This window comes from Phacochoerus africanus, chromosome 9 (assembly GCF_016906955.1).
Source record: "Phacochoerus africanus isolate WHEZ1 chromosome 9, ROS_Pafr_v1, whole genome shotgun sequence".
NCBI classification, from domain to species: Eukaryota; Metazoa; Chordata; class Mammalia; order Artiodactyla; family Suidae; genus Phacochoerus; species Phacochoerus africanus.
Genome location: NC_062552.1, coordinates 55,211,166 through 55,281,866, shown reverse-complemented (window position 1 = coordinate 55,281,866; position 70,701 = coordinate 55,211,166). Strand labels below are relative to the sequence as shown.

The following is a 70,701-nucleotide window of genomic DNA, read 5'->3' as shown; positions in this document are numbered from 1 at the left end:
AGCTCAGGAGTTCCCATCCTGGCTCAGTGGTTAATGAGGAACCATGAGGTTGCGGGTTCGATCCCTGGTCTTTTTCTGTGGGTTAAGGATCTGGCGTTGCTGTGAGCTGTGATATAGGTCAGAGACACGGCTCGGATCCCATGTTGCTGTGGCTCTGGCGAAGGCCGGTGACTACAGCTCCCATTCGACCCCTAGCCTAAGAACCTCCATATGCCACTGGAGTGGCCCAAGAAATGGCAAAAAAAGAAAAAAAAGAAAAAGAAAATAGATGGCAGAGCTCAACTTCTAGCCTAAAAACAACAACATTTACAAGTACATGCTGAGCAATCTTGAACCAAATGGACCAGAAACCTTCAAAAAGATATCCTACTCCAGAAGACAAAGAGGAGGCCACATCAAGAGGTAGAAGGGGCGGTTATGTGATATAAGCAACCCCATACCTCCCTGTTGGGAAACCCCACAGACTGGAAAGTAACTGGTTCACAGAGACTCACCTACAGGAGTGAGAGTTCAAACTCCCACGTGTGGGGATCTGGCACTCGTAGAAGGAGACCCTGGAGCATCTGGCTTTGAAGTCCAATGGTGCTTGTGCACAGGAGCTCCATGGGACTGGGGGAAACAGAGACCCCATTCTTAAAAGGTGCACACAGACTTTCACGTGCACTGGGTCCCAGGGCAAAGCAAAGACTGCAATCTAGGTCAAACCTGACTGCAGTTCTTGGAGGACCTACTGGGAAAACATCTAGTTGTGAGGGAAGGACATTGAAAGCAAAGCTCTCAGGAATATTCAGCAGCATGTCTTGCTCTGGAGGTGGCCATTTTGGGAAAATCTGGCCCCACCCATCAGTGCTGAGAAGCCCCAGGACAAACAACAATCCAGGTGGGATCAGAGCCCAGCCTCTCAGCAAACTGGCTGCCTAAACAGGCTACCCCTCAGGCACACAGCTGCCTCTAACCCCATCCAGAGACAAAGCCCCACCCACCAGAGGGATAGGAATCAGCTCCAGCTACCAATGGGAAAGCACCAGACCCTCCCATCAGGAAGCCTACAGCAGGCCCCTGTACCAACTTCAGCCACAAGGGGGACAGAACAAGAAGGAAGAAGGGCTACCACTCTATTGTCTGCAAAAAGGTCACCACACCAAAAAACTATAAAAATAAAAAGACAGGGAACTATAACTGAGATAAGGGAGAAAGAAAAAAATAAAACAGAAAAATAGCTAAGCGATGAGGAGATTCTCAGCCTCCTGGAAAAAATGCTGATGCTGAAAATGATGCAAGACATTAGAAATAAACCAGAGGCAAAGATGGATAATTTTCAGAAAACACTGAGCAAAGAAATACAAGATATAAAGCTTAAACAAGAAGAGAGGCAAAATACAATAACTGAACTAAAAAAATTCATTAGAAGCAGCTAACAGCAGAATGCCAGAGGCAGAAAAACGAATAAGCAAGGTGGAGGACAGATTACTGGAAATCAGTGATGTGGCCAGAAGAGAGAAAGAAGGTTGAAAACAAATGAAGAGAGTCTCAGAGAACTCTGGGAGAACATTAAACGCACCAACATCTGTACTATAGAGGTGCCAGGAGGAGAAGAGAGAGAGAAGGGGACAGAAGAAAGATTCAAGGAGATAATGTCCAAAAACTTCCCTAACATGGGAAAAGAACCACTCACTCAAATCCAGGAAGCACAACAAGAACCATATGAAATAAACCCAAGGAGGAACACACCAAGACACGTATTAATCAAAGTGACCAAAATTAAAGGCAAGGAGAAAATTTTGAAAGCAGCTAGGGAAAAGAAACAAATAACATACAAGGGTACCCCAATAAGCAGATTTTTTCAGCAGAAGCTCTGCAAGCCAGAAGGGAGTGGCATGATATACTTAAGGAAAGGAAAAAAGAAGAAAGGAGAAAAACTCCAACCCAGATTAGTAAAGGTATATATACAGTAAAGACACAAAATCATCCATGCACAATTATGCCTCCAAAATCAGAAATCACGAGAAGAGGTGGGTACAAAGGCAGGACACTGGAGATGAACTTGCAATTCAGAGACCAACAACTTAAAACAATCTCATGTATATGTACATATTTATGTCAAAACTTCAGAGTAATTGCGAGCCAAAAATCAACAATAGATACACACACAAAGTAGAAAAATCAACTCAAATACAACACTAAAGATAGTCATCAAACCAGAAGATGAGAGAAGAATAAGAGAAGATGGGAAGAAAAAAGAGCAAAAAAAAAAAAAAACAAATTCAAAGCAATCAATAAATGGCAATAAGGACATACATATCAATAATTACCTTAAATGTTAATGGACTAAACGCCCCAACCAAAAGACATAGGCTGACTGAATGGATACAAAAACAAGATCCATATATATGCTGTCTTCAAGAGACCGACTTCACTCCTAGGGACACATACAAATTGAAAGTGAGAGGATAGAAGAAAATATTCCATGCGAACGGGAATCAAAAGAAAGCTGGAGTAGCAATACTCATATCAGACAAAATAGACTTTAAAATGAAGAATATTTTAAGAGGCAAGCAAGGTCACTATATAATGATCAAAGGATCAATCCAAGAAGATATATCAATTTAAAATATTTACACACCCAACATACGTTCACCACAATATAGAAGGCAAGTGCTAACAATCTTAAAAGGACAAATCAACAATAACACAACAATAGTGGGGGAATTTAACACTCCACTTACAGCAATGGACAGATCATCCAGACAGAAAATCAACAGGGAAACACAGGCCCTGAATGAAGCATTAGACCAGATGGACTTAATAGATATTTCTAGGACATTTCAGCCAAAAGCAACAGAATACACATTCTTATCAAGTGCACATGGAACATTCTCTAACATTGATCACATCCTGGGCTACAAATCAAGCCTCACTAACTTTAGGAAAATTGAAATCATATCAAGCATCTTTTCTGACCACAGCACTATACGACTGGAAATCAACAAGAAAAAAACTGCAAAAAACACAAACACGTGGAGACTAAACAACATGCTACTAAGCAACCAATGGATCACTGAAGAAATCAAAGACGAAATTTAAAAACACCTAGCAGCAAATGACAATGAAGACATGACACTCCAAAACCTATGGGATGCAGCAAAAGCTGTTCTAAGAAGGAAGTTTATAGCAATACAAGCCCACCTCAGGTAACAAGAAAAAGCTCAAATAAACAAGCTAACTTTACATCTCAAGCAGCTGGAAAAAGAAGAACAGACAAGACCTAAAGTTAGCAGAAGGAAAGAAATCATAAAGATCAGAGCAGAAATCAATGAAATAGAAACAAAGAAAACCATAGAAAAGATCAATGAAACAAAAAGCTGGTTCTTTAAAAAGATCAACAAAATTGATAAACCCTTAGCCAGACTTATCAAGAAAAGAAGAGAGAGGACTTAAAGCAATAAAATTAGAAATGAAAAAGGAGAAGTAACAATGGACATCATGGACACAAAGGATCTTCACAGACTGCTATAAACAACTCTATGCCAATAAAATGGAAAACCTCAAGAAATGGAAAATTCTTAGGGAAGTACAGTCTTCCAAGACTAAACTAAGATGAAATAGAAAAGGTGAATGGACCAATCACAAGAACTGAAATTGAAACTGTGATTAAAAAACTTCCAACAAACAAAAGTCCAGGACCAGATGGTTTCACAGGTGACTTCTATCAAAAAATTAGAGAAGAGCTAATACCTCTCCTTCTGAAACTATTCCCAAAAAATTGCAGAGGAAGGGACACTCCCAAATGCATTCTATGAGACCACCAGAACCCGATACCAAAACCAGTCAAGGATAACCCAAAAAAAAGAAAACTACAGGCCAATTTCACTTATGAATACAGAGGCAAAAATCCTCAACACAATACTAGCAAACCACATCAAACTATACATTAAAAGGATTGTACATCATGCATGATCAAGTGGGATTTATTCCCAGGATGCAAGGATTCTTCGACATCCACAAATCCATCAGTGTGATACACCACATTAACAAACTGAAGATTAAAAGCCATATGATCCTCTCAATAGACACGGAAAAAGCCTTTGACAAAATCCAACACCCATTTCTGATAAAAAAAAAAAACCTTCATAAAGTGGGCATAGAGGGAACCTACCTCAACATCATAAAGGCCATATATGACAAACCCACAGCGAACAACATTCTCAATGGTAAAAAGCTGAAAGAATTCCCACTGAGATCAGGAACAAGACGAGGATGACCACGCTCACCACCACTATTCAACATAGTTTTCAAAGTCCTAGCCACAGCCATCAGAGAAGTAAAAGAAACAAAAGGAATCCAAATTGGAAAGGAAGAAGTAATAGTATCACTATTTGCAGATGACATGATACTATACCTAGAGAATCCTAAAGATGCTACCAGAAAACTGTTAGAGCTCATGCATGAATGTGGCAAAGTCGCTGGATACAAAATTAATACACAGAAATCAATGGCATTGCTATATACTAACAATGAAAGAGCAGAAAGAGAAATTAGGGAAGCAATCCGAGGTTTACCATCACATCCAAAAGAATAAAATACGTAGGAGTAAACCTACCTAAAGAGGCAAAAGACCTGTACTCTGAAAACTAGAAGACACTGATAAAAGAAATCAAAGATGACACAAACAGATGGAAAGACATACCATGCTCTTGGATTGGAAGAATCAATATTATCAAAATGACCATACTACCCAAGGCAATCTACAGATTCAGTGCAGTCCTTTCTATCAAAGTACCAAGGACATTTTTCATGGAACTCAAACAAAATATTTTCAAGTTTGTTTGGAAGCACAAAAGACCCAGAATAGCCAAAGCCATCCTGAAAAAGAACCATGGAGCTGGTGTCAGACTATACTACAAAGCAACAATCATCAAAACCGTACGGTACTGGCACAAAAGCAGAAATAGAGATCAGTGGAACAGGATAGAAAGTCCAGAATTCAACCCACACACCTACAGCCAACTCATCTATGACAAAGGAGCCAAGGATATACAATGGAGAAAGGACAGCTTGTTCAATAAGTGGTGCTGAGAAAACTGGACAGCCACATGGAAAAGAATGAAATTAGAACACTCCCTAACACCATACACAAAAACAAACTCCAAATGCATTAAAGACCTAGATATAAGACCAGACACTATAAAACTCTTAGAGGAAAACATAGGCCAAATACTCTCTGACATAAACGACAGCAACATCTTCTCAGATCCACCTCTTAGAGTATTGACAATAAAAACAAAAATAAACAAATGGGACCTAATCAAACTTCAAAGTTTCTGCACAGCAAAGGAAACCCTAAACAAAACAAAAAAGACAACCCACAGAATGGGAGAGACTTGTTGCAAGTGAATCGACTGACAAGGCATTAATCTCCAAGATTTATAAACACCTTCTGTAGCTCCATACCAAAAAAAAACAAACAACCCCATCCAAAAATGGGCAGAAGATCTAAACAGACAGTTCTCCAAAGAAGACATACACATGGCCAAGAAACACATGAAAAGATGTTCAACATCACTCATTATTAGAGAAATTCAACTCCAAACCTCTATGAGGTACTACCTTCCACCAGCCAGAATGGCCATCATCAAAAGTCTACAAACAGTAAGTGCTGGAGAGGATGAGGAGAAAAAGGAAGGCTAGTACACTGTTGGTGGGATTGTCAATTGGTGAAACTACTGTGGAAAGCAGTATAGAGATGCCTCAGAAAACTAAAAATAGAACTACCATTTCATCCAGCAATCCCACTCCTGGGCATCTCTACAGAGAAAACCACAGCTTGCAAAGACATATGTACTCCGATGTTCACTGATGCACTCTTTTCAATAGCCAAGACATGGAGACAACCTAAATGTCCATTGACAGAGGAGTGGATCAAGAAGAGGTGGTACACATACACAATGGACTATTACTCAGCCATTAAAAGGAACAAAATACCGGCATCTTTAGCAACATGGATGGACCTAGAAACTATCATGCTAAGTGAAGTCAGCCATACAATGAGACACCAACATCACATGCTTTCACTGACATGTGGAATCTGAAAAAAGGATACAATGAACTTCTTTGCAGAACAGATGCTGACTCACAGACTTTGAAAAACTTATGGAATCCAAAGGAGACAGTTCAGGGGGTGGGGGGATGCTCTGGGGTTGTGAGATGGAAATCCTATAAAATTGGATTGTGATGATCATTGTACAACTATAAATGTAATGAATTCACTGAGCAATAAAAAATTAAAAAATAATAATAAAGTGTCAGCTCTATGAGGGCAGAAACTCTCAGTTCTGTTTTCTGCTCTTTGTCCAGTGCCTAGAACAGTGCCTGGCACACACTCAGCACACAACATGTACTGAGTGAGTGGAATTAAAGCCACTGGGGAGAAGAGCAGGTGCACAGAGCAGAGGTAGTCTCGGCCCAAGTCCTAAAGACCTGAAACACTCAGACAGTGGGAGAGAAGGAGGGAGAGAAAGATGGAGGAGAGGCTGAGGGACTGGAGGAACATCCCCCCAGGAGAGGTTTGCTGAATTGTGCTGAGAGATCTGGTGATAAGAACATGAATACACCTTGAGTTGCCCAGTGGGGGCCCCCTGGTGACCTGGTGAGCAGGGTTTCCTTGGAGAGGCAGGAAGAGAAGGCAGAGAGGGGCTTGGAGCAAATGAGAGGAGGGAGAATGGAGAGGGGTGTCGGTCAGGTTCAAGGTGCTTGTGGAGAAAGGGTGCAAAGCCTATAGCCTGGAGGGTGTAGGGTGGAGGGTTTGCTTTTGTTTGGTTTTCAACTGGGAGATGCTGCCTCATGCCTTGTGCTTGATAGGTGCCTGGTGCATAGCAACCCCTTGTTAAATGTCACCAGTGTGTCCCTTGGTCCTCCTGCTGTGCTGGAGGGAAGGAGAGGAGCTCTGTCAGGTGGGGGAGAACAGGGAGGGAAGGATGTTCAGGTCATGCACAGACCTCTTGTTCCCGTGTCAGGTAAGGATGGACTTATCCCTCATCTGCCCTTCCTTCCATCACTCTCCTGTCTCCTCACTCACCGGCAGAGCAGCGGGTCTGAGGCCAGTTCTGGGAGTAATGAGGTGAGCAGTGGAGCAGCCCTGCCCTCAGGGATGTCACAGGAGACAGCAGGGTTGGGGCAGGGGAACCCAGGCAGCTCTGGTGTGAGGATGAAGGAGGGAGATGGTCGGGGGCATCCGGGCAACATCCAGCTCATCCTCCTCCCTGGTCCCCAGGGCCTGGGACAGCCCTCGGCACACGGGAGATGCCAGATGCATATGGACTGAGTGCAGAACAGCTTCATCATCACACTTTGCTATTGTCTTTCAAGCACTTGCTGTGATCCAGGTCCTGGTAACATCATTTCATCACTTCAATCACCCTCTGAGGTGGCCATGCTGAAGGGGTAGTCTGGGTTCCAGCCTGGGTTGGGGACAGTGACAGGAGAGGAGTGTATGGGGTTTGCGAGGTGGAACCAGGATGGAGGGGTGCTGGGCATCCAGGGCACAGCCCAGGGCAGCTGGTCCAGGCCCCGTGTGGCTTGGCAGTGCATACTGGATGCTCTTGCAGGCCCCAGCAGAAAGAATTCTGATCTAACCTTGTGCCTGTGTGTAGGCATAGGGAAACTCCCAGGCTAGAGGTCGAATGGGAGCTGCAGCTTCCGGCCTACGCCACAACCACAGGAATGCTGGATCTCAGCCGCATCTGTGACCTACACCATATCTCACACCATATCTCATATCCTTAACCCACTGAGCGTGGCCAAAGATCGAACCTGCATCCTCATGGATACTAACTGGGCTCGTTACCACTAGGCCACACGGGGGATTTTCAAATAAATGTTTTTTTAAGTTAATGTTGTTACATGTTTCAAAATTAAAATCCTTGGAAGAGCCAGGAAACCTCCCTTCTGTCTGTGGCTCCATCCACTCTGTCCCAGCTCCCACACCCCCACCCACCCACACCAGGTAGCTGCCCCACTGGACTCAGGGGAGAACATCCTGTGCTCTTGATACAAGTCAAGTATACTCAGATGTGTTTGTTTCCCTTTTATTACATAGAAATTGATTAGCATACATCACTCTGTATCACACTGCTCTTACGTAATGTATCCCAGAGATATTTCCTTATTATCTGAGGGCATCTGCATGTCTGGCAGCTGTACGATGCTCCCTCTTGTGTGTCCACCATGATTCCTTCCCCTGAATCCTGACGATGAGCACATTGATAGCTTCCAGTCTTTCCACTCTTACCTCCAGATGAGATCTTGAGTGGGAGCTTGATTCGTGCTGCTCTGGTTAGAGAAAGTGCTGGGCGAGCCCAACACCCTACATGCAACCTCCACCACCTCAGCAGAACCCTAGTGCTCCAAAAACCACAGCTTTAAAGCCATGATTTTAGTCCTATGTGATCATTTCATAAATGGGAAACTGAGGCTCAGAACAAGGATAAGACTCATCTGTGGTCATGAACCATCTATGGCAGAACTGGAACAAGACACAAGATCTCCTGGGCTCTGCTCACAATGCTCTTCACATTGCATCTCCAGTGTGACCCGACCAGGGCTGCGGGGACACTTGACTGGAGTCAGGAGTAGATGTGACTTGGACCCAGGGATGAATCCTTGGTCTTCTTCTCTCACACTCTGGGCTCCTGTTTCCCCCTTCTCCTCTTGGGATCAGCCCCTCTGCACCCTCAGCAGAAGGGACTTTGGGGTCCATAAAGGAAACATGAGCTCCCCACACAGGACCAGAGCCCTGGGGCTGCTGATCTGGACTCTGAAGAAGTGGAAAGTCGAGGATGTGCAGGAACAAGGGAGGCTGGGAGACCTCAGACTCTGGAGACGCTGGAGGCACTTTCTGTTTTTGAGAAGAATCACTGGAGAGTTGGACCACTGGGAAGTGACTGAGGAAACATGTGTCATGAAAGAGAAATACGTCACCACCGAGCAATTGTCCTGGGGAAGGAGGGTCTGTCTAATCAGGAAGGATGAGACCCACAAACAGGCGCCCAGCAGCCAAAGGAGACAAGCAGAGAGGGTGAACGCAGGGGAGGGAGGCAGCTCCCATCTCCACGCCTGTGTCTCCAAGACCTGCCCCTTCCTTGGGCACTGGGAAGACTTGGGATTGGGAGGGGACCCGGAGTCTCTGGCACCCTCTCCCCAATCCTGATTAGGAGGAAACAGACCCCCCAGCGGTGAGTGACCCTTCAGGGTAAGGTGGCAGGTTGGCGCAGAACTGGGAGGATGGGGCTGGTGCCAGCCTGGAGGATGCTGCTGCCACCCTTGGAACAGGCAGCGTGGGCAGTAGAAATGAGGCAGAGAAAATGGGCTTTGATATAGTCCCTGATTAATGTTCATGTTTTAAGATTTGTAAAAACTAATCCAGACACACAGGCCCTGCTTATTGCAAGATTAACTACTGAAAGTACCTTTGTTTTAAGTCGAGGTGGGAACTAACCCCTGACCTATACGCTTGACTGTTGGCAAAAGAATTGTAAAGACTGGTGACTCTAAGTCTAGAGAAAAAAAGACTAAAAGGACCGTAAAACTTATGGAGCATCCCCTAAGTCTAAAGTCCCGATTGGACCAGACCCAATATAGGTAAACTGGGCAAGGCCAAGGGGAAGAAGAACTGATACCTGGGCCCCAAATTGGTACTTGTGTCTTTAAGAGATAAAAACCCCCATAGAACCATAGAGGGGGGGACTCGTTCTCCTCCTCCCAGTGTCTGTGCTGGGAGCTATTTGCTTTCCTGTAATAAAGACTTTTGCTTGCTTGCTGCCTGTGTGTTTGTCAAGTCCGTTCTTCAGCTCTGTGAACAAGAACCTGGATTCTCGTCACATATTTCAGGTAAGAGAGAGAAAGACAGCTGCCTGGGAACCAGGGCACCTGGTCTTGCCTTTACTCTGCCAGACACAGGGAGACTGGGACAAGACCTGCCACCTCCCTGGGGTCCAGCTGCACATTCGCTATGACAAGAGGGTGGGACTAGGCACAGGACATTTATACTTTCTTTTGAGCTCCAGAGTAAGCAGACTGGACCTTGCCTTTGTGGCAAATGAACCTCAACCCCCACCAAACTGGAGTTTTGGAACAGCTGCCCTCCTGAACCATGAGACTTGCTTGGACCATGAGCCTCAGGTTGAACCCACTCTGGGCAATTCTTTGGCTAATGCACAGAGGCATCGCCATCCTATTGGGAAGGAAGGTTGCATTCAGTTTGATTCAGGAAAACATATGAATGTAAAACTCTTTGCACCCACACTTCTGGGAGTCAGTGCATACCTGCTTTGTGCATGACAATATCGAGTCTAACCAAGAAAGAAATGGAACTTTTCTTTCAAGCCAACCTGTGGATTTTAAATAGGGAAACAGTCTTTCAGAAAGCTCTGAAAACTCCTCTGAAGAGCTACAGGGTATGCCAGTATGCATGGAGTTTGAGCGAAAAGAACCAAACAAACGTCTTGGTAGAAGGTTACTGCTGTTTTGGGAGAAATAAATCTCTTAGTCAATGGTTTTAGTGCTTTTCGAAGTTGGGAAGATGCATGCAACTGGGTTCAGAAAAATTTCTCCTGAAAATATCTAACTGTCTGAGGGCTGCTTCTGCCAATTTTCCCAGAGCACAAAGGTCCTCTTCCTGATCTTTGCCCTGAATCCCTTTCAGGCTGGATTATAGGTCAGTGCTGCCGTGGCTCGTGGCTGGACTTTTGTAGAACTGGGTCGTGAGCAACATTTATCACAATCCCTCCCCTTTTGGTCTTAATTTCAGCCAGCTTGAGGCATTTGGGGATCAATTTGTTCTAGGAATGCATATTCCCAGTTCAGGGAAGGATTTCATTGATAAGCCATTCAAAGCACTATTACTCACCTAGTTCTGTGAACAGCAGCCAAGTCTCTGGACCACCCGTCTCACTGGCCTGTCAGCCTCCAGGAAATGGCTTGTTGCTCCTTTCCCTATCTAGGGTCACACTCTTACTACTACAATCATCAGTTTCATAGAACTATACATCAGGTCATTCATTTCAAGTAGACTAGTCATCATTTTTTTTTTTTTGCTCTTTCTAGGGCCACACCCAAAGCATATGGAAGTTCCCAGTCTAGGTGTCTAATTGGAGCTGTAGCTGCTGGCCTACACCACACCCACAGCAACATCAAATCTGAGCCGTGTCTGCGAGCTACACCACAGCTCATGGCAATGGCAGATACTTAACCCAGAGTGAAACCTGGGATCAAACCTGCATCCTCATGGATGCTACACAGATTTGTTTCCACTGAGCCACGACAGGAACTCCCAATCATCATTTTCACTAGAACTCAACTACACAACCATTTATGCAAGAAACAGTGGTCTTATAAAATAGGCAGAATACAAAGGATAGAGCTAGTGACATTAGTAAGGGCATCAGTAAGTTCTGTTATAAGGTAAGGAGTTACATCCCAGGTGCTAGAAGAGGAAACGCTGATCTTTATAACAGAGCAGACATTTCTGCCCTTGGAGTTCTGGTTAACACACAAGGCACAATACACAAGGTACAATGCACCTTCCTTAGGAGGCAGGAGGATCAAAGAGCAAAGAAACATTTTAGGTTTAAATTTTTCTTGCCTTAAAATGTGCATTTTATTTCATTCCTTCTTAAGATGTTCCTGCCACATGAGGCCCCTGGGTGAGGAACCCCTGCTTCCTCCCAGGACAGGAGTGAGAGGCAGCTGTGAGGGGCCTTCCCCTCCCCTCCCCCACAGCTCTGCTGGCCTGGCCCCTCTGCCCTGCTGACACTGGGATGCTGGCCTCTGAGGCTTTGCACTGAGAGCAGGCAAGGAAGAAGGCTTGTGGTGCCTCGCAGCCACCAGTTCCTGTAAGGAGCTGCTTTCCACACCCTGAGCGTGCACAAACATTTACACAGAGGCCTCCAGGTGCTGGCAGGGCCCCTTTCAGACCTAGGGGGCAGGATGTTGGGCACTGGGGTGAGGCCAAACTGCCAGTGTCCCAGGGCTGGGCCAAGCCCCTAAGACTCTGCCTAAGATGGGAATTGGCAGGCAGTGGGGCAGGCTTGCAGAGATGCTGGTTTGTCTGAGAATGGAAATCTACTCAGTTTCTTCTGAACTCCAGGCAAATGTGGTCAATGAGGGAAGGTTGATTTTGTGCCTTTGTCTTTTATTTTCTGACTGAGGTTAAAAAAGGACATCATGAGTGTGGGAGAAGGGACAATTCTCTCTCTGATGGACAGCAGAGGCTGATGGGAGCCAGAAGCTCCAGGAAACCTTTTAACAATGATATGCATTTATATTATTGCATTATTTGGGAGTCCCAGACAAGCAGGAAGCAGCAGCAGAAAACAACTGGCCAACAAGAAACTCATGTGCGCAGAGCACCTTCAAGCAGTACAAGTACTTTGACTCTTCCCATCCTCCCGCTCCCCCCAAGAGATCTGAAAGATACTGTCCCTTTAAGAGTATGCTAGTTTGAGAACACAGTACTTTTGGCCCTTGTGATGAGAAAAAAGAACAGAAAAGCTACCCAGGCTGGCGCCACCTTAAGCCTGGCAGTAGCCATTTTCTCCTTGCAGAGGCAGGGCCAGCTGTCTTGCCACTGAGGCTGGTGGGTCACAGGCTTGTCCCTCACAAACACTTCACACAGTTGTCTTGAAGACAATGCACTCAGTCCTTGGCCAGTTCTGTTTTTGACTCCCCAGAGAGCAGCAGGAATGGAAGGCACCTGCTCCTTGCTACCTTGTAAATGGGCTCTAGTCAGAGCATTTTTGTTGTTGTTGTTGTTGTTGTTGCTATTTCTTGGGCCGCTCCCACGGCATATGGATGTTCCCAGGCTAGGGGTTGAATCGGAGCTGTAGCCACCGGCCTACGCCAGAGCCACAGAAACGCGGGATCCGAGCCGCGTCTGCAACCTACACCACAGCTCACGGCAACGCCGGATCGTTAACCCACTGAGCAAGGGCAGGGACCGAACCCGCAACCTCATGGTTCCTAGTCGGATTCGTTAACCACTGCGCCAGGACGGGAACTCCAGTCAGAGCATTTTGAATAAGCCTGCAACAACTCTGGAGCCAGTTTCAGGTGGGACTGGTGTGCTACCAGGTGGGCAGGGCCTCCGCCCCAGAGTTTCTGCTTTAAGCCTCTTGCTCACTGGAAATTATTGACCCCCACAGTTGTTTTTGTTAATGTTTAAAGGGGAGGTACACTGCACACCAGCCTCCACTGGGAGAAAGGGGGCTGAATTCCTAGCGACCCACCCCCACCAAACACACCCTCCCAACTAATGCACAGCAGGGGACAGGCGGCTTTGGCCATGAGGCCCCTCCCAAGGCCCAGGGTAGGAAGAGCTGCACAGGGGCCTGTGTGATGTGAGTTCAGCACCTTAGGGGATGAGGGGGGCAGAGAAGGAAGACGTCTCAGGGCCCCTATTGATCCGAAGAGGAAAGAAGTGTCAGCGCACAGGAGATTAGAAAAGAACAGACGACCAGAAAGAGCCAGAGCAGAACATGTAGAAAAGGTAAGAGCAGCAAGAGGACGAGGGAGAACAGGATGTGGGCCACCAAAGAAAAGAGGAAGGGAGACAGAGCAGAGGAGGGAAGGGGACAGAAAAGGGAGTGAGACGAGTGGGGAAGGATGGGAGAAGGGAGCGAGGGGAGCCAGGAAGTGGACCTCAGGGGGCATCAGACTCCAGAAAGATACCTCTGGTGAGAAGAGTGACTCAGGAGCCCCTGGGAGGATCTTCAGTCCCCGCAGAAACCCGACAGGACCAGAACACCAGGTCAGCCACGTAAAGGAGCAAGTTGATGGCAGTCAGGACGGTCACAGCCAGTCGCTGGTCCCAGGGGCACACGTAGTAGCTGGGGTCACCCATAGTTGAGGAGGTCACATCGCTGGACTGCTGGGGCTGGCCACCCACCTTCTCATCAAACTGGTAGAGAGGCCAGAGGACCAGTGCACTGTCGTAGAGGCGGACGGAGAGCAGGGTGAGCCCCAGCTGGAAAATGGGGAAGAGGATGGGCCGCCTGTATTCACAGTCCCCCAGGTTCAGCATGAGGACTATGGCTGCCAGGAGGAAGCAGATGGCATACACAGCCACACACCACCCCAGGGCCGGCTGCTCCTGGTATAGGGAGATGTTGCTGATGAAGGCGAAGATGACACAGGCCGTGAAGTTCTCTAGCACCTTCAGCAGGCCTGGCACAGTGAGCACATAGCAGGTGACATCATTGAGCTTGTACAAGTACCAGATCAGTCCAACTTCCATGGCATAAAATACAAGGCAGGAGAACACAGTGGCAACAATGGCCCAGTTCCAGTAAGGCCCAGAGGGCAGGAACTGGATGTAGGTGAAGGAGGCAGAGAGACAGAGGAGAGCAGCATAACAGATGTAGGTGACGGAAAATTTGCACCAGAAGAAAGGAAAAAGGTGCTGGAACAGAAAAATCTGGAGTATGAGGGTTATGAGAGTCACGGCGAAACAGAAGCTCCATATGGTCAGGAAGCAGTTACCTACCGCCCCCCATCCAGTGCCCATGTCAGCCACCAGTGGGAAGGCCAGACAAGTGGAGAACAGTCTACAACCACATACTTGGAGGGTGGCAACCAGGTGGACATGGTAGTTGTGATGTTCAGGCAGATCAAGATCACAGGTATGCCAGTGGTCTTTGCAGTGGACCTGTCAGAGAAAGATCCACTCTGGAGACGGTCTCAATCAGATGCTTGGAAGAGGCTCAGGGACCTGTGGCAGCTGAGGCTCAGGATCTGCAGGGTTTGAAGCATTGGCTCAGATGCTTGGCTAACAGCACAGTTGTTCCAGAATGACAGTCCCTCTCCCATCACCCTTGGCCTTGTCAGGGGACTTGTCTCATCTCAAACCTCAAAGCTGTGTTGGGTCTGGCCTCAAACCATGAACATTTTTTACCTCGTTGAGCTTTTTGCCATTATCTATGGAGAAACAGGGTAGGAGGGTCCTTATCTACAATCCCAGAACTTCAAGTCTCTCAAAACTGTCAATGAATTTTTTTAAATTGTTTTGTAACAAATTTTGATCTAAACAGATGTGAGAAAATTAATGGTCTTTGTTTAATTGACTTAGTGGAAATGTCCAAAAGTGCATTTGCAGAAATACCAATGTGTTTTATTGCAAGGTACTTTCAGACCCCAGTGAGGTGTTATGTCATAGAGTAGATGTACCATGACACCTGACTGAACCTAAGAATTCTCAGTTCTGGAGCATATCTGGAGGAGAGGGTTGTAGTGATAACCCCATTTATTGATGAGAAATCTAAGGTTCAGGAAATCAAGTGCCTTCCCTAAGCTACAAAGGTGAGGATTGGGCACCAAGATAACTGTGCCAAAGTTGTGGGTTTGAGCCCTGTGCTCTACAGCCTAGCATTGTAGCACGGCCCATTGGTGGGAGCCCAGGACCAAAGCTGGGGGCTCTGGGAACCTAAGACACCCCCTCAGGACCACGGCCTCCTTCACAGCAACCTGAAGGGACAGGAATCTGGCCTCTCCTCCCTGCAGCTACCATGAGAAGGAGCTTCCACCTCAGGTGACACAGCCCCACCCAGAGGAGGGCAGGTTCAGAGGTTAACAGGGAAAGGTCATGTTTATATAAAGCAAGAGGTTTGCCTGAGTTTCCCAACAGTCCCTTTTCCATTCTAATCTGTGAACATGGTGAGAAAAGAAATGTTTCCATTTCTGGCTTGCACATAATGGAACTCAAACTTTAGGCTACCAGCCTGTTTGTGACCTATCAAATGTACATTGTACACCTGCTTTAATCATTAAAGCAAAGGAGTTGTTGACCAGAAGTAAAGATTATGGACACTACATATAGAGACTAAATGCCCCTCTTCCTAGGACACCAATGCTGGTTCTCCTTCAGGGACAAGACTCTTTCAACAGGAGCCATACTGACTCACTGTGTTCGTGCTGATCTTATTTCCTGAAACCTGAAAGCGGTGGATCCCTGACTTGTTAGATGTTCTCTGTTCTGACTGTGATGAAAACCACGCTACTCTGGAGCCTTTTCCCAGCCTTAGGAGAGGCTGTCTTCTGGGCTGTTGTACTCAGTTTGGCTCAATTACAACTCTTTTCTCTTATTAGATATTGTTAGTTGATTATTTTCATCAACAATATATAGTGCCCCCATTGAAGCATATTCTAGACTTGGTCGAGACCTGCCTGACAAGCAGCCCCGCGTGTTAGACTTGGAATACAGTGAGCTGGGGTGGCAGAGAGACTGAGCAAGACGCTATCAGGTGTTCCTGGGACAGGCCTCTCCCACCACGTCCACTGCCTGCCTCTTGTTTGCAAAAAATAGTTAGTCTCCTAGCTCTCTCTCAAGTCACAAAAGCCTGGCTCAAGAATTAATTATTGATAGGAGGTGAGCATGTAGTGACAAAAATATGAGTTGGGCCAGGAGGATTGGCAACACTTTAAAGAGGAAATCTGTCATATGGCAGTCACAGAATCTTTGGTTCCTCCCTGAAGTACATAGGTAACAGTATGTGATGCATATTTCAGAGTTCTGTTACAGATACTAAAGTCCCCATGAAACAGAAGTTAACTACATGATGACCATGAGCCCATAGTCCTCAGACTGACTGGTGCCTGAAGATTAATGCTGTTAACCCCTGTTTCCCCACCCTGTGACCTCACCATCAACCAGAGAACTGTGCTCAAGCTGATCACACAAACCCTCTTTCAAATTGCCTTTAAAAAAGCTTTCCTGAAGCTCATCTAAGAGTTGGTTTTTTAGAGCATAAGCTGCCCTGGACTTCTTATCTGGTCCCTCAGATTTTTTTAAAAAATTTAATTATTCAATGAATTTTACTACATTTATATTTGTACAATGATCATCACAACCTGATTTTTTTACATTTCCATCCCCACCCCCAGCCCAACCCCATCCCCCAACCTGTCTCATTTGGAAACCATAAGTTTTTCAAAGTCTGTGAGTCAGTGTCTGTTCTGCAAAGAAGTTCATTGTGTCCCTTTTTAGATTCCACATATAAGTGATAGAATATAATATTTGTCTCTTACTGTCTGACTGACTTCACTTAGCATGATAAATTCTAGGTCCATCCATATTGCTAAAAATGCCGATATTTCATTCCTTTTAATAGCTGAGTAATATTTCATTGTGTATATGTACCGCATCTTCTTGATCCACTCCTTTGTCAATGGACATTTAGGTTGTTTCCCTGTCTCGGCTATTGCATTTGTGCTGCAGTGAACATCGGAGTACTCACATCTTTTTGAGTCATGGTTTTCTCTGTATAAGTGCACTGGAATAGGATTGCTGGATCAAATGGTAATTCTACTTTTAGTTTTCCAAGGAATCTCCATAATGTTTTCCACAGTGGTTGCACCAATTTACATTCCCACCAACAGTATACTAGAGTTCCCTTTTCTCCACTCTTTCCAGCATTTACTGTTTGTAGACTTTTTTATGATGTCCACTCTGTCCAGTGAAATATGGTACTTCATAGTGGTTTCAATTTTCATTTCTCTAATAATGAGTGATGTTGAACATCTTTTCATGCGTTTTTTGGTCATCTGTATGTCTTCTTTGGAGAATTGTCTGTTTATGTCTTCTGCCCATTTTTGGATGGGGTTGTTTGTTTTTTTGGTATTGAGCTACAGAAGGTGTTTGTAAATTTTGGAGATTAATCCCTTGTCAATAGCTTCATTTGCAAAGATTTTCTTCCATTCTGTGGGTAGCCTTTTTTTTTTCTTTTTTTGCTTAGTGTTTCCTTACCTGTGCAGAAAATTTTAAGTTTAATTAAGTCCCATTTGTTTATTTTTGTTCTTATCATCATTACTCTAGGAAGTGAATCTGAGAAGATATTGCTGCGGTTTATGTCAGAGAGTGTTTGCCTGTTTTCCTCTAAGAGTTTTATAGGGTCCAGTATTATACTTAGGGCTTTAATCCATTTTGGGTGTATTTTTGTGTATGGTGTTAAGAAGTGTTGTAATTTCATTCTTTTCCATGTGGCTGTCCAGTTTTCCCAGCACCACTTATTGAAGAAATTATCTTTTCTCCATTGTATATTCTTGGATCCTTTGTTATAGATGAGTTGGCTGTAGGTGTGTGAGTTTAATCCTAGGTTTCTATCCTGTTCCACTGATCTACATTTCTGTCTTTATGCCAGTACCATACAGTTTTGATGACTGTTGCTTTGTAGTATAGTCTGAAGCCAGGGAGCCTGATTCCTCCAGCTCCATTTTTCTTTCTCAGGATGGCTTCAGATATTCTGGGTCTTTTGTGCTTCCAAACTTGAAAATATTTTGTTTGAGTTCTGTGAAAAATGTCCTTGGTACTTTGATAGGGATTGCATTGAATCTGTAGATTACCTTGGGTAGTATGGTCATTTTGATAACATTGATTCTTCCAATCCAAGAGCATGGTATGTCTTTCCATCTGTTTGTGTCTTCTCTGATTTCTTTCATTAGCATCTTATAGTTTTCAGAGTACAGGTCTTTTGTCTCTTTAGGTAGGTTTACTCCTAGGTATTTTATTCCTTTGAGATGATGGTAAATGGAATTGTTTCCTTAATTTCTCTTTCTGCTCTTTCATTGTTATTATATAGAAATGCCATCAATTTCTGTGTATTAATTTTGTATCCTGCGACTTTGCCAAATTCATGCATGAGCTCTAACAGTTTTCTGGTAGCGTCTTTAGGATTCTCTAGGCATAGTATCATGTCATCTGCAAATAGTGACACTATTACTTCTTCCTTTCCAATTTGGATTCCTTTTATTTATTTTTCTTTTCAGATGGCTGTGGCTAGGACTTTGAAAACTATGTTGAATAGTGGTTGTGAGAGTGGTCATCCTTGTCTTGTTCCTGATCTCAGTGGGAATTCTTTCAGCTTTTCACCATTGAGAATGTTTTTCGCTGACAAATGGGTTTGTCATATATGGCCTTTATGATGTTGAGGTAGGTTCCCTCTATGCCCACTTTCTGAAGGTTTTTTTTTTTTATCAGAAATGGGTGTTGAATTTTGTCAAAGGATTTTTCTGTGTCTATTGAGAGGATCATATGGTTTTTATTCTTCAGTTTGCTAATGTGGTGTATCACACTGAGTGATTTATGGATATTGAAGAATCCTTGCATCCCTGGGATAAATCCCAGTTGATCATGTTGTACAATCCTTTTAATATATTGTTGGATGTGGTTTGCTAGTATTGTGTTGAGGATTTTTGCCTCTGTATTCATAAGTGAAATTGGCCTGTAGTTTTCTTTTTTTTTGGGTTATCCTTGACTGGTTTTTGGTATCGGGTTCTGGTGGCCTCATAGAATGCATTTGGGAGTGTCCCTTCCTCTGCAATTTTTTGAAATAGTTTCAGAAGGTGTTAGCTCTTCTCTAAGTGTTTGATAGAATTTTCCTGTGAAGCCATCTGGTCCTGGACTTTTTTTTTGGAAGTTTTTTAATCACAGTTTCAATTTCAGTTCTTGTGATGGGCCCATTCATCTTTTCTATTTCATCTTGGTTTAGTCTTGGAAGATTGTACCTTCCTAAGAATTTTTCCATTTATTCTAGGTTTTCCATTTTATTGGGGTATAGTTGCATATAGTAGTCTCTTGTGATCCTTTGTATTTCCGTGATGTTCGTTGTTACTTCTCCCTTTTCACTCCTAATTTTATTGACTTGAGTCTTTATTTTTTTCTGGATAAGTCTGTGTAAGGGTTTATCAATTTTGTTGATTTTTTTCAAAGAACCAGCTTTTCATTTCATTGATCTTTTCTATGGTTTTCTTTGTTTCTATTTCATTGATTTGTGCTGTGATCTTTATGATTTCTTTCCTTCTGATAATTTTAGGCCTTTTTAGTTGCTTTAGAGTTAAGGTTAGGTTGTTAATTTAAACTTTTTCTTTTTTCCTGAGATAGGCTTGTATTGCTGTAAAATTCCCTCTTAGAATGGCTTTTGCTGCATCCCATAGATTTTAGAGTGTTGTATCTTGGTTGTGATTTGCTTCTAGGTATTTTTCAACTTCCTCTTTGATTTCTTCAGTGATCCATTGGTAGTTTAGTAGCATGTTGTTTACTCTCCACGTGTTTGTGTTTTTTTCAGGTTTTTTTCTTGTTGTTGATTTCCAGTTGAATAGCATTGTTGTCAGAAAAGATGCTTGATATGATTTCAATTTTCTTAAAATTACCAAGGCTTGATTTGTGGCCCAGTATGTGAACAACCCTAGAGAATGTTCCATGGGCACTTGAGAAGAATGTGTATTCTGCTGCTTTTGGATGGAATGTCCTATAAATATCTATTAAGACCATCTGGTCAAATGCTTCATTCAGAGCCTGTGTTTCCTTATTGATTTTCTGTCTGGATGATCTGTCCATTGCTGTAAGTGGGGTGGTTAAAGTCCTCCACTATTATTGTGTTATTGTCAATTTCTTCTTTTAAGGTTATTAGCAGTTGCCTTATATATTGTGGTGATCCTATGTGGGGTACATATATAATTACAATTGTTATGTCTTCTTCTTGGATTGATCCTTTGATCACTATGCAGTGTCCTTCCTTGTCTCATATAATATTCTTTATTTTAAGGTCTATTTTGTCTGATATGAGTATTGCTACTCCAGCTTTCTTTTGATTCCTGTTCGCATGGAATATTTTCTTCTATCCTCTCACTTTCAAATTGTATGCGTCCCTAGAAGTGATGTGAGTCTCTTAAAGATAGCATATATATGGGTCTTGTTTTTATATCCCTTCAGCCAATCTAAGTCTTTTGGTTGGGACATGAAGTCCATTTACATTTAAGGTAATTATTGATATGTATGTCCTTATTGCCATTTTATTAACTGCTTTGAATTTGTTTTTGTTGCTCTTTTTTCTTCCCTTCTTCTCTTGTTCTCTCATCTTCTGGTTTGATGACTATCTTTAGTGTTGTATTTGAGTTGATTCTTCTTATTTGTGTGTGTATCTATTATTGATTTGTGGCTTGAAGTTACCCTGAAGTTTTGATATGAGTCTAGATTGTTTTAAGTTGTTGGTCTCTGAATTGCAAGTGCATCTCCAGTGTCCTGTATTTGTACCCTCCTCTTCTCATGGTTTCTGATTTTGGTAGCATATTTGTGTGTGGATTATTTCCTACATTTACTATGTATATGCCTTTACTGATGATCCTTGTCATTTGTGGTATTTTTGTTTCTAGCTGTGGCCTTTTCTTTCCTGCCTAGAGAAGTTCCTTTAGTATTTGTTGTAAGGATGGTTTAGTGTGGCTGAATTCTCTCAGCTTTTGCTTATCTGTGAAGGTTTTGATTTCTCCTTCAAATCTGAATAAGAGCCTTGCTGGGTAAAGTCATCTTAGTTGGAGGTTTTTTTCCTTTCATCATGTTAAGTATATCATGCTACTCCTTTCTGGTCTGAAGAATTTCTGCTGAAAAATCTGCCAATGACCTTATCAGGGTTCCCTTGCACATTTTTTTGTTTCTTTTCCCTAGCTGCTTTCAATGTTTTATCTTTGTCTTTAAATTTGGTCAGTTTGATTAATAGGTTTCTCGGGGTGTTCCTCCTTGGGTATATATTATATGGTACTCATTGTACTTCCTGGATTTGAGTGAGTGGTTCCTTTCCCACGTTAGGGAAGTTTTCAGGTATTATCTCTGAATATTTTTTCTGTCCTTTCTCTCTTCTTCTTCTGGCACCCCTGTAATATGGATATTGGTGCATTTAATGTTGTCCCAGAGTTCTCTGAGACTCTCTTTCATTCTTTTCAATATTTTTCTCTTTTCTGTTCCACATCACTGATTTCCACTAGTCCATCCTCCACCTCACTTATTCGTTCTTCTGCCTCCTATATTCTTATGTCGGTTGCTTCTAATGAATTTTTATTTCAGTTATTGTATTTTGCATCTCTGCTTGCTTAAGTTTTAAATCTTGTATTTCTTTGCTCAAAGTTTTCTGTAAATTATCAATGTTTTCCTCCAGTCTATTTCCAATGTCCTTCATCATCTTCACTATCATCAGTCTAAAGTCTCTTTCCTGGAGGCTGATAATCTCCAGATAACTTAGCTGTTTTTCTGGGGATTTTTTTTTCTCCTTTATCTGATTTATAGTTCTCTGCCCTTTCATTTTTATAGTTTTTGGTGTGGTGTCTTTTTGCAGCCAATAGAATGGTAGCCTCTCTTACTTCTGGCATCTGTACCCGTTGTGGCTGAAGTTGGTATGGGGGCTTGCTGTAGGCTTCCTGATGGGAGGGACTGTTCCCTGCCCACTAGTAGGTGGGGCTGATTACTGTCTCTCTGGTGGGTGGGGCTTTGCCTCTGGTGAGATTAGAGGCAGCTGTGTGCCTGGGGGTCTTTAGTCAGTCTGTTTACTGATGGGTGGGACTGTGGTCCCACATGGATTATTGTTTGGACTGGGGCTTCTCAGTGCTGATGGGACCAGATTTTCTCAAAATGGCCACCTCTAGAGGAACACACACCAATGAACACTCCTGAGACCTTTGCTTCCAATGTCCTTCCCCCACCACATGCAACAGTCACCCCCTGTTTTCCCAGTATACCCCCCCAGAACCACAGTCATTTCCAACCCAGATTCCAATGCAGTGTTTGCTTTGCCCTGGGACCCAGTGCACATGCAAGCCTGTGTGCTCCTTTCAAGAATAGGGTCTCCATCTCCCCCAGTCCTGTGGAGCTTCTGCACACAAGACCCACTGGCCCTCAATGCCAGATGCTCTGAGGGCTCTTTCTCCCAATGCCAGATCCCCAGGCATGCGGACCCAATTTGGGCCTCAGAACTCTCACTCCTGTAGGTGAGTCTCTGTGATACAGTTACTTTCCAGTCTATGGGCTGCACACCCAGTCTGGGGTTGCTTATACCCATCCTACTATCTCAATATGACCTCTTCTTTGTCTTTGGGGGTAGGATATATTTTTGAAAGTTTACAGTCCATTTTGTTGGAGTTGTTCAGCATTTAGTGAGGGCCTTGGAGCCATGTGACCATTGTGACCTAGAGCAGGAGATGTGCAAGCTTTTCTGTAAACTTTTAAAAATTAAGACAAAGAGTGTGTTTTTCATTTTTTGTATCTAGAATACAGAAAGAAATTCTATAACTCTGTAAAGATGAAGAACACAAGTTAAAATTGCCAATCTTCCTAAATATTTTAGTGTATCTTACTGATTTAAATGATGCAATATAAATCAACTTTAATGGAAAAATAAAAATCATATATAAAAATAAGTGATGCAATATTTTTATACTTCTTTAGATACCATAGAATTGAAATTTAAAATTTTTAGTTTCATATTTTACCCTCTGTACAAATTTAAGTCTTGCTCCAGGATTCTGGCCTATGAGAATGGTTACTGTATTCCAAAAATGAAAATTAATGCAAGAGAGAAATGATTTAGATGCACTAAATCCACCTAATCAGTCATTGTGGTACTTTGGAAAAATTTATCAGTTGTGCATAGTTGGAAAATATAGGTTGAAATAGTTTGCAAAGACAGAAATGTGAATGGTAGGTAAACACAAAAAGGTGCTCAAAAGCATTAATAGTGAGAGAAATGCAAAATATAACCTCAGTAAGATATAAGTTCACCCCTTAAACATATATAATTATTGTTTCTAAAAACAGTGAGCAAATGACAGGAAACATGAGTCAGTGCCAAGTTGTCTTAATTTTCACCTGAAGAAGCTTGAATTTTATTCTTTAAAAATGTTTTAAATTTTTCAGAAGGGTAAGTACATGATTTTTAAAATAAAGTTTCAGGAAGATTAGTCTGACATATATTCACAGAATGGCTAATTTAATAAAAATAATATAACATAAAAAAATTAAAATCATAGTACTTCCTTTGCTGGAAAAGAAATATTAAAGTCCTTAAAAATATGGAAGATATAAGATAAAAAAGCTAATCTGATTGTCCAGTTGACGTGTTTAAAAATTTGGGACCAAAATTATCTTGCCAAATAGTCAGAGGAGTCTGTTCCACAGTTTAAATATTTTTATAGGACCTTCTCATTAATAACATTTTTACTTTGTATGCAACAACAGTTGATGACAGTTAGCTCCCTTATTATCATATGGTAAAAGACAATAATTTATGAAAAGATGCTCAATATGACTAATAATCAGAGACAGGCAAATCAAAACTGCAATGAGGTACCACCCTCACAGTGGTCAGAATGGTCATCATTACAAAGTCTACAGATAACAAATGCTAAAGAGGGTGTGGAGAAAAGGGAACCCTCCTACTGTTAGAGCAGTGTATTAGCTCTAGTAACAGCCCTGTGGCTGTAGTGTACCAGCTCCAGCAGCTCTGTGGCTGCAGTGTATCATCTCTTTTACCCAGCGAGAAACGAATTGAGCACACAGAGAGTTGGAGAACTCAGGTTTATTATGCCAGCTGGCTCATAGGAAATCGCTCTCCAGAGTCTGAGCCCCGAAGAAGGGTTTCACAGGGCTTTTATGGGCTAGCTCTTCAGGTCCATGCTTGGCTGGTCAGACCAGAGTGAGGTCAGGCAAGGTAGTAGATGCAGAAACAAGTTTACAGAAGCAGATGTGTGGGGGAGGGGTGGTTGGGGCAGTTGGATGGACTTTGCTTAGGCATCATGGCTGGGGTCTCTCCTTTCTACCTTTTTATCAGGACATTTTCTCCTATACTACACTGTTGGTGGGAATATAAACTGGTGCAGCCACTATGGAAAGCAATATAGAAGTTCATCAGAGAACTAAAAATAGAATGACCATATGATCCAGAAATCCTATTCCTGGGCATTAATTTGGACAAAGCTATAATTCAAAACAACACATGTACCCCTACATTCATAGCAACATTATTTACAACAGGCAAGGCATAGAAACAATCAAAATGTCCACTGACAGATGAACAGATAAAGAAGAAGTGGCGCATATATAAAATGGAATACTACTCAGCCATAAAAAAGAATTAAATAATGCCATTTGTAAGAAATATGAATGCAATTAGAGATTATCATACTAAGTGAGGATAAGTCAGAAATAGAAAGACAAATACCATGTGATGTCACTTATATGTAGAATCAAAACTATGGCACAAATGAGCCTACTACAAAAGGGAAACAAACTCACAGACATTGAGAACATAATGGGTGCCAAGGGGAAGGGGGTGTGGATCAGGGGTGGACTGGGAATTAGGGGTGAGTAGATGCAAACTATTACATATAAAATAACAATAAGGTCCTACTGTATAGCATAGTCACTTAAATTCAATATCCTGGGATAAACCATAATGGAAAAATAATATTTAAAAAGAATGTCTGTGTGTGTGTGTGTGTGTGTGTGTGTTTATATATCTGTAAGTGTAGATATACATATATATAATGGAATCACTTTGCTGTACAGCAGAAACTAACACAACAGGGTAAATCAATTCTACTTCAATTTAAAAAAATAATTTTTCCAAAAGACAATGTTTTAATGTATTTTTATGTAATTCACATTTTTACCTGTTTACTGTTTAGTGTTGCTAACTTTGTTATTTGTCTTTAACAAGACATTCTTTTTTATTTATTTTTTATTACTCAGGTGAATTTATCACATCTGTAGTTGTATAATGATCATAACAATCTGATTTCCCAGGATTTCCATCCCACAGCCCAAGCACATCCCCCATCCCCCAAACTGTCTCCTCCGGAGAACATAAGTTTTTCAATATCTGTGAGTCAGCATCTGATCTGCAAAGAAGTTCATTGTGTCCTTTTTTCAGATTCCACATGTCAGTGAAAACATGTGATGTTGACATCTCATTGTATGGCTGACTTCACTTAGCATGATAGTTTCTAGGTCCATCCATGTTGCTAAAAATGCCGGTATTTTGTTCCTTTTAATGGCTGAGTAATAGTCCATTGTGTACCACCTCTTCTTGACCCACTCCTCTGTCAATGGACATTTAGGTTGTCTCCATGTCTTGGCTATTGAAAAGAGTGCATCAGTGAACATCAGAGTACATATGTCTTTGCAAGCTGTGGTTTTCTCTGTAGAGATGCCCAGGAGTGGGATTGCTGGATGAAATGGTAGTTCTATTTTTAGTTTTCTGAGGCATCTCTATACTGCTTTCCACAGTAGTTTCACCAATTGACAATTCCACCAACAGTGTACTAGCCTTCCTTTTTCTCCTCATCCTCTCCAGCACTTACTGTTTGTAGACTTTTGATGATGGCCATTCTGGCTGGTGGAAGGTAGTACCTCATAGAGGTTTGGAGTTGAATTTCTCTAATAATGAGTGATGTTGAACATCTTTTCAAGTGTTTCTTGGCCATGTGTATGTCTTCTTTGGAGAACTGTCTGTTTAGATCTTCTGCCCATTTTTGGATGGGGTTGTTTGTTTTTTTGGTATGGAGCTACAGAAGGTGTTTATAAATCTTGGAGATTAATCCCTTGTCAGTCGATTCACTTGCAATGATTCTCTCCCATTCTGTGGGTTGTCTTTTTTGTTTTGTTTAGGGTTTCCTTTGCCGTGCAGAAACTTTGAAGTTTGATTAGGTCCCATTTGTTTATTTTTGTTTTTATTGTCAATACGCTAAGAGGTGGATCTGAGAAGATGTTGCTGTTGTTTATGTCAGAGAGTATTTGGCCTATGTTTTCCTCTAAGAGTTTTATAGTGTCTGGTCTTATATCTAGGTCTTTAATGCATTTGGAGTTTGTTTTTGTGTATGGTGTTAGGGAGTGTTCTAATTTCATTCTTTTCCATGTGGCTGTCCAGTTTTCCCAGCACCACTTATTGAACAAGCTGTCCTTTCTCCATTGTATATCCTTGGCTGTAGGTGTGTGGGTTGAATTCTGGGCTTTCTATTCTGTTCCACTGATCTCTATTTCTGTCTTTGTGCCAGTACCGTATGGTTTTGATGATTGTTGCTTTGTAGTATAGTCTGACACCAGCTCCATGGTTCTTTTTCAGGATGGCTTTGGCTATTCTGGGTCTTTTGTGCTTCCAAACAAACTTGAAAATATTTTGTTTGAGTTCCATGAAAAATGTCCTTGGTACTTTGATAGAAAGGACTGCACTGAATCTGTAGATTGCCTTGGGTAGTATGGTCATTTTGATAATATTGATTCTTCCAATCCAAGAGCATGGTATGTCTTTCCATCTGTTTGTGTCATCTTTGATTTCTTTTATCAGTGTCTTCTAGTTTTCAGAGTACAGGTCTTTTGCCTCTTTAGGTAGGTTTACTCCTACGTATTTTATTCTTTTGGATGTGATGGTAAACCTCGGATTGCTTCCCTAATTTCTCTTTCTGCTCTTTCATTGTTAGTATATAGCAATGCCATCAATTTCTGTGTATTAATTTTGTATCCTGCGACTTTGCCAAATTCATGCATGAGCTCTAACAGTTTTCTGGTAGCGTCTTTAGGATTCTCTAGGCATAGTATCATGTCATCTGCAAATAGTGACACTATTACTTCTTCCTTTCCAATTTGGATTCCTTTTATTTATTTTTCTTTTCAGATGGCTGTGGCTAGGACTTTGAAAACTATGTTGAATAGTGGTTGTGAGAGTGGTCATCCTTGTCTTGTTCCTGATCTCAGTGGGAATTCTTTCAGCTTTTCACCATTGAGAATGTTTTTCGCTGACAAATGGGTTTGTCATATATGGCCTTTATGATGTTGAGGTAGGTTCCCTCTATGCCCACTTTCTGAAGGTTTTTTTTTTTTTATCAGAAATGGGTGTTGAATTTTGTCAAAGGATTTTTCTGCATCTATTGAGAGGATCATATAGGTTTTTTTGTCAGGTTGTTAATGTGGTGTATCACATTGATGGATTTGTGGATATTGAAGAAAACTTGCATCCCTGGGATAAATCCCATTTGATACTTTTAATGTATAGTTCGATGTGGTTTGCTAGCATTTTGTTGAGGATTTTTGCATTGATGTTCATCAGTGAAATTGGCCTGTAGTTTTCAAGTATCTTTTCCAACCACTACACTATACGACCTGAAATCAACAATAAGGAAAAAAACGCAAAAAAACACAAACACGTGGAGAGTAAACAACATGCTACTAAACTACCAATGGATCACTGAAGAAATCAAAGATGAAATTTAAAAATACCTAGCAGCCAATGACAATGAAGATACGACACTCCAAAACCTATGGGATGCAGCAAAAGCTGTTCTAAGAGGAAAGTTTATAGCAACACAAGCCCACCTCAGGTAACAAGAAAAAGCTCAAATAAAAAAGCTAACTTTATATCTAAAGCAGCTTGAGAGAGAGGAACAGACAAGACCTAAAGTTAGTAGAAGGAAAGAAATCATAAAGATCAGCGCAGAAATCAATGAAATAGAAACAAAGAAAACCATAGAAAAGATCAATGAAATGAACAGCTGGTTCTTTGAAAAAAATCAACAAAATTGATAAACCCTTACACAGACTTATCCAGAAAAAAATAAAGACAAGTCAGTAAAATTAGAAATGAAAAAGGAGAAGTAACAACGGACATCACAGAAATACAAAGGATCACAAGAGACTACTATATGCAACTATACCCCAATAAAATGGAAAACCTAGAATAAATGGAAAAATTCTTAGGAAGGTACAATCTTCCAAGACTAAACCAAGATGAAATAGAAAAGATGAATGGGCCCATCACAAGAACTGAAATTGAAACTGTGATTAAAAAACTTCCAAAAAAAAAGTCCAGGACCAGATGGCTTCACAGGAAAATTCTATCAAACACTTAGAGAAGAGCTAACACCTTCTGAAACTATTTCAAAAAATTGCAGAGGAAGGGACACTCCCAAATGCATTCTATGAGGCCACCATCACCCTGACACCAAAACCAGGCAAAGATTCCACAAAAAAAAGACATTCTTTTTTATTTTCTTTTTCTTTTTACAGCTGCACTGTTGCCTACAGAATTTCCTGGCCTAGGGGTTGAATTGGAACTGCAGCTTTGGTCTCCACCACACCACAGCAACTGGATCAGAGATCTCAGGGTCTCTGTTGGCCAAGAGAAGGAAAATGTGAGCTGGCGGCGGGGGGGAGGGTCAGGACACAGGATATGAGAAAACAAAGGATGACCATAAAAAGGCCAAAAGTCAGAGAAAATATGAGGCAGAAAAAGAAAAGAGGCAAACAGGATATGGGCAACCAAAGAGAATAGGAAGGGAGACAGAGCAGAAGAAAGGAAGAAACAGAAAAGAGAATGAGATGAGTGGGGAAGGAGGTGAGAAGGGAGAGAGGGAGCCAGGAAGAGGACGTCAGGGGATGTGGGACATGAGACTTGGTAAGAAGAGGGAAATGGGAGCCCCTGGTCTGATCCTCAATTAACTAACACAAAACAGGTCGATGGAGTACACGAGGTCAACCACGTAAATCAGCAGGTTGATGGCTGTCAGGATGGCCACAGCCAGTCGTTGGTCCCAGACACACATGAAGATCCCACTGCTGCAGGTGGCATTGCTGGACCACTGGGGCTGACCTCCAAACTCCTCGTTGAACTGACAGAGAGGCCAGAGGACCACAGCAGTGAAGTAGAGGAGGGTGGAGGGCAAGGTCTGCCACACAAAACAGGTGAAGAGTGGCCTTATGTCACATTCACACTTGTGTCCCAGGATGGCCACGGACACCAGGATGGAGCAGATGGAGTACACGGCCACACACCACCTCAAGGCAAGATGGTGCTGGTACAGGGAGGGGTTGCTGATGAAGGTGAAGATGACACAAGCCACAAAATTCTCCAGCCTTTTGAGCAGGCCTGGAAAGGAGCAGGAGGCGGCCTCAGTGTGGACACAGGTCCAGACCACTTCTATGGCATAAGCCACAGAAGCGATGCAGGAAAATGCAGTGGTGGCAATGGCGTAGTTCCTGGGGGAGCCATCAGGGATGAACTGAAGGTAGATGATGGAATAGGCAATGGACGTTGAGAGGCAGAAGAGGGTGAAGTAGCTGGCATAAATGATGAGAAAGCTGTCCCAGGAGTAGAAAGCAGAGTCCAACTCCAATAACTCAACTATGAGGGTGATGAGGGTCACTGTGAAGCAGAAGCACCAGATGAACACGGATGAGTTATTTAAGTCCTCAATCCAAGCGCTGGCACTGACCACCAGGGAGAAGGCCACACAGGTGGAGAGCAGCTGCAGGAGGTGGAGGAAGTAGCCTATGATGGTCACAGAGTCCAGGCCTGAGGGTGATCACATGCGGTCGTGGTGCTCAGGTGAGCCACTGTCAGCAGAATGGCCGCAATCTTCACTGAGGACCCACCAGAGAAAGATCTGCCTCTGGAGGTGGATGAAGTTAGACACCTGTGGCGGCTGAGGCTCAGGATCTGCGGAGTTTGAACCACTGGCCCAGATACTTGGCTAATGGCACAGCTGCTCGGAATGATGCCATTCCTTGGTCTTATCGGGGGACTGGTCTTATCTCACACCTCACAGCTGGGTGTGGTCTGACCATGAAGATTTTTTTAAATCTCTGAGCTTTTTGCCATTATTGTGGAGACTCAGGGTAGGATGGTCCTTATCCCAAACTTCAGAGCTCTAAACATTGAAGAGGAGTTTTTAAAAGTTTGTCTGGTAAGATCATTTGACCTGATGGAAATGAGACAATTTATGGTCTTTGATTATTTCACTTATAGTGAAACTTCAATAGATTGGTTGTGGAAATGCTACTGTGTCAGATTACAAGGTACTTTCAGACTCCCGTCATGTTACCCATCTGAAGTTAAAAATTCAGTCTGGAGCATACCTGGCCCCAACGTTCTCAGGACAGGGAGTGTACGTTTTACTGCTAACCCATTTTACAAGAGAAACTCAGGTTCAGGGAATCGAGTGCCTCCCTAAGATCCCATGACTAGGAAGTGGGCACCCACATAACAGTGCCAAAGCTGTGGGTTTAAGCCCTGTGCTCTCCAGCCCAACATTGCAGCAGGGCCCGTGGGTGGGAGCCCACGACCAAAGCTCGGGGCTCTAAGAACCCAGGACCCCCCTCAGGGCCCAGCCTCCTTCACAGCATCCTGAAGGGACAGGGATCTGGCATGTCCTCCCTGCAGCCACCACTAGAAGGAGCTGCCATCTGAGGGGACACAGCCCCACCCCCCAGAGGAGGGCAGGTTCAGAGGTGAACAGGGAGAGGCCCTGTGGGGAAGAGCAAGGCAGTGGGAACAAGATGACATGGGAAGTGGGAACCGGTTTGCACCCCTCCCCCAAGTTTTGCCTGAACGTGTGCTCTCCCCCATTTGGGAAGGAGACCCCAACCCTCATTTCGTTTGTGCACACAGGTGTGTAAGGATGTCTGCCGATGTTTTTCCTGTTTTATCAACATGAGCCCATGTCACGCACACTGCATCCTGCTTTTGTACCCTGCCCCCAGGTGCAGCTGGTCCTCTCCAGTGGCCTGAGTCCTCTCCATCCCCGTTACTTCTTTCCTTCCCTCCTCCATCCTGTGGGCATTTGGACCAAACACTCTTCTCTAGATCAGTGCTTCTAGAGTCTCAGACAGTGGGGGACACAGGATTATGACCAGGATCCACGTGACCACCGTGCTCTAGAGCAGGAGGTGTGCAAGCTTTTCTGGAATCTTTTTAAAAATTTCAAATTATGACAAAGGCTTTATTTTATTTTATTTTATTTTACTTTTTAGGGCCGCACCCAAGGCATACGGAGGTTCCCAGGCTAGGGGTGGAATCATAGCTGTTGCCACCAGCCTACACCACAGCCACAGCAACACAAGATCTGAGCCACATGTGTGACCTACACCACAGCTCACAGCAACGACGGATCCTTAACCACTGAGCACAGCCAGGGATCAAACCCGCAACCTCAGGGTTACTACTGGGATTCATTTCGGCGGCACCACAATGAGAATTTCTACTCCAATAAAAATTTTTTAAAAATGGATGGGAGCTGTTAAAAAAAATGGGGGGTGGGTGGGAAGAATAAGCTCAACTATAAAATTAACCCTATCTGCTCTGGTGTTTTTTCAGAACATTCTCCTTCTCCCTCCCACAGCAGCATTCCCTATGCCACATAGCACCTGTGGAGCCACCTGCTGCTGATCAAAGAAGTTTGATGATTTCTGGGAATTATGAGTGATCATGAGACGAACCCTCCCTTTTGTGAGAAAAGCAACTTCTACTTGGGGAACTGGCATTTCCTGCTCACCTTCTCCCTTGCATACAAGCGATATCTTTTAATAAAAAGCTTTGCTAGGAGTTCCCACGGTGGCACAGCAGAAACAAATCCAACTAGTGTCCATGAGCATATGGGTTCAATCCCTGGCCTCACTCAGTAGGTTAAGGATTCAGTGTTGCCTTGAGCTATAGTGTAAGACGCAGACACGGCTTGGATCCCATATTGCTGTGGCTGTGGTGTAGGACAGTGGCTATAGCTCCGATTAGACCCCTAGCCTGGGAACCTCCATATGCCGTGGGAGCAGCCCTAGAAAAGGCAAAAAGATTGACCTATATGTCCCAGAGTTCCGTAAACACTCATCCCAAGATCCATCTAGAATCTCGTTGCCAGGCCACTCAAGGTGCCATTACTCACCTAGTCCTGAGAACAGGAGCAGAAGCCTCTGGACCACCTGTCCTAACAGTCTGTCAGGCTCGAGGCAAGGGTCTCCACTTTCTGCCTCTTCCTATTTTCGGTCACATTCTTAAAGTCATGGTCTTACGGAAACACATATCGGGTCAATTGTTTCAAGTCACCTTATCGTCATTATATTTATTGGAGGCTCCCACGCACATTCGTTAGTGCAAGAAATGATAATCTTGTAAAATAGGAGGAATACAAATAATACAGCTAGTGACATTAATAAAGTCCTAATTAAGTGTCATCTTCTAGGGCCTTTCATGACTGAGGCCAAAAGAAGAAAAAACTTACCTTTCTGGGTGAGTAGGTATTTCTGCCCTTGGGGAGGTCTGCTTAAAGATAATGCAGAGACACCATGCACCCTAGAGGGGAGCGAGGAGGCCCAAATGGGCAGAGAACAATTTTCTGTTTAAATTTCCCCTGTCTTGACTTAAAATATGGAAATTATTATATTAGTTCTTAAGATTTTCCTGCCAAGGGGACCACCTCCGTGAGCCCTCCCCATCCACCCAGCCTGCCTCTGGGTGGGGAACTCCTGCTTCCTCCTGGACAAGAGGGAGAGGCAGCCCTGAGGGTCCTTCCCCTCCCCTCCCCCACAGCCCTGCTGCCTGGCCCCTCTGCCCTGCTGACACTGGGATGCTGGGCTCTGGGGCTTTGTGCCAAGAGTGAAATAGGAAGAGGCTTGTGGTGCCTCCACAGCCACCAGTTACTGGAAAGGGCTGCTGGTGTCGATACTCATATGTCCAAGGGTACATATATACTCTCTCTCACACACACAGGCACATACCTTCAAAGAAAGGCATCCAGGGGCAGGCAGGGCCCCTTTAAGAGCCCAACCTCTTGCTTCCCAAGGCAGGGCCCCTCCCCAGGATCAGGCTGAGGTCAGGGTGGGGGATGGTGGGAGGGTCCAGAAGAGACCTTGGTTTGGGTGAGGAGGGCAACCTGCTGGGCTGCTTCTGCACTCTAGCCAAATGTGGGGCAATTAGGAATGTGGATTGGGGGGTTGTTTTATGTTATCTTTCTTCTGAAGCTAAATAAAGAATATTATGGAGGTGGGAGACAAGACTCCTCTCTATTAGTGACAACAGGGACTGATGGGAACCAAAAGCTGCGTGGAATTAAAAAATACATCTGTAACCAACTGTAATGGAAAAAATAAAAATCATTTAAGTAAAAATTAAATACATGTGTATGTTTTCATTCACACACATGCATATAGATCACATTAAGCCTTGGTTCCAGAGAAGCAGGAAGCAACAGCAGAAAGAGACTTGCACGCAGAAACATGTGTGCCCCACACACTCAAGCAATGTGTTTCCCTTGACTATGGCAGCAGCTATCCTTACCCAACAACACACTACCTACCCCAACAAAATTGAAAAAAAAGAAACTTCTCCTTTAAGAATTAGGCCACACAGTAATTTTTGCTCTCCAGACAGAAAAAAAGAAACAGAAACTCCAGGCTCACATCAGCTTTGAGGCTGGCAGTGGCCACTTTCTTCTCCCTGCAAAGGCAGGACAAGCTGTTTTTAATACCAAGTGCCAGTGCCAGTCCCAGTACAGGCCACTTCAGTGGCATAAACCACGGAAGCCGTGAAGGAGAGTACAGTTGTGGAGATGACTTGGGCCTGGCAGGGGCCGTGAGCCGAGAGCTGGATGGTGCTGGGGTAGGTGATGGAGACCGAGAGGCAGGAGACAGCTGCGTAGCAGGAGAAGGTGACGCAGAAGGCTTCCCTGGAGAAAGGTAAGCAATCCTTGAGCTCCCATCACTCAGCTATGAGGATGATGGGGTTCATGATGAAGCAGAGGCACCAGTTGAATATGGACCGATCACCTATGGCCCCCCTCTGAGTGTCCGCCCTGAGCACCAGCAACAGGCAGTGCAGATAAGGAACAGCTGCAGCAGGCGGTAGACAAAGCCCACAAGGACTGAGGACGACCACAGAAAAACCATGACAGGGGTACTGGACCCCGCCACCAACATGGCTGTGGCCTCTGCTGAGGACTCGCCAGAAATAGATCTGGCTCTGAAGATGGATTAAACCAGATGTCTGGAAAAGGCTCAGAATCTGTGGAGTTTGAACCAATGGCCCATAGGCTTGGCTAACAGCAAGGCTGCTCCAGAATGATGCTTCCCCTGCCATCACCCTTGGCCTTGTCAGGAGACTGGTCTTATCCCAAAACTCACGGCCAGGTTGAGTCTGACCTCCAACCATGAATATTTTGGATCTCTATGAGCTGTATGCCTTTATCTACAGAGACATGTGGTAGGATGGTCCCTATCTGTTACCCCAAACTTTCAAGGCAATGAAAATAGAAAAGTAATTTTCTAAAAACGTCTTTGATTCTAAGCTTTGAAATGAAAAGCCATGAGACAACTTAATGGTCTTGGTTTCCCTTAGTGTGAACATCCAAAGGGGCAGCTGCAGAAGTACTTCTGTGCTTGATCACAAGGTACATTCAGTGTCCAGGGGGCTGTTATATCCTCTAGAGTAGATGCACCATGTCACCTTATTGAAGCTGAATGAGTCTCAATTCTGGAGCACATCTGACTCAAGGACTTGAGGAAAGGGATTGTGGATTATACTGCCAGCCTCGTTTTACAGGCGAGGAAACTTAGGCTCAATGACAAATCATTTAGGTGCATTACATTCGGCTTCTCAGCAATTATGTTGTTTAGGGAAAATGTATAAATTGTGCCAGTCGATACTTGTGCTATATAGAAAAATCAGAATGATTAGAGGAAATAAATGATTTACTTTAATAGCATAGTTTAGTTGAAAACAACATGATGAAATATTTTGCAAAGACACCTGTGATATATGAATGCAGATAAAATACATGAAAAGGTACTCAAAATCATTAGTAATCCAAGAAATGCAGATTATAACCCCAATGAGATAGCACTACAATTGTATGCAATCTTTATTTAATAAAAACCAGTGAGAACCAAGGCAGGAGACACGAGTCAGTGACAGGTTGGAGAGGATCATAACTGTCATGTGGAAAAGTTGGAATTTTACCTTTAAGAAAATGTTTGAGATTCCCAGGAAGGGTAATGATACAATTCAAAAATAATAAAGGTTCAGGAAAAATAATCTAACGTGCATAGAAAGGCTAATTTGAAAACATGATATAAAATTTTAATAAAAAGCATGATGACTTATTCACATGGAAGAATTAAAGTCATTAAAAGTACTGAAGATATAGAATAAACCAGCAAATCTGATTGTCCAGTTGACATGTTTGGACTGAAATGCTGGGACCAAACTTATCTTGCAGAAGCTCAAAGAGTTTGTTCCGTAGTTTTTGTAATTTTATGGGACCGCCACCTCAGTAACATTTTACTTTGTTTGCAACGGGTCATTGATGATTAGCTCCCGTATTGTTTTCAATTGATTGTGTCACTCTTTCCCTAATTCACTTTTTTAAAAAAAATTTGACTAACCCCACTGTTTGGTTGTTTGGTTTTGCTTACTATTTGGGTTTTTTTTTTTTTTTTTGGCAAGACATTCTTGCTGAAGGAGGCCGTGCATTGATGCACTTGCCCAGCCTCCTTCATCCGGATCATTATTTTTCCTGCCTCTGCAGCTGTGCCGTCATACATGTAAGGATAACCTGACCCCCTTGCTGTACAGTGGGAAAATTAAAAAATTATAAAAAAAAGAAAATAAAAAAGAACACACTCCTAACACCAAACTTAAACTCTGACTCTCTTTATACTCTTGTATCCTTGGACAAAGTCAAGTTGCTATACAAGTTTCTAGCTGCTCCCTCTCTCTCTCTGTACCTGATCTCATGGTGGACCAGGAACAACTTGTGACCAGTACTAACCCACACAGCACAGTGGAGGAGCCCTGTCCATACTGAACTCTCCTTGAGAGATGATGGGTGGGCCCATGGTTGGGGTGCAAGGGAGAGGGCTGAACAAAAGTTCTCAGGTCCCTCCACCCAGGGATGCTCTGATTCTCTGGCTTGGGAAGGAGACAGTCTAATGCTCAGAGAGGCTACCCCATCTTTCTGAACATGCTTCTCCTGATGCCAAGGGAAGGAGGGGGTCACTGCTCAGGGGCCAAGCCAGACAGAAGCTCAGATCCATGCTCCCTCACTTACTCTGTGTGGATCAGCAATATTAGGAGCTATGACAGAGCCCATGGAAACGCTTCTTCAGGAGCTATGACAGAGCCCATGGAAACGCTTCACCTTTTCTGTACACAAATCCCTCTGAGAAGGTGACTATCCCAGAAACACACATGCACATACACTCAAATATTGCCTTCACTTCCAGGGCTTCCACACACGTCCTGTAATCCACCCACCCCAGGACATTCCATGGGCCCCTGGGTCTCAGGGCAGGATGCTGGCCTTGAAGGAGGAAGTCAGGTGAATCCTACACTACCCTTCCCTCAGGTGTCGGGGTGGTCAGAGTCCTGGACCCATACTCAGGGCTCGCCCTTGAGCAACTCAAGTGCCCATCAACAGACAATTGGATTAAGAAGATAACCCAATTGTCAGAGGTCCCCGAATCAACCAGAGAGCCCTCTGGAGGCATGACAAGGAGTCTGGACCCTAATAATGATGTCCCACACTCATCACCATGGTCCCCTTTTCTTTCTCTGACTCAGGGATTCTGGGAACCCCATCGTATGACCCTAGAGAGAGAGGGTGACTATGAAACCTTTGAAGAAGGTGGATTGCTGTTGTGATCTCCAATATTTGGATTAAAACCCTTTGCTGAGAGTTGATGGTGGTCTGGTGTGTGCACTGAGGAAATGAGGGTTCCTGAACCAGGGCTCTGCTTGCGGGGGGACCGGGGTAGCGGGGGGGGGGGGGCTGTCTCTTGCTTCAGTAACAGGAGAAGCCAGGGCAGGAAGGACGGAGGAGCACTGTTTATTTGAGTGAGAGGAGACAGGTGGGTTTCAAGATGTGGCTTCTGGCAAGGTCAGGCCATTCACAGCTCTGCTACCACATTAAGCATTTGGGACTCAGCAGGAAGCCACGGTTATGTTGTAATCACGGGGGTGACTTCACTTATAGAGAAGCCTCTGGGATTCCCCAAGTAGGAAAGTGGCAGATGTCCAATGAGGGGTGTTCCAAAAAGTGAGAGAGGAACCCTGAGTTCAAACCGTGTCCACTGTGACAGGTCTTATATGTACAACCTGAGAAGGAGTTAACCCACTTTACTCCACTAAGACTGAGGTAGGGGACCTGGATGCGTGTGTGTGTGTGTGTGTGTGTGTGTGTGTGTGTGTTGTGTGTGTTCTGTTCTGTTCTAGCAACAGAGGAAGTTACCTGGGCTGCCTTGGGAAATCACCTGTGATGCACGTATATGCGGGGGGGTGAGTAGGGTCCCCTTGAAAACAGTTCAGTTACTCAAGGTCAGGACAGGGGCTCAAGAGCCTTACTCCCCCGAAACCCCGTGTCTCAAGAGTCAGAAGGGAAAGGTTGCTGAGCCCTGGGGCGAGTCCCCAGGGAGGAGAGGATGGAGCGGTTCCAGCACTCAGGGTCAGCACCCAGAGAAGGGCCGCCTGTATCCCCTCTGCCCAAGTGGGTTTCAGGAACTAAGGGCTAAGCACCACCAGGTGGCCTCCTGTAGCCAGTAGCAGCCCCGCCCCTGCCATCTGTCTTGGCCACAGGTTCATGCAGAGAGAGGGCACAGCCCTGCAGCCCTAAACAGCACCCAGCATGGATGAGGGACCCCAGGGGAGGGGAAGAACCAAGAGATCAAATCCACCTCCAATTTCCCTGCTTCTCACTCAGATTGTTTTGCAACGGTGGCGCCTCCACTTGCACCACTGATTTCTGGGACCCTGATCTGGGAGGGTGGGGAGCTACCGCCTGACCTCTTCAGGTTCTCCCTGTCCTGTTTTTCCAGTGTAAGTGTCCTGACCTCTGCTGTGATGGGTTTTCTGAACTGTGGAAGCTGCTGGGCGGGGCTGTGGGTCTGGCTGCGACTGGCCACCAGGGGGAGCCCTTGGGCCGTCTCTCCCTAAGGCTGCCTTGCAGGTGGATCCAGCCTGAGGGACACTTTGGCAAGAAGTGTGAAGGTTGCACCATTGACATGGTTAGGGGGCTGCTTCAGGGACCCTCTAAGCTGCCCTCACTCAGCCACTGAGCTGAGGCTGAGAGGGGGCTGGGCAGTGGTGCAGCCTGGCCTGGAAGGTGAACCCAGGCTCCCCAACTCCTGGCCCACTGTTCCTTCCGGAGTTTCAGGCTTCCTGGAAAAGAGAGGAAGCAGGATTCCCAGGGGAATAGCTTTCCCAAAGGATCTCTAACCCCACTTCCCGCACCCGCATCGGGAATTGGATGCTCCTGGGGGGAGAAAACCAGGGGAGGGGCCCCCTACCGCCTAGGTGGGCACTGAGTTGAGGGTGAGGACCCAGAGGGCAGCGTGTGCTGTGGCCCCAGCCCTTCTCCTGGGATCCCTGCCTCCTGTGCAGCCAGCTTCTCTGTAGACAAAGCACAGTCAGTGGGAAGCCCAGAGGTGGAATGTTCTAGAGACACCACCAGTTTAGGTCAGCCGACCTGGCTGGGGCTCAGGGTCCCCACCATCAAAGGGCTGAGAAGGGGAGGGGAGCTCAGAGGCAGGTGTCAAGCTCCGGGCTGGGGGGACCCATGAACAGACCCTTCAGGCCTGAGCCTAATAAAAATGAGCTGGTTCTGCTGCCCCTCTAGACTCCTGACCTACCTGGGTCCTGACATAGCTGGGGTTGATGCTGCAAATGTTGGTTTGTTTTTGTTTTTTGTTTTTTGGGGTTTTTTTTTTTTTTGGTCTTTTTAGGGCCACACCTATGGCATAGGGAGGTTCCCAGCTAGGGTTCACATCAGAGCTATAGCTGATGGGCTTCGCCACAGCCACAGCAACATAGGATCCAAGCCACATCTGTGACCTACACCACAGCTTATGGCAACAATGGATCCTTAACCCACTGAGCAATGCTGGGGATCGAACCTGCATCCTCATGAATACTAGTCAGTTCACTTCCAAGAACTATGATGGGAATTCTGCAAATGCTGGGTTTACTCACCTAGGGTATAAAGAATGAAGGCAGGGAAGGTGATGTTTGTTGAGTGGCTGCTTGTGAGTAGCTCTGTGCTCCGTGCCTCACACATGTTCTCTTTCCGGGTCCTGCAGTGACCCTGCCTGGGTGGCTTTCTTCCCATCTTACCTTTAAGAAACCAAGCCTGGCTCCTGAGCCCCAGCTCCCTCATCTCCCCTGACCTGCTCCCCATGGCCTGAGCAGCTCCTCAGCCAGCAGACCAGGGAAACATCCAGAGCCCCGCTGGCCCCTCGTGGCAAGTCCCCCTCAGCGTCCTCCTCTGTAAAATGGGGATGCTCGTCCCAACTCCCAGGGCTGTCACGGAAACAGGCGGGGCCGCAGGGAAACCTACCCCAGCCTGTTCGGGCATCAGCTGGCATCTCCTTCTCCCTCCTGGCCTCTGCCCTCAGGTCCGAAAAGGGCAGGTCAGGGTCCAGCCCGGGCAACAGGAAGAAGGGATTGTGGGCCTCTCAGCGCCACCTGGCCTGCTGGTCTCTGCTTCCCAAGCCCTTTAGCCGCCCCCCTTTGCCTCCTCAGGTTAGTGTCCAACCCACCCCACCTTCCCTCTGACCCACCACTGCCAGCGTCCTGCCCTGGGCTGTGCTCCTGGACAGCCGTCGTCACCGTATCCACTCACAGAGCACCTGCCCTGGGTGCCCATCCCAGGTCCTCAACACCCTGGGGCCTGTCTCTGTTGAGGGCAGGGACGCCCGGTGAGTGACCGCTGTCCTGGGACGGTGACAGACCCGGCAGATCACCGTGTGAGGGGGGGAGGAGGATCGTGCCCTGGGGGAGGGTGTCCAGTAAGGTGGGGTCAACCTAGCATCCCAGCCATGGCAGGACACCATGTCGTGTGCTGTCACCTGGGCCCATGGGAAGCCACTGCCACCTCCTGTCCTGCCCCAGGTGTGCCGGCGGGTGAACCTAGAGAAAGAGAGGCGATGAGCGTGGTCAGGGCCTCTGCTCCCAGGCTCACAACATAAACCCCAAAGGGCCCGTCCAGGAAACACATGAGCCACCCAAGCCCCGAGGTTTGTCAGAACTGGGAGTGCGGGCCCGGCTGCCCTGGGCAGGTGCCACTCAGCCCGGCTGGTGGTGGCCAGGCAGAAAGACTGGCCTGTGGGAGCATGTTCAGGGCTGTGTCTGGACCAGTCTGAGGCCTGAGCCCTCGTCCACCTCCCACCTGCCCCTGGGGGCCAAGTGCCCTTGGCCTGGATGTGTCCAAGGACAGAGGACTCCCTGTCTGGAAGGCCCCCCTTCAGAGGGCCGGGAACCCGGGTTTAGGCAGCCAGGTCTTCCCCACCGAGGCTTCCTCCAGGATAAAGGCCACCTCACCGCTACATGGTGACCTGTCCCTATCTTCACACCGCAGTCATGTCCCCATCTCGACGCTGAGTCTTTGACTTTCAGGTTAAAGGTCCCCAGCTTCCTCATTGATGTCCCTTTATGTGAATCCCACCTCCACTCTGCCTCACCATACATCCCAACAACGACCTTCTGGTCCCTTCTCTGCCCACTTCCCCCAAAGCCCATTCTCAGTGGGTTCTTCTTTTGTTTTGTTTTTTTTCCTGTCCTTGTCTTTTTAGGGCCACACCTGCGGCATATGGAGGTTCCCAGGCTAGGGGTCTAACCGGAGCTGTAGCTGCCAGCCTACACCACAGCCACAGCAACGCGGGATCCAGTCCTCATCTGCGACCTGCACCACTGCTCATGGCAACACTGCATCCTTAACCTACTGAGCGAGGCCAGGGATTGAACCCATGTCCTCATGGATACTAGTTGGGTATGTTAACCACTGAGCCACGATGGGAACTGCCCTCAGTGGATTCTTATCAAGTGAAGAAAATTGGGAAGGGAACCAGGATTCAGCTGAACCCAGGGAAACAGCACAGCCCTCAGGCCAGGGCTGGCTTTGGAAAGACCTGCACTTTCTTGCTACTGTGACAGAATGAACTAAGACACAGGGACAGGATCACCTCCTGCCACCTAACCCTGAAGGCATCAAGGAGAATCTGGAGTGTCTGAAGAGGGACACTCTAAAATGCCCCTGACTGAGTTCCCATTGCAGCTCAGTGAGCTAAGAACCCGACTAGTGTCTGTGAGGATGTGAGTCTGATCCCTGGCCTCACTCAGTGGGTTAAGGATCTGGCATTGCTGTGGTTCATAGGTGCAGCTCTGATTTGACCCCCATCAGTGAATTTCCATATGCCTCAGGTGTGGCCTTAAAATAAATAAATAATAAAATTAAATAAAACAAAATAAAATGAATCAAAAATGGCCCCGCTTCGCTGAGCACACCTGAGTCACCTCTAATGCAGACCTGTTTGCTGCTGAGGGGTTTGGAAAGGGCGCCTACCCCCCTCAAACCCCATAGCCCTGCCCCTGCCCCTGCCCTCCTCCCAGCCTGGGTGAAGAAACATGCATCTATTCAGGAAAGGAATCTCTAGGACCTGCTCACTGTCTTCAGGCACACGCCCCGCCCCTCTCCCCAGGGGCCCACCCCATCCCAAAGCCTGGTCTGGTTCCAAGAGTGGTAGCCAGCCATGCCTGCTTCCTGCCCAGTGCACTCGCTGCGATCCAGGCCAGGCTCCGGGGCCAAGAAGCTTACTCACTGGTGGAACAACTTCTCCTCTGTATGGAAAGAACATAGGCTTTTCCTGCTGGGGGACCAGTGTCTGAGTAGCTTTGCTGAGACGTGGGGGAAAAGGCACACGTTGGCCTGGCCCCTGCCCCCTGATTTCAAGCCGTGTGCTGTGGTTCCTAGTGGAGCCCACTGGCCTCTGTTCCCAGGTGCTAGGGGAGGCCCAGGAAACGCTGGTCAGGACCTTGATTTCAGGGCGCTGTGCTGGTCCCTTGTTCAAGACGGGATGTGCTTGTCTCTTCATGGTCCTGTTCCATCCCCAGTGTTTAGGGCTCGGACAGAGGGAGAGGCTCTGTCTCTGCCAGCCAGTCCCAGCTCTGCCCCCGGCTGTGTCCTCCCGGCTCTGCTTGATGGACACCCCCACCCACCCACCCACAACCCTCCGTCTGGAGGAAGAGCTTGGGCTGAGGGGGAGCTGGTAGGGCCTGTGGGCTCAGATCTAAATGCACCCGGGCCTCACTGTCTACAGAAAGGCAGAGTGGACTTTTAATACAAACTCTCTCTTTGTGAGCTAGCGTCTTTCCTCTAGGGGAGGGGAAACGGCTGGAAAACAGCCCCCGCAGCTGAAGCCTCTTCCTGCAATTCGGAAGCCCCAGGAGCGCTACCCAAAGGGTAGCTGTAGAAAGGGCAGGACCCTGAAGGCAGGGGGCCAGAGGCCAGCCCTGCTCAGTGGTTTCCAGGCTGAGAGGGCCTGAGCGTTGCCCTTCGAGGTCCAGCTCATGATCTGTTTATTGAGGATGATAATAATCCTCCCAGGTTTACCGCAGGGGGTCGGAGACAATGAAGCACACACAGAGGGGCGTCCAGTGACAGGTAGCCTTGAATACGGATGCACCACGGCTTTGCTTTGGAGCAGGGAGCAGGAACCAGCTGCCTCAAGAATGGGGGAGAGCACCAGGTCTGAAAATAGTAGACCGGCTGTTTCTGGGTCCTCCAGGAAGGTGACACTTTCACCCCAGCTCTGTCATGCCTGCCCCTTAGATGGTGATTGAAAGATTCCAACTACACAACTTGTGTGTGTTGCCAGGACCCAGTGTTTTAGCAGTTTGGGCTGCTAAACAGAATAGCATAGAGTGGGCGGTTTATACAAGAGACATCTGCTTCGCATCGTTCTTTTTTTTTTGTACTTTTATTTTTTAATTTATTTTTATTAGAGTTGATTTACAATGTTCTGCTGAACAGCAAATTGACCTAGTCATACATCTATATTGCATCCTTTTGCTCACATTATCCTCCATCATGTTCTATCACGAGTGACTGGATATAGTTCCCTGTGCTGTGCAGCAGGATGTCATTGCTTATCCACTCCAAATGCAATAGTTTGCATCCACTAACCACAAACTCCCAGTCCATCTCACTCCCTCCCCCTCCCCCTGGCCAAACAGGAGTCTGTCCTACATGTCCGTGATCTTTTCTGTTTTATAGCTAGATCATTTGTGTCATATTTTAGACTCCACATACAAGTGCTATCATATGGTGTCTGTCTTTCTCTTTCTAACTTACTTCACTCAGTATGAGAGTCTCTAATTCCATCCATGTTGCTGAAAATGGCATTATTTTGTCCTCTTTATGGCTGAGTAATATTCCATTGTGTATATATACCACATCTTCTTAATCCATTCATCTGATGATGGGCATCTAGGTTGTTTCCACGTCTTGGCTATTGTGAATAGTGCCGCGATGAACATAAGGGTGCATGTATCTTTTTCAATTAAAGTTTTGTGCAGGAGTTCCCTTTGTGGCTCAGTGGGTAACGAATCCGACTAGGAACCATGAGGTTGCGAGTTCGATCCCTGGCCTCACTCAGTGGGTTTAGGATCCGGCGTTGCCGTGAGCTGTGTGGTGTAGGAAGCAGATGTGGCTCGGATCCTGCGTTGCTGTGGCTGTTATGTAGGCCAGCGGTTATAGCTCTGATTAGACCCCTAGCCTGGGAACATCCATATGCCGCAGGAAGCAGCCCTAAAAGGCAATAAAAGGGGGGGGGGTGCGTTCTATTTTACTGTAGACTGTAAAATAGTCTACTGTAAGGTAGAACTTGTTAGGCTTATTTAAATATAAAAGTAATGGCTTCCTACTAATGGGCTGGTGGCTCAGCTGCCCTGTTTGCTTGAAGATACAGAAAACTGTGACTTTATATGCCTATACTTGAGCAAGTTCTGACTGGCATCAGGAATAAATTTGTGGGAGTTGAATAGAGAAGCGGGGGTGCCAAGGCCCTGTGGGAGGGGACAGAGGGTGAGAGAGATGATGACGGGATCTGGGGCCCTGCCAGCCTCTGCAAGGTCCAGGAACAGAATATTCTGGAAATCTCTCCTCCTCCTTTATGGAAGCACCATAAAGAACCATATGCTTTAAAAAAAAAAAAAAAAAAAAAAAGGGATTTGCAGAAAGTGTGGTCCTAGACCAGCAACAAGAGTGTTACTGGGGGGCAGTGGTCTGGGCTGGTGGGCAGCTGGCTGGTTCAGCATGGACTTGGACCACTGAGAGGATCAGGTGGCCTGAGGGATGGTGCTGATGGCAACAGTGGGCAGCTGAGAGCCCAAGGGGCAGGCGGCCTGCAGCCAGGAGAAGGGGAGTGACTCCCCTCGGCAGTAGTGTTAAGAGGGTGATGGTGGCCCTAAGGCTGGTCAGGGTCAAGGCAGGGAGGGAAGGAGGCCACAGGGACCCATCCACCCACAAGCAGCCTGGTTGACCAGATTTAGGAGAACTTCATTCCCTGAGGAAGCTCACTCCCCTTCCAGGCAAAGCACTGGAGGGATCTGTGGAAACAGATGTTGGTTGGAGTGGGGGTGGGGGATGGGCTTGAACTGAGCTTCCCCAACCTCCCACCTCTACTCGAGCAGACCCAGAAAAGACCAACTGGGATCAACGCTCATCAGCCCAGCCTGGCTCTGGAAGAGGCCTCAGATTTCAGCTCACACATTCTGTCAGCTCAGAAAGGGTCCCTGAGCCCTGGGGCTGCAGTGGGGTGTTGTTGACACAACAGTTGTGAGAGGTGACACACACAGTGCTCACTGCAGGGCAGGTCTGCTCCAGATGATCCCCTGGTTCCTCCCAGCAGCCCCGTGAGCCATGTCCTCACTGTCCCCATCTTCCCAGGCACAGGGAGTGTCACTGGCCCAAGATCACACAGCCTGTAAGTGGCAGAGCAGAGATCTGAACCTAACACTGGGGTTTAGGATCTTAAAGTCTTCCAGGCTTAAGGACTTTGTGTCTTATACTCAAGAAAGAGTAGCCAGTAAATTTTCAAGGCCAGCTCTCTGACTAGTGATTAATTACCCCTATCTCATTTCCTCTTCAGGGATATTATCACTGTAATCACCATTTAATAGGCAAAGAAACTGAGGCTCAGAGAGGACATTCTGTCCTTTGCTCAAGGTCACACAGTTCCTCCTGCCAGAGCCTGGATTTGAATACAAGTCTGTCTCCTACAAAGCTCAGCACAGGATAGACCCTCAGCGAATGCTTAGCCCCTGCCTCTTCTCTGGGGGAGGAGTCGATCCCTGGACTCCTGTGTGTTCTGTCAGACTGCAAGGCCCCACCCAGAGGGCCTGCAGCAGCGCTTCCATCTCAGCCAGACCACTTCCTGCGGGCAAGGCAGCCAGAAAATGCCAGAAGGAGTGTGGGGAGCTCAGGCAGGGACTGACTGGAGCCTTGCCACCTTCTTTCCACCCACTCACCTCTGTAACTTTGGACAGGAGCCAGACAAAGACAAGGGCTGTATGGATGGGCAGCCAGTGCTGCCACCCCCAAGCAGGGCAGGCAGCCAGGTGCCCAAGACCACAGCAGAGAAGAGCGCCTCTTCTCTCCACTCAAAGGTGGATTCAGGAAGACCGGCTCAATGATTTTTTTCCAAGACACTCGTCCAGAGCCAGAGAATAAGAACATATGTCCTGGACATGGCTCAGGCCACAGTCTGGGGCTGGTGGCAGCTGGAGTCACCCCTGCCTGGAGGAGGCTCTGACCTGCTGGGCTGTGGGTGGGGCAGCTCTGGCTGCCTGCTGATGAGGGAGCCTCTGGCCACGGCCCTGGGAGACAGGGAGCCCAGGCCAGGCAGGAGCAAGGGAAGCGCCTGAGGCCTGGACCCAGGGCTTCTCCATCAAGTGTGGTGCCAAAGGGCTGGGGGAGGGCCTGGCCACCCAGCAGGTGGGCTTGGGGGCCACAGCTCCCCCTCCCCAGAGTCCTGGAGCCCAGGCCCCTCCCTTCCCCTGCCTTTGGAGACAGGCCTGTGTGGGCATCTCTTAGCCCCTCCCCCAGCCTGCCCATCCCGGAGGCAGGGACTATGGAGACCGTCTGGCCAATGAGCCTCCCCCTGACCTGCTTCTCCACTGGGTGTATTTTTCACACTGAAATTTTGTTTTCTTAAAAAGGTAATGTATTTCTGTGATTCAAAATAAAAATGCTCTAAAGAGCTGCACATTGAGAAATCTCTCTTCTACCTGTGGTTCCATCCACTCTGCCCTCAGCTCCCATTCTCCACCAGCACCAGGGAACTGCTCCACTGGACTCACAGGAGAACTGCCAGTGTTTCTTGATGCAACTCAAGTACATACAGATGAATTTATGCACCATACATGGTTCAGTATTTTTTTAATATAACCTGAGATATATCTTTATCATTATTTGGAGAGCATCTCTTTTTTTCCCAGTTATATACTATTCCCTCTTGTGACTATACCAACATCCTAAAGATGACCACATAGATTTTTTCCAGTCTTATTTTCAAATGAGAGCTTGAGTGGGAGCTTGATTCCTGCCAGGCTGCTCTGGTTCGAGAAAGTGGTGAGTGAGGCCCACACCCTACTTGCATCCCCACTGTCTCACCAGAAAGCTAGGGATCCAGCATCTCAAAAACCACAATTTTAGCTGAAACAGCCTATTTTAAAAAGTTTTTTCTTTGGCTGTTCCTGCAGCATGTGGAAGTTCCTATTTCAGGGATCAAAGCCATGCCATAGCAGCGACCCAAAGCACTGCAAAGACAATGCCCAATACCTAACTTGCTGCATCACAAGGAAATTGCAAGCTGCTTATTTTATAAACGGGAAACTGAGGCTCAGAACAGGGACAAGACTCATCTGTAGTCACAAGTTGTCTCACAGCAGAATTGGAACTAGAAACCTGATCTCTTAGGCTCTGCTCTCCATACCGGTCACATTTGCACCTCAGGGGGACCAGACAGGACTGTGAGGACACTTGCCTGGAGGCAGGAGCAGATGTAACGGTGAACTCAGCCTTGAACCTGCATCTTTCTCACTCTGGGCTTCCAAGTCCTCTTCCCCCTGCTTGGGATCAGATCCTCTGTCCTCCCAGCAGAAAGGACTTGCTTTCCTGTCCCCTCTCCCACATCATCAGCTTTAGCTCACCTCTAATGCCTAGATAACAGTTTCCGATTCACATTTCCTCTGTTGTTTTACCGATGCTAAACCCATCACCAAATGGAAGAAACTCACTATCTGACAATCATGGGCACATAGCCCCTGGGACTACTGGAGCCTAAGAATTGATGACGCTAACCCTTATGCCACCGCCCCTTTACCTCACCAGCAACCAATCAGAGAATTGTGCACCCCCTGATCACATACCCTGCAACTGCCCTCCCTTGCTTGTCTTTAAAAATGCTTCGCTGAGGAGTTCCCGTCGTGGCTCAGTGGTTAACGAGTCTGACTAGGAACCATGAGGTTGTGGGTTCAATCCCTAGCCTTGCTCAGTGGGTTAAGGATCCTGTGTTGCCGAGAGCTGTGGTGTAGGTCACAGATGTGGCTCAGATCCCACATTGCTGTGGCTGTGGTGTAGGCCGGCGACTACAGCTCCAATTAGACCCCTAGCCTGGGAACCTCCACATGCCGTGGGAAGCAGCCTGAGAAAAGGCGGAGACAAAAAAAAATGCTTTGCTGAAACATATCAGGCTTTTTGAACACTACCTCTCCTGAACTCCTTACTTGGTGCCCTGCAATAAGTGCTGCCCTGTACTTCACTACACCTGCTGTTCAAGAGATGAATTTTATTGCACCAGAGCAAGTAGACCCATGTTTTGTTGAGACATATGCCTCTTCAGGTTTCTGTGAAGGAGGCTGTGGTCCTGAAGGCATGTCCTGGATTCCCAGAGCTCAGAGCTTTGGTCCTGGGCTCCCACCCATGAACCCTACTGAAATGCTGGAGTGTAGAGCAAGGGGCTCAAACCCACAGACTTGGCATTGTTGTCTGGGGTTTCCACTCCCTAGCCATGTGACCTTAAGGAAAGCATTTAATTCTCTGAGACTAGTATTCTCACCTGTAAATTGGGGTTAGCAATACAATCCACAATCCCATTTCTAAACCCCTCGAGTTCACACATGCTCCAGAATGCAGAATTCTTCATCTTCAGACAGGTCACACGGTGCATCTACTCCATATGACTTAACACACCCTACTGGAGTCTGAAAGCACCTTGTAATCAGGCACATTAGCGTTTCTGTAGCTGTACTTTTGAATATTCGTAGTAAGTGAAACTGATAAAAACCATAAATTTTCTCATGTTTGTTCAGGCCAAATTTGTTACCAAATGATTTTTTTTTAATTTAAAAAAAATTTTTTTAAACCACATCCACCAACACTTTATTTATTTATTTATTTATTTATTTATTGTCTTTTTGCCATTTCTTGGGCCGTTCCCACGGCAGATGGAGGTTCCCAGGCTAGAGGTCAAATCTGAGCTGTAGCTGCCGGCCTACACCAGAGCCACAGCAACGTGGGATCTGAGCTGCGTCTGCAACCTACACCACAGCTCCCGGCAACGCCGGATCCTGAACCCACTGAGCAAGGCCAGGGATAGAACCCGCAGCCTCATGGTTCCTAGTTGAATTTGTTAACCACTGAGCCACGACAGAAACTCCTTAAAAAAATTTTAAAAAGAATCTGTATAGCTTCCATGAAAAAAAATTCATCAAAAAATCCATGAAAAAATGCTCGACATCACTAATTATTAGAGAAATGCAAATCAAAACTACAAATAGGTACCTGCTCACACTGGTCAGAGTGGCCGTCATTAACAGATCTACAAACAACAAATACCCAGGAATGTGGAGAAAAGAGAACTTCACTGTTGGTGAGAATCTAAATTGGTACAACCACAATGGAAAAGAGCATGGAGGTTCCTCGGAAAACTAAATATAGAACTACCATATGACCCAGCAATCCCACTCCTGGGCATCTATCCAGACAAAACTTTCATTGAAAAAGATACACGCACACCTGTGTTCACTGCAGCACTATTCACAATGGCCAAGACATGGAAACAACCTCCACAGATGAATGGATTAAGACGATATGGTATGTATACACAATGGAATACTACTCAGTCATAAAAAAACAAAGCAAAACAAAATAATGCCATTTGCAGCACCATGGATGGAACGAGAGACTCTCATATGAGAGAAGTAAGTCAGAAAGAGAAAGATAAATACCATATGATGTCACTTATATCTGGAATCTAATATATGGCACAAATGAATCTTTCCACAGCAAAGAAGTCATGGACATGGAGAACAGACTTGTGGTTGCCACGGGGGAGGGGGAGGGGAAGGGAGTGGGACGGACTAGGAATTTGGGGTTAAAAATAGATGCAAACTATTGCCTTGGGAATGGATAAGCAATGATATCCTGCTGTACAGCGCAGGGAACTATATCCAATCACTTGTACTGGAACGTGTTGGAGAATAATGTGAGCAAAAGAACGTTAAGGATACGTGTAACTGGGTCACTTTGCTCTACAGCAGAAATTGATAGAACAACTACAATAAATTTAAAAAAAATTTTAAATGAAAAAAAATGTCTCAGCCTTAAACGTTTGGGATTGTCGTTAAGGACCATCCTATCTCTGTTACGAATGGCACACATCACAAAGAAATAAAAAATGTTCACGTTTTGAGGCCAGACCCAACCCAGCTGTGAGGTGTGAGATAAGACCAGTCTCCTGACAAGGCCGAGAATGACGGGTGGGAGCATCATTCTAGAGCAGCTGTGCCCTTACCCAAGTGTCTGTACCATCGGTTCAAATACCACCGAACCTGAGCCTCAGCCACCACAGGGCCCTGAGCGTTTTCCAGGCATCTGATGAATCGACCTCCAGAGCTGGATATTCTCTGATGGGTCCTCAGTGAAGACCACTGCCATGCAAGAGACAGAGACCCAAACGACATTCTGGACGACCTCACCCACCACATCCCTGTCCTCAGGCCTGGACTCCCCAAACATCCTGGTTCTGATCCAAATCCTGAGACTCTTCCGCGTGCTGCAGCTGCTCTCCACCTGTGTGGCCTTCTCCATGGAGGCCAGCACAGGCACTTGGATAGGTGGCATAGGTAGCTGGTCCCTGTTCATCTGGTGCTTCTGCTTTGTCGTGACCCTCATCATCCTCATAGTCGAGTTCTGCGAGCTCCAGTCCCGCATCCCCTTCTACTGGTACAATTTTCCCATCAATTACGCCTGCCATGCGGCCCTCTTCTGTCTCTTGGCCTCCATCATCTACTCCACCACCTATGTCCACCTCTTGCCTCCTGGCCCCACCCGGGACCAAGCCATCACTGCCAGTGCGTTCTCCTGCATCGCTGCTGTGGTTTATGTCACCGAAGTGGTCTGGATCTGGGCTTGTAACCTGCCTGGTGAGTTCACTGGCTTTACGACTGTGCCAATGCTGTTGAAGGGGCTGGAGAACTTAGTGGCCTGTGTCATCTTCGCCTTCATCAGCAGTCCCTACCTGTACCAGCACCAGCCGGCCCTGGTGTGGTGTGTGGCCGTGTATGCCATCTGCTTCCTTCTGGATATTGTGGCCCTCCTTCAGGGCCTGGTGGACTGTGACAATAGACTGCCCTTCTTCTCCATTTTGCTGTTGGTAATGAATCTGCTCTCCGTCCTCCTCTACGCCAGCGCTCTGGTCCTCTGGCCTCTCTACCAGTTCGAAGAGAAGTTGGGAGGCCAACCCCAGCGGTCCAGCGATGCCGGCTGCAGAGATGAGGTCACCTACCTTATGTGCACTTGGGACCAGCGACTGGCTGTGGCCGTCCTGACAGCCATCAACCTGCTGATTTATGTGGCTGACCTGGTGTACTGGTCCCGCGTGGTTTTTGTCATCATTAAGGATCTGCCCCAGGGCTCCTGATTCCCTCTTCTCACTAGAGACTTCTTTACCAATTTTGATGTCCCCTGACGGCCTCCTCCTGGACCCCCTCTCTGCCCTCTCACATCCTTCCTCATTCATCTTACTCTCTCGTCTGTTTCCTTCCTTCTTCTCTGTCTTCCTTCCTTTTTTCTCTGGTTGCCCACATTCTGTTTGCCTCTTTCTCTTTCCATGCTCAACTTTTCTGCATTTTCTCCTTTTTGCCTCTTCCTGGTCCTCCTTTGTTTTCTCATCTTCTGTGTTCTGACCCCCTCTTCCCATTTTCCTTCTCCTGATCAAGGGGGACCCTGAGACTTCTTCCTTCTCTGCCCCACACCCGGTGCTGAATGCTCATCACACAGCCCTCTGTGCAGCTCTTCATACCCTGGGCCTCCAGAGGGGCCTTGTCGCCAAAGCTGCCTGTCCCCCGGCTGTGACTTACTTGAGTGTGTACATGGGTTTCAGGGGTGGGGATTGTCAACGAGGGTTTGGGCCCCGTTTCCCCAATGGAGCAGGATGTAGAGTGTGCCTCCCCTTTAAGTTAAAAAAAAAATCTCTGGAGATCAATAATTTCCAGCGGCAGGAATCTTAAAGCAGAGACCCTGGATCCCCAGGTGCCCAGTGCTCAGGTGCTCAGCCCCACCTGAGATGGACTCTAGAGTTTGTGCAGGCTTACTGAGCAGCCACTGCCTAGAGGCCTCTTAGAGGAAGCTACTCGCTGGAAAAGCAAAAAAGGAGCTGGTGAAAGACTGCAGGGTCTTGAAGACAACTGTTTGAAGGATTTGTCAGGGGCAGCGACATGGCCCTCTTGCCTTTGGGTTCAAAACCACGCGTCCTGTCTTTGCAGGGAGAAGAAAATAGCCACTGCCAGTCTTAAAGCCCGTGTGAGGCTGTGTTGTTTTTCTTTTCTTTTATCTGACTACAAAAGCAAAAATTAATAGGTGGATAGGTGGCCCTGTTCTTAAAGGATAAGTTTCTTTCATTTTGTTTTGGTTTTGGTTTGGTTTGGTTTTTGAGGAGTAGGTTGAATGGTGGTTATTTCTGCTGCCATATTCAAAGGAATGGCACTGCTGAGTGTGTTATGCACACATATGCGTTTCTGCGTGTCCGTTGCTTTCTGCTGCTACTTCCTGCTCCTCTAGGACCCACATATAAAATTCTCTGGAGCTTCTTGTTCCATGAGCCCCTGCTGTCTCTCAGAGAGAAAAGCCTTGTCCCTTCTGACACATCCATAATGTTCTTTTAAAAAACTTTAATATAGAAAGGTAAGAGGGAGTTCCTGTTGTGGCGCAGTGGAAATGAATCCAACTAGTAATCATGAGGACTCAGGTTCAATCCCTGGCCTTGCTCAGTGGGTTAAGGATCTGGCATTGCCGTGAGCTGTGGTGTAGGTCACAGATGCAGTTTGGATCCCGTGTTGCAGTGGCTGTGGTGTAGGCTGGCAACTACAGGTCCAATTTGACCCCTGGCCTGGGAACTTTCATAGGCCACGAGGGTGGCCCTAAAAAGCGCAAAAAAAAAAAAAAAAAAAAAGTCTGTGCCTGTGGACATGCTCACTGTGTGTGTGTGTGGGTGTGTGTCCATGAGCAAGCATGCAATGAAAGCAGGAAGCCTTTATAGTAACTGGTGGCTTTAAAGGCATTGCAAGTCTTTTTCCTCAACTACCCTCTTCCACAAAGGCTCAGAGCACAGCATGCTAGTATCATGGGGGCAGAGGGGCGGCCAGGCCAGCAGAGCTGTCGGGGAGGAGAGGGGAGGGACTCTCAGGGCTGCCTCTCACTCCTTGTCCTGGGAGGAAGCAGGGATGCCTCACCCAGGGGCAGGCTGGATGGATGGGGAGGGCTCACAGAGGTGGTCCCCATGGGAGGTAAACCTTAAGAAGTAATGAAATAAAATTCATATTTTAAGGCAAGATAAAAATTTAAACCTAAAAATTTTCTCCGCCCATTTGGGGCTCCTCCCTCCCCTCTAGGGTGCATGGTGCCTCTGCATTATCTTTAACCAGACCTTCCCAAGGGCAGAAACACCTACTCCACCAATAAAGACCTTCTGGCTCCAGCCACGTAACTCTTTATAGCCCTGCTTACTTCTGACCTTATTCATGTCACTAGCTATACTACTTTATTCTGCCTATTTTATAAGATTATTCTTTCACGCATTGACATATGTGTCATTGCGCCTCTGATAAAAATAATGATGATGAGGCTACTTGAAACAATTGACCTGATGAATAATTCTCTAAGATGCATCATCGTAACAGTGTAACTCTAGATATGGGAAGAAATAACCAAAGGGAACCATCTCCTAGAGCCTGAGGGACCAGTGAGACAGGTGGTGATAAGTCCCCAGGAGAATGGAAAAAGCCCCCCTCCCTGGGAATGTGGCCATTCGAAGCTGGACAGCAAGAGACAATGGTCCACAGGAAACAACTGCCTGCAAAGATAACCACCTGTAAAGATGAACCGTCCCTGTACATCAATTCCTGTGGCTGCACCTATCTGGTTGTGAGACTCAGACCCCAACCATCATCTCTCATTGTGCTAACTTTTCCCTTCCCCTATAATTTTCCCTGCCATGATCAGTTGGTCATGGGACTCAACCCCTGACCTCTTCCCCAAATTGTGGAACCTTCCTTGTCCTTGCCACAGATTCCCATCATGACTCTTTATAAGACTAAATTCTCCTCACAGTCAGTGCTGATGCTGTCTTGAGCTCAGCCCATCCTGCATTGACGGATGCCTTAATAAATCTCTCTTGCTTTACTGACTTGGCCTCGTGCAATCCTCCTTTGGTGGATCCAACAGGTAGTCCAGAGGCTTTGGGCTGTTAACAAGACTAAGTGAGTAGTACCTTGAGAGCCTATCAATAAATCTTTGTCTGAGCTGGAATGATTATTCCTAGTGCCTCGGGACAAGTTGGTCAAAAATGCCTCCCCAAACTTGGTTGAAATTACTACTGAAACTGAGGGAATTGTGTAACAAAAGTGTTGCCCACCACCTAGATCTATAAAAATCAAGCATGTGCATTGTTTTCTTGTTGCTCCCGTAACGGATGTTGGGCGTCAAGATCTGGCCGTTGACTCTTCCATGCACCCTAGTCAATGCCTCTGGATTTCAGCCAGTTCTACTTTCTCCTTAGTTTTGACATGTCAGTCTGACTGGTGCCAGATTAACTTTTTTTTTGGTCTTTTTGCCTTTTCTTGGGCTGCTTCCCACGGCACATGGAGATTCCCAGGCTAGGGTTCGAATTGGAGCTGTAGCCACCGGCCTACGCCAGAGCCACAGCAACTTGGGATCCGAGCTGTGTCTGTGACCTCCACAGCTCACGGCAACGCTGGACCCTTCACCCACTGAGTGAGGCCAGGCATCGAACCTGCAACCTCATGGTTCCCAGTCGGATTTATTCACCACTGTGCCATCATGGGAACTCCAAGATTAACTCCTTTTTGATGATCTTAGGCTTCTCTAGGGTTCTGAGGGTGGTCATAATACAGATTGGATAGTGACCTGGAAGAGAGTTCTCTGTCATATATATTTTTTTTGTCGTTTATCTTTTTAGAACCGCCCCCCTGCATATGGAGGTTCCCAGGCTAGGGGGGTCCAATTGGAACTGTAGCCACCAGCCTACACCACAGCCACAGCAATGCAATATCCGAGCCGTGTCTGTGACCTACACCACAGCTCACAGCGATGCCGGATCCTTAACCCACTGAGCGAGGCCAGGGATCATGGTTCCTAGTCAGATTTGTTTCTGCTGCACCACAACGGAAACTCCTCTGTCATATTTTAAAAGATTCCAGGAGTTCCTGTCGTGGCTCAGTGGTTAACGAATCCAACAAGGAACCATGAGTTTGCGGGTTCGATCCCTGGCCTTGTTCAGTGAGCTGAGGATCCGGCGTTGCCGTGAGCTGTGGTGTGGGTTGAAGACGCGGCTCGGATATGGTGTTGCTGTGGCTGTGTTGTAGGCCGGCGGCTACAGCTCCGATTAGACCCCTAGCTTGGGAACCTCCATATGCTGTGGCTGCGACCCTGGAAAAGACAAAAGGACAAAAAGAAAAAAGATTCCAGAAAAAGCTTACTGACCTCTGCTCTAGAGCATGGTGGTCCCACGGATCCAAGGACCTCTTGTCATGGTTCTGTGTCCTGCAGTGTCTGAGACTCATAGGGGAGGAAGCACTGATCTAGAGAAGGGTGTTCGGTCCAAATGCCCACAGGATGGAGGAGGGAAGGAAAGAAGTAACAGGGATGGAGAGGACTCAGGCCACTGGAGAGGACCAGCTGCACCTGTCCGGGGAGGGGGAAAAAAGCAGGATGTAAGGTGCGTGTTGTGGGCTCATCTATAAAATAGAGGAAAAATCTACAGATACACTGACAAACGTGTGTGTATATAGATACATACAGGTCTAAATATGATTTCAGAGCATGTGAAATGTGCTGAAAGCGGTCCATGAGGTGATGACATGGATGTGCCCTAGATGGAGGGGGACACACTCCTGTGAGCAGGCAGGAAGGCTGGCCTCCCCATAGTGGGTACCAGGCACATGTGACATAATCATAGTCCTGCTTCATGTCAATTACATGTGTGAGTGAGAAAAATTTGAAAACTAAACAAAGATGAGAATGAAAAACAGTATAAAGGGCAGAACAGCTGCTTAGTTTCAGCCACCCCACTCCTGAGGGAAAGCAGACCAGCGACACCAGATCTCAGCTTCAGAAGGAGCTGGAGATCTGGATTTTCATTGCAACTGAAAACACTACAGCTACCAAACAGCCAGGGAAGAAATAATGCCAATTCTATACCATCTCTTCCAGAAATCACTGTGAAGTGAAGTCCAGCACATCTGAGGCCCACCTCCAGGACATACTGATGTACAATCCCTGATCTGCAGCAAATAAAACCTGCATGTGCTTATGTCCAGAGTAGGCTCAGGGCCTTCTGAATCCCCTTTGAGGGGAGGGAGCAAAGGTAGCCGGCATGTTTGAGTGTGCCATGTGCTGGAACTCTGATAAGGACTTCACATGATTTTGTAATTTTATGGAAGTGGGTATTAAGCCCTTTGCACAGACGGGAAACTGAGGCCCTGATGAGAAACTTGCCCAAGATTGTCCAGCTATGAAATATCTCCTCCATGACCCACAGTCTCCTTGTAATCCTGTGTCCATCTCGACTCCGCCCTCCCTGCCCTTCTTGCTCCTCCTGCTTCCTTCGTCCTGGATGTGACCTTCTAGCCTCAGTGTCTTCCAAGTTCAACATGCCTGTCTGCTGGACAGGCAGGACACAGCCAAGTCTAGGATGTGCTCTTTTTTTTTTTTTTTTCGCTTTTTTTAGGGCCACAACCAGAGTATATGGCGGTTCCCAGACAGGGGTCCAATCGGAGCTACAGCTGCCAGCCTACACCACAGCCACAGCAACACTGGATCCAAGCTGAGTCTGTGACCTACACCACAGCTTACAGCAATGCAGGATCCTTAACCCACTGAGAGAGGCCAGGGATCGAACCCGCAACCTCATGGTTCCTAGTTGGATTTGTTTCTGCTGCGCCATGACAGGAACTCTTAGGATGTGTTCTGAGGGGGGCACATGCTAAGAGATTAGGATAGAGAAGGGGTTGTTGGGGAAATTCAGGATAATCTCTTGCTCACAGGTGGGGGAATTGAGACCCGAGAGGGCACATGCCTTACCCAGGATCACACAGCTGGAACCTCCATGGCTCTACCTACCTTAAGCCCTCCCTCTCAGGCATTAAATGGATCCAAACTTGCCGTCTTGCCTTAGGTCGAATCCCAGGGTAAGGAGGTTGGTGGGAAGAAACTGAGGGACAGCGTGACAGCCCCTCGTAATCAAACACATTAGTATTTCTGTAGTTGAACCTTAGAATATTCACACTAATGGAAATAAACAAGGACCATAAATTTTCTTATGTCCGTTCAGGTCAAAATTTGTTACCAAAAATTTTTGAAATTTTTTTCTCAATTCTGGGTGACTTGAAGGTTAGAGGTTGCAGGTAAGGACCATCCTCCCCGGTGTCTCTGTAGATAATGACGCTCAGCAAAAAGAGATAAAAATATTCACGGTTTGAGGCCAGACCACGCCCTCAGCTGTGAGGTGTGAGATAAGACCAGTTTCCTGACAAGGCCAAGGGGGATGGGTGGGGAGCAGCATTCTGGAGCAGCTATGCTGTTACCCACATGTTACCCATTGGTTCAAACTCTACAGATCCTGAGCCTCAGCCGCCACAGGCCCCTGAGCCTTTTCCAGGCATCTGATTCAATCCACCTCCAGAGGCAGATCCTGCTCTTGTGGGTCTTCAGCAAAGACCACTGCCATGCTTGCGACCAGTACAACCACCACATCCACCAAGGCCTTCACGTTCTCGCCCTCAGACTTTTGCTCCTGGACCTTCATGAGGTACTTCCTCCGCCTCTTGCAACTGCTCTCCACCTGTGTGGCCTTCTCCCTGGTGGCCAGCATGGGCACCTGGATGGGGGCCGTAAGTAACTGGTCCATGTTCATCTGGTGCTTCTGCTCCACCATGACCATCTTCATCCTCATAGTTGAATTATGTGGGCTCCAGTCTCACTTCCCCTTCTCCTGGTTCAACTTTCTCATCACCTACACCTGCTATGCTGCCCTCTTCTGCATCTCGGCCTCCATCATTTACCTCACCTCTTACATCTGGTTCTTCCCTCCTGGCCGCTCCCAGGATCATGCTATTGCAGCCACTGCATTCTCCTGCATCGCTTCACTGGCTTATGCCATGGAAGTGGCCTGGGCCTGGACCTGGATCTGGCTGGGTTTAATCACCGGCTACATGGCCACGGTGCCAGGCCTGTTCAAGGGGCTGGAGATTTTCATGGCCTGTGTCATCTTCGCCTTCATCAGCAGCCCCCTCCTGTACCAGCACCAGCCGGCCCTGGTGTGGTGCGTGGCCGTGTATGCCATCTGTTTCCTTCTGGCTGTCATGGCCCTCCTGCTGAACTGGTGTAACTGGGACAACAGCCTGCCCATCCCCTTCCCCATTTTCCAGCTGGGGCTCACCCTGCTCTCCGTCCTCCTCTACGCCAGCGCACTGGTGCTCTGGCCTCTCTACCAGTTTGATGAGAAGGTGGACAGCCAGCCCCAGAAGTCTAGGGATATGAGCTGCAGTGAAGGGCTCACCTACTACTTGTGCACCTGGGACCAAAGACTGGCTGTGGCCATCCTGACAGCCACCAACCTGCTGCTCTATGTGGTTGACCTGGTGTCCTTGACCTGCATGGTTTTTGGAGGAACTAAAGATCAGCCCAGGGGCTCCTGATTCTCTCTCCTTTCCAAGTTCTGATGTCCTGGACCCCTTGTTAGTGAACTCATGTTTGGCTGCCTAGTGCACAAGAATCCAGTGCTAAAAGACAAGTCTGGGTTAAAAATAAAGTTTTATATTGAGGAAGCTGCTAATCCTGGGGAGAAAGTGGACTCATCTCCAGAAGTGGACTCATCTCAGCTCCTCAGTTTATGTAGGGAAAAGAGGAAGCGTATGTGTTGGGGAGGGAGCAGTTTCTATTTTCTGATGATATCTTAATCTCATGGTTCCAAGCTGCTGGCAGGTCTAGCTTGTGGTTGGAACGTTGTCTGAGCCATAAACCTCTAGGCAGCCAGTCCTTCTGATTCCAACCAGTCTGGGGTCTGTGTGCTCGTGGGCAGCATACAGTTAATTTCTTCATTCTGGTGGGAGTTTCAGAATCTGCAAAATAGCTCAAAGGGCTTGGTCAGCATATTATCTATAGCCCTTGAGGAGATCCTTGACTTTGTTTAATGGCTGAACTATTGTTTTATCTTGTTTTACTATTTTTCTTTGTTTCTGTATTTTCTCATTTCTCTGATTAAATTTATTTTTGGAACTTGAGGACAGCCTAGGGGGCTAAAGATTTTCTACAAATAAGAGCAGGTAGAGAATGGAGTCAGTGGGTCCATCCCTGGAAAGACCCATGGGGTCCTGTGCAGTTACACTCTCTCCCTTTTCTCATATCCTTCAAATCATCTTGCCCTCTTTGCTGTCTGCTTCTCCCTTCTCTCTATCCCTCTTCCTAATTTGTTTCATTGCCCACATCTTGTTTGGCCTCTTTCCCCTTTTTGCTCTCCTCTTTTCTACATTTTCCACTTTTTGGCTTTTTTTCTGACCATCCTTTGTTTTCTCAAATACATCAATGGAAAAAATGCACAACCTGGAAACTGCAAATTATATTTTATTCAGCTGACTTACTGAGACTGGGTGACAGGACCTCAGATAGCTCTGAGGGACTATTCCATAGAGGTAAGGGAAGAGTCAGGCTATATATGAGTTTTTGCAAAAATAAAGAACCTGATAATCACATACAGATGGCCATCATTTTCAGATACATGAAAGGATGCTCAACATTGTTAACTCATGAAAGGCAAATCAAAACTACAATGGGGTACCACCTCACACCAGTCAAAATGGCCTTCATGAAAGTCTATGAGTAACAAATGCAGGGTAGGGTATGGAGAAAAAGAACCCTTCCTACACTGTTGGTGGGAATGTAAATTGGTGCAGCTACTATGGAAAATGGTACGGGGTTCCTCAAAAAGTGTTGCCAGGGGTTCCCATGTGGCGCAGCAGAAATGAATCCAGCTAGGATCCTTGAGGCTGCAGGTTCCATCCCTGACCTTGCTCAGTGGGTTATGGATCTGGCATTGCCATGAGCTGTGGTGTAGGTCACAGACATGGCTCGGATCTGGCTTTGCTGTGGTTGTGGCATAGGCTGGCAGCTGTCACTCTGATTTGACCCCTAGCCTGGCAACCTCCACGTGCCTTGGGTGCAGCCCTAAAAAGCAGAAGAAAAAAAAAACGTTGTCATATGATCCAGCAACCCCACTCCTGTGCATCTATCTGGACAAAACTGTGATTCAAAAAGGTATATGCCCCACTATGTTCACAGCAGCACACTATTTACAATCGCCAAGACATGGAAACAACCTAGATATCCACTGACGAATGAATAAAGAACATGTGAGGTGTGTGTGTGTGTGTGTGTATACATATATACATGATGGAATACTACTCAGCCTTATAAAAGAATGAAATAATGTTATTTGCAGCAACATGGGTGCAACTAGAGATTCTCATGCTAAGTGAAGTTAAACAGAAAGAGAAAGACATGTTATATGATATCACTTACATGTGGAATCTAAAATACGACACAAATAAACTTATCTGTGAAACAGAAACAGTCTCACAGAGAACAGAATTGTGGTTGCCTAGAGGGAAGGGGGTGGGGAGGGATGGACTGGGAGTTTGGGATTAGCAGATGCAAACTATTATATATAAAACGGATAAATAGGGGAGTTCCCATGGTGGCTCAGTGGTTAACAAACCCTACTAGGAACCATGAGGTTTCAGGTTTGATCCTTGGCCTTGCTCAGTGGGTTAAAGATCCGGCGGTGCTGTGAGCTGTGGTGTAGGCTGTAGACGTAGCTCGGATCCTGAGTTGCTGTGGCTCTGGCATAGACCGGTGTCTACAGCTCTGATTCGACCCCTAGCCTGGGAACCTCCATATGCCGCGGGAGTGGCCCTAGAAAAGGCAAAAAGGACAAAAAAAGAAAAAAAATGGATAAATAACAAGGTCCTACTGTGCAGCACAGGGAACTATATTTAATATCCTGTGATAAACCATAATGGAAAAGAATATGAAAAAGAATGTAAAACTAAATACAGCAGAAATTAACACAGCATTGTAAATCAACTATATATGTCAATAAAATAAATTTTTAAAAAATTAAAAAGTTTTTTAAAATCTGGTAGTCAGAACATAAAAAGATTACTGTTAAATTAAAGAAAAAACAGACACCTCCAGTTATGAATTTAGCACTTTTCTATGTATAGGAAAATGCAAGTCTGGATTCATTTAAGTCATTCCTTTGGTATATACACCTTAATTACCTAGGGCCAGAATCCTGTTTTTCTCTATCCTGAATCTCTTCATGGGGCACAGTTGGGGGCAGCTGCAGTGTCTGGTGCCTTGACGGCTGCAACATCTTTGTTTGCTGATTTAGATGGTGATATTCTTCATCCACAAATGCCTTTTTCCTGCCACCTCTTTCCATTTTCTTTTTCTGATCAGTGGGGACCCTGAAACTTCTGTGTGTGTGTGTGTGTGTGTGTGTGTGTGCGTGTGTGTTGGTGTGTGCGGGTTAGGTCACATAGGGATGTGTAGCTAGGATTAGGAAATCCTTTCTCCCAGCAGAGGGGGATGTACAATGTGCCTTTTATTTAAGTTAAAAAAAAAAAAAAATCTCTGGGAGTTCCCGCCATGGTGCAGCAGAAACAAATCCTGTCATGGTGCAGTAGAAACAAATCCGACTAGGAACCTTGAGGTTGCGGGTTCAATCGCTGGCCTCACTCAGTGCGTTAAGGATCCAGAATTGCCGTGGCTGTGGCAAGTGACTGCCTGCCATAGGGCCAAGCCACTGAGTGCCAACCCATGAAGCCCTTGTCTGTGTCTAGCTGCTGTCCAAAAGTCCCTATAGGAAAGCAGGTTGCCACAAGTCGGTGGCAGGCCCCAATCAGCCCCTGCCTGAGGTCCCCACACTTTCTCTGGCGTTTTATGGCTGCCTTGCCTGCAGGAAGTGGTCTGGCTGAGATGAGGGCACTGCAGCAGGCCTTCTGGGTGGGTTTCTGCAGCCCGACCAGGACACACAGGAGTCCAGGGATCAACTCCTACCCCAGAGAAGGGGCAGGGGCTCAGCATGTACTGAGGGTCTATTATGTGCTGAACTTTACAGGAGACACACTTGTATTCAAATGCAGGTTCTGTCAAGGAGTAACTGTGTGACCTTGAGTAAGTGATGGAATGTATTCTGTGAGCCTCAGTTTCATCACCTATAAAATGGGGATCAAATGGGGATGACAATAATATCCTTGAAGATGAAATAGAGGTAGTAAGTTCCTTAGTTAGAAAATTGTTGAAAAAAACATTAGCTTCTCTATCTTTCTTGGGTGTAAGGTACAAACTCAATACCAGGCAGAGTTTAAGATCCTGAACTCTAGTGCCTGTGTTGAAATCTCAGCTCTGCTACCTACCACCTTTGTGATCTTGGGCCAGTGACACTCCCTGTGCCTGGGAAGATGGGGACAGTGAGGACATGACTCACGGGGCTGCTGGGAGGAACCAGGGCATCATCTGGAGCAGACCTGCCCTGCAATGAGCACTGTGTGTGTCACCTCTCACAGCTGTCGTGTCAACACCACCCCGCTGCAGCCCCAGGGCTCAGGGACCCTTTCTGAGCTGACAGAACGTGTGAGCTGAAATCTGAGGCCTCTTCCAGAGCCAGGCTGGGCTGATGAGCGTTGATTCCAGTTGGTCTTTTCTGGGTCTGCTCCTGAGCAGGGGTGGGAGGTGGGGGAAGCTCAGTGCAAGCCCATCCCCCACCCCCACTCCAACCAACATCTGTTTCCACAGATCCATCCAGTGCTTTGCCTGGAAGGGGAGTGAGCTTCCTCAGGGAATGAAGTTCTCCTAAACCATCCATATGGTCAAACAGGGTGCTCATGGGTGGATGGGTCCCTGTGGCCTCCTTCCCTCCCTGCCTTGACCCTGACCAACCTAAGTGTTAATCACTCCTTTTTAGCACTACTGTCAGGGGAAGTCACTTCCCTTATCTCAGCTTCAATCCGCCTGCCCTGGGTACCCACTGTGGCCAGTAGCATATCATCCCTCAGGCCACCTGATGTCCGCAGTGGTCCAAGACCTAGCTGAGTCGGAGCCCATCAGCCCAGACCACTGACCCACTATAACTCCCTTCTTACTAGTCTAGGACCCCTCCTTATGAAAATCCCTAAAGAAAGCCAGTGGCTTTTTCTGGTGCTTCAAGGAGAATGAGGGACTTCCAGAATATTCTCTTCCTTGACCCTGGTAGAGCCTGGTAAGGCCCCAGCTTCCTCCATCATCTCTCTCACCCTCTGCCCCCCACCACCACCAGGGCTTTGGCCGCCCAATTTCTTTCCCCCCCTCCCACAGACTCAGGGAAGCTTTGTTCTTGGTGTCAACCAGAACTTACTCAAATACAGGCACATAAAGACACAGTTTTCTGAATCTTCAAGCAAATAGGTCGTGCAGGCACCAGCCGTATATGAGGAAACCATCACCACTGTACTGAAACAAGCCCTGATATGTTATGGGTAAGTTACTACGGCCCTGCTACAAAATGGAATGCAAAACTCTGCGCTCATTTTCAAGTGAAACATAAGGCTTTGTAAATAAACACTGTAATAGATCAGTCAAGGAGGGGTATCATCTCCCTTGTTCATTGGTGTAGTCCCACTGCTGAGAAGACAGCCTGGCACTTGGTAGGTGTTTGCTAGCACAAGTCCTGAGCTCCTGAAACACTCAGATGATGGGAGAGGAGGAGGGAAAGTCAGAGGAGAGGCTGAGCAGCTGGAGGAATATCCCCCCAGGGAAGGTTTCCTGACTCCATTGTATTGTGCTGTGAGATCTAGTGATAACATGAATATACCTTGAGTTGCCCAGTGGGGCTCCCTGGTGACCTGGTGAGTAGGGTTTCCTTGGAGAGGTGGGAACAGAAGGCAGAGAGGGGCCTGGAGCAAGTGAGAGGAGGGAGAATGGAGAAGGAGTGTTGGTCATGTTCAAGGTGCTTGTGGAGAAAGCGAGCAAAGGACAATAGCCAGGAGGGTGTAGGACGGAGGGTTTGCTGTTTTTTGGTTTTAAACTGGGAGAGGCTGCCACGTGCCTTACACACAGCAGATACCAATAAATATTGGTTAAATTCCGTGGTCCAGAGCCTGTGCTGAAAAGCCGGTCCTTGCGTGCTGACGCTCGCTCTCCCACTGGCTCGGGATAATTTCCTCGCCAAGCACGGGATGGGGCTCATGCTGCTGCACAAGGAGAAGGGATCTGACCTGTGAGTTCCCCACCTGGTGAGGATCCCCAGCATCTTTTCCCCTAATATGAATTCTGGTCCCAAACCTGTGACTACATCCCTATGTGACTTTGGCCAAGTCGCCTAACCTCTCTGTACCTCAGCTTCCTCTTCCTCAAATGAGAAGAATAAGAGCACCTACCATACATGAGATCACACACATGAAGCACCTAGAACTGTGCCTGGAGCCCAGCAAGCCCTTGATAAGTGTCGCCAATGTGTCCCTTGGTCCTCCTGCTGCGCTGGGTGTGACATGCCCGCAGGGAAGGAGAGGAGCTCTGTCAGGTGGGGAAGAACAGGGAGGGAAGGATGTTCAGGTCGCACACAGACCTCTGGTTCCCGGGTCAGGTAAGGATGGACTCATCGCTCCTCTTCCCTTCCTTCCATCACTCACCCATGGCCTCAGTCACTGGCAGAGCAGCGGGTCTGAGGCCAGTTCTGGGAGTAATGAGGTGAGCAGTGGAGCAGCCCTGCCCTCAGGGATGTCACAGGAGAGCAGGGGAAGGGAGGGGAACCCGGTAGCACAGCTCCAGGTGTGTTGGCACTCAGGTAGGTCAGGAGTCTAGAGGGGCAGCAGAACCAGCTCATTTTTATTAGGCTCAGGCCTGAAGGGTCTGTTCATGGGTCCCCCCAGACCGGTCCTTGACACCTGCCTCTGGGCTCCCCTCCCCTTCTCAGCCCTTTGATGGTGGGGACCCTGAGCTCCCAGAGGGGAGACACTCAAGCCAGGTCAGCTGACCTAAGCTGGTGGTGTCTCTAGAACATTCCACCTCTGGGCTTCCCACCGGCTCTGCTTCATCCATGGAGAAGCTGGCTGCAGGGATTCCAGGAGAGGGGCAGGAGCCACAGCATGTGCTGCCCTCTGGGTCCTGACCTCACCTCAACACCCATCTGGGAGGTGGGGGCCCCTCCCCTGGTTTTCTACCCACTGGGGGCATCCAATTCCCAGATGCAGATGCATGAAGTAGGGTTAGAGATCCTTTGGGAAAGATTTTCCTCTGGGAATCCTGCTTCCTCTCCTTTCCAGGAAGCCTAAAGCCCCAGAAGGAACCTTGGGCTGGGAGTCAGGAAGCCTGGGGTCACTTTCCAGGCCATGCCTCACCACTGCCTAGCCCCCTCTGAGCCTCAGCTGGGTGGGCAGCCTAGAGGGTCCCTGTAGCAGCCTCCCCAAAACATTTTTATAACTGACACCTCATATTTTCTGTTTCTCAAATTGGGGTACTTAGTGGATGCCAAGCCTTAGGATAAACAGAATCCACATTCCTGGAGTGACAGATGACCCAAAGATTGGGAAATCATTATTTGGGGGTCTAAAAATCGTTATGGTGAAGAAAAGAAAATCCACACAATTTTTAAGGTTGAGATAAAAAATGTTAAAGATGTGTCCCACTTGAGCAAGTCAGCTTTGGGCTCCATCCCAATCATGCAGAAGGACAAGTCATTCTCTTCTGCTGGGGGATCTGGGGTCTGGTTGGAGAAGCATCAGAGAAGATCAGACATTTAATTCTGCAAAGTCAGTCAGGGGTGCAGTTGGGATGTGCTTAGACTCCACACAAAATCATAGAGAATATCAAAAGGGGAGATGCAGCCTGTTTGCCAAATCCTGTTGGGAGGTAAAGATCTTCTTGGAATGGGAAAGAAAGAGCCTTTGGGGAAAAAAAAAACAAAACAGCACTTTTCATGGAGCGTGCTTATGGGATGCTTTTTGCCAGGAGAGGCTACAGATTGAAAATGAAAAATGTTTCAGATATTTGTGGGTGGTAGATCCATAACGGAGCAGGGAAGAGGGATATAGGAATATTTGGGGTCCAGTCCTAGCTTTTTGTTGTCCTGGGTGGGCACCACCAGGTCCTTCACAGAGATCTTCCTCTGATGCTCAGCTCTAGCACATATACGACGTAGTTTTAGTGATCATGGTTCTCCTTGGACAGCTGGAAGTGACAGCATGCCCAGCTCTGCAGTTTTTAATGCCCTCAACCTTAGAGTTCCCACCACGGTGCAATGGATGAAGAATTCAACTGCAGCAGCTCCAGCTACTGCAGAAATGTGGGTTCACTCCCCAGTCTGGCTCCATTGCTTAAGGGATCTTGTGTTGCCTCAGCTCTGGCTTGGATTCAATTCCTGGCCCAGGAACCTCCACATGCTGAGAGTGCTGGACCACAAAATAAAAATTTAAAAGTAAATATACATACAAGGCTTTCAACCAACTCTCATGAACTGGTTGGCTTTTGTGTGTTAACGACCCCTTGTTAGAGTCAGGGGCTGAATTGTAGGTCCTGGAGCAAGAGTACAAACGGAGACCCACGGACCAGATGTCTAAATATTTAAAGCCCATGTCTTGTTTCAATTCAACCTGGTGCTCTGGGCATAATTCTTGGAAACTTAGTGAGTGAGGGGAAAGAAGTGATGTTGCTGGAGATCCCAGGTCAAGGCCAGAGGACAGTCAACAGTGGCCAGTCCAGCCCTTGCTTGATGGCTGGTGATGGAGGGGGATGTGGGGCTGCTGCGTCTGGAACACCTGGTTCTAGGCAGCAGCTAGGGGTCTTCAGGGCTCACTATGGGAGAGGCACCTGAGAGACAAGGCTCAGGTAGAGATGGGAGATTCTGGGGGCACCAAGCTGAGTAACAGGTACAAGGGCGCCACCTACTGGCCAAGGAGATCAAGGGGCTCTGCATCCACTGTGGGCAAAGAAGCCATGGCTGAAGGTGCAGGGCTGCTTCTTGGGGCTTAGAACAGGTTGAAGAGGAGCCTCTTCTCCAGCTGTGTCCCCAACCTTGGCTCCTCCACCTGCTGCACCTCCGTGTGTTTGACGAATGTGTATGTTGGTATATGGTGTTCATTTGCATCCATGAGGGGTAGGGGGGCATGTGTTTCGGGAAAGGGAGGGTAGATGAAGTAGATTGTGCTGTTCTGATGACAATTTCCCGTGTGTTTGAAGCCCAGAAAAAAAAAATTAGTACAAACTAAAAGAAAGACAATTTCGGCATTCACAAGTTTCCAAGAAACTGCCATGTACCGTGGGTGCACTCATAATTTTTTTTGGGGGGGGGGGCTTTTTAAGCCTGCACCTGTGGCATATGGAGGTTCCCAGCTGCAGCCTACACCACCACAGCCACAGCAACGTCAGATCAGAGCTGCGTCTGTGACCTACACCACAGCTCACGGCAATGCCAAATCCTTAACCCAATGAATGAGGCAGGGGATTGAACCCACAACCTCATGGTTACTAGTCAGATTTGTTTCTACTGCACCGTGACAGGAACTCCCATAAAAAATATCTTTTAAAATTATTCAAAGGGGCAGATATGCCACCTGTACCCCCAGATAAACATATATAAGCTTTAAAATCCTTTATAGCTTCCTTGATGTATAGTATTGGTTTTTGAAATACATACATATACAAATACATACAAATACATATTTGAAAATTACCAAAGTAATTACCTAAGAATTCATTTCCTTGTTAGCCCTTTCAATCACCTTTTGTTTGGAAAGGTGGTTGGTCAGCCTTCTGTCTTGTAATATCTGACATTTGGTTCTTGAGAGAGTTGCTTGTGAGTGTCATTTCACTCTTCTACAAACTGGAGACACATTTCATTAGTTTTTGTTCTCATACCATCAAGTCAAAAACTTAAGAGTAGAAATTTAAGAAAGAAAATGTTGAAAGGAAGTAGCTAGCCTTCCTTTAAGCACAAAGATCTTTATCCCACATGAATAACTCAAATTTTAATTTAAATATCTAAATTAATCATGGAGCAAAAATACAAGCAGGTAGAATATTGTGAAAGAAACTTTCTTTACAAAACATTTAACTAGTTCAATCACAGTCTCAAGGCATTGTATTTTAATATAAGAAACTCAAAATTAGTGTTCTCTAGTGGCTCAGTAGGTTAAGGATCCAGGGTTGTCACTGTTGGGACTCAGGTCACTACTGTGATATGGGTTCAATCCCTGGCCCAGGAACTTGTGCATGCTATGGGTACAGCTGAAACAAAGCAAAACAAAGAAACAAAAAACCAAAAGTCACACATGGATTTGAATTAATAATATGACTTTGTTAGAGTTCTCACTGTGGCTCAATAGGATCATGGGCATCTCTGCAGTGCCAGGACACAATTTCAGTCCCTGGCAACTGCAGCTTGGATCTGCCTGGGGACTCCACATACTGTGGGTGGCCAAAAAAGATAAAGAATATTACTTTTTGAATGGACCAAAAATGCCAATCATATTAATGATTAAGTTCAATTTGCCTAACATTGCTCAACTCATAAAACATATACAGAGCATCTATTAGAAGCCAAGAATTGATAAAAACAACAAAATTACAACCAAATGCTGAGCAACCCTCAACAAAATGGACTGAAATTTTTCAAAAATATATCCTACTCCAGAAGACAAAGAGGAGGCCACATCAAGAGGTAGGAGGGGCAATTGCATGATATAAACAACCCATACCTCCCTGGTGGGAAGCCCCATGGACTGGAAAGTAACTGAATCACAGAGACTCACCTACAGGAGTGAGAGTTCTGAGCCCCTCGTCACTTCCCCACACCTGGGGATCTGGCACTGGGAGAAAGAGCCCCCAGAACACTGGCAATGAAGGCCAGTGGGGCTTGTGCACAGGAGCTCCATGGAACTGGGGGAAATAGAGACCCCATTCTTGAAAGGCACACACAGACATTCATGTGCACTGGGTCCCAGGGCAAAGCAAGGTCTCCATAGGAATCTGGGTCAGCCCTGACTGCAGTTCTTGGAGGACATCCTGGGAAAACAGGGCTGAATGTGGCTTGTTGTCAGGGAAGGACATTGAAAGCAAAGCTCTTGGGAATATTCAGCAGCATGTCTTGCTCTGGAGGTGGCCATTTTGGGAAAATCTGAACCCACCCATCAGTGCTGAGAAGCCCCAGGACAAACAACAATCCAGGTGGGATCACAGCCCCGCCCCTCAGCAAACAGGCTGCCTAAATACCCCTCTCACACAAAAACACAGCTGCCTCTAATCTAACCCAGAGACAAAGCCCCACCCACCAGAGGGATAGGAATCAGCTCCACCTACCACTGGGAAAGCACCAGTCCCTCCCATCAGGAAGCCTACAGCAAGCCCCTGTACCAACTTCAGCCACAAGGGGGACAGAACAAGAAGGAAGAAGGGCTACCACTCTATTGTCTGCAAAAAGGTCACCACACCAAAAAACTATAAAAATAAAAAGACAGAGAACTATAACTCAGATAAGGGAGAAAGAAAAAATAAAACAGAAAAATAGCTAAGCGATGAGGAGATTCTCAGCCTCCTGGAAAAAATGTTGATGCTGAAAATGATGCAAGACATTAGAAATAAACCAGAGGCAAAGATGGATAATTTTCAGAAAACACTGAGCAAAGAAATACAAGATATAAAGCTTAAACAAGAAGAGAGGCAAAATACAATAACTGAACTAAAAAATTCACTAGAAGCAGCTAACAGCAGAATGCCAGAGGCAGAAAAACAAATAAGCAAGGTGGAGGACAGATTACTGGAAATCAGTGATGTGGCCAGAAGAGAGAAAAAAGATTGAAAACAAATGAAGAGAGTCTCAGAGAACTCTGGGACAACATTAAACACACCAACATCTGTACTATAGAGGTGCCAGAAGGAGAAGAGAGAGAGAAGGGGACAGAAGAAAGATTCAAAGAGATAATAGCCAAAAACTTCCCTAACATGGGAAAGGAACCACTTAGTCAAATCCAGGAAGCACAACAAGAACCATATGAAATAAACCCAAGGAGGAACACCCCAAGACACGTATTAATCAAAGTGACCAAAATTAAAGACAAAGAGAAAATATTGAAAGCAGATAGCGAAAAAAACAAAAAACATACAAGGGAACCACAATAAGGTCATCAGCAGATTTTTCAGCAGAAACTCTGCAGGCCAGAAGGGAGTGGCATGATGTACTTAACGTGATGAAAGGAAAAAACCTCCAACCAAGATTACTCTACCCAGCAAGGCTCTCATTCAGATTTGAAGGAGAAACCAAAACCTTCACAGATAAGCAAAAGTTGAGAGAATTCAGCAACACTAAACCAGCCTTACAACAAATATTAAAGGAACTTCTCTAGGCAGAAAAGAAAAGGCCACGACAGGAAACAAAAAATACCACAAATGACAAGGCTCACTAGGAAAGGTATATAAACAGTAAAGATACAAAAACATCCATGCCACCAAAATCAGAAATCCTGAGAAAATCAGAAATCCTGAGAAGAGGAGGGTACAAATGCAGGACACTGGAGATGCACTTGCAATTAAGAGACCAATAAATTAAAACTATCATATGTGTATATATATACACATAGACTCATATCAAAACTTCAGAGTAACTGCAAACCTAAAATCTATAATTGATACACAAACAAGAAA

The 70,701-nt window shown here is 46.3% G+C and overlaps 4 protein-coding genes across 4 annotated transcripts; 2 read left to right on the top strand and 2 right to left on the bottom strand.

Moving 5' to 3' along the window:
* Positions 1-13,741: 13,741 nt before the first annotated feature.
* Positions 13,742-15,219, bottom strand: LOC125136619 (myeloid-associated differentiation marker-like). Its single transcript, XM_047797464.1, has 2 exons — positions 15,175-15,219; positions 13,742-14,698 (listed from the first exon to the last, which is right to left on the bottom strand). Exons 1-2 carry the CDS (start codon positions 15,217-15,219, stop codon positions 13,742-13,744), a joined length of 1,002 nt encoding a protein of 333 aa, XP_047653420.1.
* Positions 15,220-29,292: 14,073 nt separating this feature from the next.
* On the bottom strand, positions 29,293-42,141 carry LOC125136618 (myeloid-associated differentiation marker-like). Its single transcript, XM_047797463.1, has 5 exons — positions 42,047-42,141; positions 40,221-40,520; positions 34,093-34,290; positions 32,848-32,918; positions 29,293-30,149 (listed from the first exon to the last, which is right to left on the bottom strand). The coding sequence occupies exons 1-5, from the start codon at positions 42,139-42,141 to the stop codon at positions 29,293-29,295; spliced, it is 1,521 nt and encodes a 506-aa protein (XP_047653419.1).
* An 8,245-nt stretch (positions 42,142-50,386) lies between these two features.
* LOC125136617 (myeloid-associated differentiation marker-like) lies at positions 50,387-51,373 on the top strand. Its single transcript, XM_047797462.1, has one exon. The coding sequence runs from the start codon at positions 50,387-50,389 to the stop codon at positions 51,371-51,373; it is 987 nt and encodes a 328-aa protein (XP_047653418.1).
* A 6,412-nt stretch (positions 51,374-57,785) lies between these two features.
* Positions 57,786-58,667, top strand: LOC125136477 (myeloid-associated differentiation marker-like). The gene has a single exon (XM_047797309.1). It carries the CDS (start codon positions 57,840-57,842, stop codon positions 58,665-58,667), a length of 828 nt encoding a protein of 275 aa, XP_047653265.1. The 5' UTR covers positions 57,786-57,839.
* Positions 58,668-70,701: the final 12,034 nt, after the last annotated feature.

Bases quoted from the DNA above. Each gene is read 5' to 3' on its own strand.
- LOC125136618 (XM_047797463.1), bottom strand. From the start codon at position 42,141: ATGGCTGGCTACCACTCTTGGAACCAGACCAGGCTTTGGGATGGGGTG. The intron at 40,521-42,046 runs GTCCTAGAGATT...CTCTTTCTCTAG, and splicing joins TGCCTGAAGACAGTGAGCAG to GTTCACCCGCCGGCACACCT. The intron at 30,150-32,847 runs GTAAGTTTTTTC...GATCACCCTCAG, and splicing joins ATACCTACTCACCCAGAAAG to GCCTGGACTCTGTGACCATC.
- LOC125136477 (XM_047797309.1), top strand. From the start codon at position 57,840: ATGGGCACCTGGATGGGGGCCGTAAGTAACTGGTCCATGTTCATCTGG.
- LOC125136619 (XM_047797464.1), bottom strand. From the start codon at position 15,219: ATGGTACATCTACTCTATGACATAACACCTCACTGGGGTCTGAAA. The intron at 14,699-15,174 runs GTACCTTGCAAT...TTTCTCTGACAG, and splicing joins CACCTCACTGGGGTCTGAAA to GTCCACTGCAAAGACCACTG.
- LOC125136617 (XM_047797462.1), top strand. From the start codon at position 50,387: ATGCAAGAGACAGAGACCCAAACGACATTCTGGACGACCTCACCCACC.